This window comes from Lactuca serriola, chromosome 3 (assembly GCF_051521515.1).
Source record: "Lactuca serriola cultivar US96UC23 chromosome 3, Lser_US96UC23_V15, whole genome shotgun sequence".
NCBI classification, from domain to species: domain Eukaryota; kingdom Viridiplantae; phylum Streptophyta; class Magnoliopsida; order Asterales; family Asteraceae; genus Lactuca; species Lactuca serriola.
In genome coordinates, this window is record NC_136410.1 from 104,456,300 (window position 1) to 104,528,388 (window position 72,089).

At 40.2% G+C, this 72,089-nt stretch overlaps 1 pseudogene; it reads left to right on the forward strand.

The window, feature by feature from the left end:
* The first annotated feature begins 37,950 nt into the window (after window positions 1-37,950).
* On the forward strand, window positions 37,951-42,547 carry LOC145095583 (uncharacterized; annotated as a pseudogene).
* The last annotated feature ends 29,542 nt before the right edge of the window (window positions 42,548-72,089 follow it).

Below are 72,089 nucleotides of genomic sequence, written 5' to 3' on the forward strand. Positions count from 1 at the left end.
CGTGAACGAGAGATACTCCGATCAGTGCTATGTGTTAGATAAAGCTGTATATGGATTGAAGCAAGCACCGAGGGCCTGGTATGAAACATTAACTCGCTTTCTTAAAATTTCAAAATTCAAGCTAGGTTCGGTTGACCCAACCTTCTCCCGAAAGAAAGAAGGCAAACATCTAATGATAGTTCAGATTTATGTGGACGACATCATCTTCGGCTCCACGAATCCTAGCTTAACGGCTGAATTCAGGAAGTTGATGGAGACTAAATTTGAATGAGCGCAATGGGTCCAATTAATGTTTTACTTGGTTTGAATATAAGATAGGGTCCAGAAGGCATTTTTATCAACTAGGAGGCCTACACGAAGAACTTGCTGGCAAAGTTTGGTATGGCAGGAGATTCAAAAGTGAAGGTTCATATGGCGTTTGGCACAAAGCTAACACCGTCTCTGGAAAAACCTGTCGTTGACGTAACACTCTATCATCAAATGATATGTTCTCTTATGTATCTAACAGCTAGTAGACCAGACATTATATTTTCTATTTGTTATTGTGCCAGGTTTCAAGAAAATCCAAGAGAACCTTACATGGTGGCAGTGAAAAATATTTTCCGTTATCTAAAGCGAACCTCTTCTCTCGGTCTTTGGTACCTTGCTAGATTCGGATTCTTTGTTCAAGCCTTTTCTGACGCCGATCTTGGAGGATGTGGTCTGGGCCGAAAGAGCACAACTGGTGGATGCCAATTCCTTAACGGTAAACTTGTTAGCTGGCAGTCCGAGAAGCAAACATGTGTGTCTCTTTCAACAGTCGAAGCTGAGTACATAGCGGCAGCATCTTGTACCTCTCAAGTGATATGGATACAAAGCCAACTAAGAGACTACAAACTAAGTATGAAGAAAATACCTCTCTTTTGTGACTCAGAAAGCGCGATAAGAATATGTCACAATCCAATACAACACTCAAAGACAAAGCATATTGCACTAAGATACCATTTCATGAAGGACCATGTAGAAGATGGGAACGTGGAAGTACATTTCATTCGGTCCTCTGATCAACTGGCTGACATCTTCACTAAAGCCTTACCAGAAGCAAGCTTCAATAAAATTTTACAAGGTTTGGGAATGATGGAAGAAGAGTCGATACCGAACCCTCAAACTTCTCTCTAAAAATTAGAAAAGCGAAATAGAGCGAACGCTCGGTCTATTTCGGTTCAGGAAAATTCTGGAACCGAAATGAACCGAACGCTCGGTATATTTCGGCTCCATATTTTTCAGGAACCGAAATGAAACGAACGCTCGGTCTATTTCGGCTCCGGAATTTTCGGGAACCGAAATGAACCTAACGTTCGGCTTATTTCGCTTCATTCTTTTAAGGTTTGGTTTCGGCTGTATACTTTGTAAACTTTTTTTGAAGTATATTTCATACTCTATTTTCTCATTCTTTTTTATTTCAACAGTGTTTAGTGTTAATTTCTTTTTGTTTATTTTTCTGTTTTTATTATTTTTTAGAGAATTCAAAAATCCAAAAATATATTTTTTTTGCTTTTATTATTTTTCAGAAAATTCAAAAATCCAATAATATTTTTTGTTTCTGTTTTTATTATTTTACAGAAAATTAAAAAATCCAAAAATATTTTTTTTTCTTTTCTGTTTTTATTATTTTTCAGAAAATTCAAAAATCCAAAAATAATTTTTTTGTTTTTATTATTTTTCAGAAAATTTAAAAATCCAAAAATATTTTTCCAAAAGATTCTATCTTTTATTTTTCTCTTAATTTTTTTTTTTTTTTTTTGTTTTTGTGGTTTGCTTGTTTACTTATTCTCTTTGCTAGGTACCAAGTACATCATTGCTACATATTGGAGCTAGGGCAGGTATGATTATCTTAATATGAACTAGTTAAGTGTCCCTAGAAGCATGCTGCTGCATGTAGACCGAAGCCTCTAAGACTAGGAGCAAGGCCTTAATGATTCGATCTATACCTATCGTTTCTTCCCAATCAAGCTGATAAATCCACTCAAGTCATGAGCTACATTACTCTTCTCAAATGAGTTAAGAGTTTTCTGCTTTGTCACGTTTATACAACATAGGTACTTTCGGTTCCTTAACCACCTCCTTTATATTCTCCATCTACTTTCGTTTCAACACGGTAACCCTTGAGACTCTCAGATATTACCACTGAGGTTTATGGTTGCACAAAATCTTTGTTTATGATCTTAGATGCGTACACCACGTACTAAGTGAGACCCAAAAACCAATACTAACAACGAATTGATGGTGAATATTAATATTCAAGATCAAACTTGTTACCCAACGAAATCTCATTTTATTTTTGAGTGGTCTTTTATGAAATTTTCTAACACCGAGGCATTTCTTCCCAAAAAGATCCAGTTTGCTTTTGTTTTTTTGAGATTTTTATAACATCTTTAGTCACAACAAATTATATCCAACCTACTTGTTCAACAGACCACATCGGTCTCACAAGTACTTCATCCAACGTTCGGTCTTATGTTAAGAATCGATGTTCGGTTGAAGATAAGCCACCCTTTATACTATTATTTAAAAAGGAGCCTTTCGGTTTTTCTTTACAAGCACTCGATCGTATTTTCTCGGGGAACCATGCAAGCACTTCAAGTCTCTCTTGACTTTGAAGGAAGAGATTTTTGCCCGGAATCATGTGCTTTGTGTCTTATTAAAGACATCACTCACATCCTAAACACATTTTGCTTTATTTCTTTATTTTGGCACACTCTTACACAAAAATACTTTGTAATTTTCCAAAATTCTGGTTTGAAGTTTCGTTTAGGCGCGAATATGGTTCTTATAACATCTGGAGCGAACGTGAATTTGAAAAGACGATATGTGGATAAGATTTTGGCCGCGTGAATTTGAACGGTTCCTAAACCCACGCTTGATGATGTCTATCTGGGGTAACCAACCCGTCACATCGTGCTTTTTCAGGCGACGTTTCAGTGATCGTATCATGTGACAACCCGAAATTTCCATTCTGAACAAACCATACCAAGCCAATAGAAGTTACAACAGTTACAGTGAAATTCCAGATTTTGGGTATAAGTTTGAGTATTTCAGGATTAGCACTTAAGGAGATATCAGGAGAGTGGATGCACTAGGTTTTTGTGTAACAGTGTTATTCCAATACTCTAGGATATTAGAGTTCATTCCGAGAATAAAATATTTTCTGCCAAAAATCTCAGGACTACATATAGAAATCTGAACCATATTTATTCATTAGTTACATTTCCAACTAGAGAAAAGCCGAATTCTCTCTCACGGATCTTCGGGTTTTTATCCCAAATCGTGAGTACTTCTATCTAGTTGTATTATATAGCTTAGATTGTGTTTAGAAACATCAAAATCATGTCAAAACACCAAGATCTGTGAGTTTACCGCCCAAGAACACCTTGGGGAGTAAACTCCTTTTTAAGGGCCAAAAGAGTGCCCAATGTCCCTCAAATCCTTCGAACTCAAACTAGAAGCCACCATTACATGTTTAGACAACAAAATCAATTAGAAACAAAGGGTGAAAGTGAGTTCACGGCCAAGGAAGTTCTTGGGCCGTGAACTCCATTTTTAGGTGCCAAAACACCCTAAAAACCTTCCTTAAGCCAAGAGACTAATTTAGACAAGTGCCCCAGTGTGTTTTGGACTAGAAAACACCTTTAGAACACCAAGAAAAAGTTGTTCACGGCCCAAGAAGTTCCAGGGCTGTGAACTCCAAATAATAGTGCCAAATGGTGCTATAAACTCTTCTAAAGCCTTGTACACTAGCATAAGTTTAGTTCCTAGTAAAATTAGGGACTTGAAAACACCACAAACACCCTCCCAAGGGAGATTACGGCCGTAATCTCCAAGGGATATGGTCCCAGGGCCGTAAACTCCTAAAAGGAGTTTTATTATGCCCTAAACTCTTCCTTAGACCAAACCATTAAATTAGAAATGCTTCTTAGGACCTTATAGAGCATCGAACGTCAAATGGACACATAAGTATGAGCTCACGGCTGTAAACTCATTAGTTTATGACCGTAAACTCATTTAGTAGTATCTTTAGGGTCGTGAACTCCCTTATTGAGTTTTCCTTGGGCCCTACACACAATAGCTTCCCCTACAAACACTTAGATGCAATCCTAGAGGCTAATAACACTTGATAAAGGTGTTTAGCATGTCCTAGGGTGTCTTGACTTGTTTATTAGTTGTTTATAGACTAATTTGTTACATATATGTGATATTATATGTTAACTAGGATCATAGAGTGTGTTCATGACTTCACTTGACACCTAGCGATCCTACCTCTTCAGTTCATACGTATCACCCACAACAGGTGAGTTCATACCCCTTAATCAATGTTTTAACTATTTTTAAATGTTTTATGGGGGGATACAAGTAGAATCATGCTAGTTATTATATCAATCACTTGTGATTAATAAACAGCATTCAAATGATTGGCTACTCATTAGCCGTTTTACCAAACAATTTCCTTCAAATGTTTATCGTGAACACTTATTATGTTTAAAACTCCTTACTAAACTGTACATTTTACTCTGTATGTTCCATTCAAACTCATTTACAATTCTGTTTCAAACAAATTTTTCCTTATACTTAAACTGCTTTATCAAACCCATGCTTTCAAACCATTTTGTAGATTGACATCAAGTCGATCTTTTCTTAGATAATAATTATGATCAAGGGTTTTACAAAACTTATTTTATGCTTTTATATTATTAATTGCATGCCTATATATGTATAGTTATATAAGCAATGTTGAAAGGACTTAGGAAGGCTATCTACCCTATTTCCTTTTCCTCGATTTGGATGTGGTCAGGTGGGATATCGGGTACCCGTCCGAAGGTCGTTTAAATATTAGTTATATATCATGTGTACATATATAGTCATAAAGGTCCTTCCAGTTCATCCAATGCCCTTGGGTAGCAAGTGTATACATTCGTGTCCATACGTACCAGTTAGATTACTAGTAAACTACCATATGGGTAGTTTAGGAAGATACTAGAACTATTACTAGAACGCGATATCATACAATGAGTCAGTTCATTTAGGAGTCAATACTTTCTAGAACATTATAGTACATTACAATACTTGCTAGATAGAGAACACATACATTACAACTAGAACATTATAGTACATTAGTATACTTGCTAGATAGAGAGCACATACATTACAGCTAGAACATTACAGTACATTACTATACTTGCTAGATAGAGAGCACATACAGTACAGCTAGAACAGTTCAGTACATTACATATACATGAATACGTTGACAAATTGTGATCCACTGTATCGGAGCATGCCTTAAATGTCATGGCCCGAGTTGTAGCCAGTGTCACTTGGAGGGAGAGCGTGAGTTTGCGTATAGATCTATACTGGATTGACTATCCTACACCTTGCTGCTAGCTACAGCCAGACCTGCAGGTCTGCGGGTGCCAAACGTCATTTCTTTTTACGACCTATCCTTGTTGTTGTTAACCAGTCGATACTATGGTACAATTAAACACATGATGCCTTAATATAAATCCGGTTTAAGGTCATTAGTATAGCAGTAGTTCTTATAGCGTTACACTTCAGTACTACATTAATTTCCCCTTTACATATATTTAGTGATATTTTCACTTAAACTTTAAATGTAAAAACTATATTTTGTTAATGATAGTTACACTTGGGAAAATTACACACTTTTACAAGAAACGAACATTTAGAACAGTTAAGTCTTGGTAGAAGACTACATTGAGAACAGTTAGGTCTTGGTAGAAAACACCCTTATATAATAGAAGGAATCATAGGGATTTCTAGGGTTTTTCAAACGTTTACAGTTGTTTTACAAACATTTTTATACTTACAGTTCATATACATTTTCCATACCTATAGTTCATATACATTTTCCATACTTACAGTTCATATACATACAAATTCTTACATACAAATTAAGACACTGATATACTTATGATCTCACCAGCTTTAAAGTTGATACTCTCTTTCAAAATAACTTGTATCCTCAGGTTAAATATAGACAGGTACCGATGCAAGGTTTAGAGAAGATGGAGCTCGTTCCAGACTCATCTTTCATTTTGATTTATGCTTTAGTGTTTATCAAAATTTGACAGAACACACTTGTATAATAATTATATTATTAATGCAATAGATGATGTTGTTGCTTGTTTACTATTTTTCATTGTTGTGATACTGTACATGACGTCCTCCGCCCAGAACGTTTCTGCCGTTGTTGGTTTTGGGGTGTGACAGATTGGTATCAGAGCATTGTTTATAGTGAATTAAGTATATCAACCCATAAAAGATACACTAACTATAAATACATAAGGGATTAAAAATACTCTGACCAAGAGTTTATACTTTAAATAATAAAATATTTAATAAAGTATACGTGCCTGCATTCATACTAAAATCAGTGTCACTAGGACAATACAAAAGAATTACGATTGTTGGGCAACACAGGTGGGCTTAGAGACATATGGTCAAAACTAGGAAGATATAGTCTAATCACCTATATTATCCGAGGGTTGACTAGCATGTGCCTAAGTTTAATTGTGTGGTTGCAACAAGTCTAAAATCTTACCAACCCTACCACAATGAGAACAGTAGAACATAACATTAAACTTAAAATATTATAGGAGTATTTGGTGTTACTATAAGTACGTTATACTTGAGAACTAAAACGGGATCTTCATTACTAAGTTGATAGTTGCTAAGTGGATACACAAAGGCTATATGCAATTAGGATGTTATAGACTTAGAATCTGTGAAAATTCTACTTTACCCCTATTATGTGTGAATTTGGAGTTAAGGTCACATATTCGAAGGCCTATCCTATTTCGATTACATATCATTGGAAGGCATTTCACAAATAGCGATGTAACTAATCAAGATTTTCTAAATAATTATCTAGATAGTTCGTCTAATAATTATTTTCTTACCCCAATTCTCGCGTAGATAACATGGCTGGACTCCATCCCCACGGCAACCAGTACCTTCCGAATGAGGTCATTGCTGGATGGTTTGAAGAAGAACCAGAGAATGATCATCCTATCCCTGTGAATGATCACCATGATGAAAACCTTACGGGCGATGCTAACTCCGAACCAGAGGTTGAGAACCTACCCCAAGCAGCTCCCTTTCCAATTTCTAACCCTCATCCGACTTTTTATGGCCTGACGCCTGAATGGGTGAAATGCTTTGAAACATGGAGCCAAGGACAAGATCAGCCCATGCCATTTAATGGTGACCAAAGCTTTTATGACCTAAGCAATGGGGGCTCAGCAGACAGAACCTTGCCAATCTTGGTCCGCAGAGTGGCCCAAAATGAGATTCAAGGCATGACAGCCCTACAGCAGATTACCGAAGTTGTCGCCGATGCGAGAATGCATACCCTCCGCACCATTCGTCTAGAAGATGCTTGTGAGAGATCAGAGAGAAACCATGAAACCCTGCTACAAGCACTGGCTGAATCACGAGCCGAAGTCATAGATCTGCAAGTACGCCAGAGGGTGTATGAAAGACACCTACTTGACGTGGAACATCAATTGGCTGAACTGAGAGCTCACCAGAGGGATGACCATCGCCATTAGTAGACATTTTACTTTATTTTCCTTATTAAAAGGAATCGTTTTCTGTCTTTGCCCGATGTGGCATTTTCTATGAAATTATCTTGTACTGTAAGTACTTTCGGTTAGGTCTTTATGCTGTCAAGAAATATCTTCTCTGGATATGATGTAAGACCTTTTGCAAGGTCACTTTCCCGAACTTTTACGTCATGAATATCAAAGATTTTGACAGTTAGCTAACTTTCGTGTCCTTCTTTATTCAAGTACTCTCATCGTACTTTCATTAGAGTCTATCTGAAACCTGCTTTAGTCAAGTCATTGGACTATAGTAATTTAGCTCCGGAGACATTTCCAAGTCTCTTTTAGTGGTTAGATCCTGTTATTCACCAACCAACGATACCTCGGCTTGAACAACAAACGTCTTGAGACCATTCTACGAACTTACTTCCATTCCATGCTAGGACTGCATCATAGGGATGTAGGTCAACCCTTCATGAACACACCTCCACTCAGTACTAGGACTACATCATAGAGATGTAGGTCAAACCTTCAGAAACACACTTCCATTCCGTGCTAGGACTGCATCATAGGTATGTAGGTCAAACCTTTGAGAACATACTTCCATTCTTTACATAAATAGTCGAACTACATCTAAGGTCAACCACAATCACTCACAAAATCCTTATCTTTCGTGTTAACAGATTCATGTCGCCAAAGAAAAACGATCAACCCATCAACCAAGCACCGACCCTCTAGATTGATGCGGCTACCTTTCAAGCTGCTGTCTCGGTTGCCGTCTCAGCTATTCTAACCCACCTTAACGCTAACAACGCAAATGTTATCGTGATTGTTAACAACAATTCCAATTCGGGTAACAATCAAACACCTCAACGAGCAACAAACTACCACGACACCCCGAATTCTAAGACCAAGAGTAACAAATGGATGTTTTGGGCTAGAAAGAAGGACAAATCGCTTCGATGGACGAACAAGAAACAACCACCAGTAACGACCTTAACAGCTACGACATCTGTACCTCCTACTACCATCCCTTCGGGTATACCAGTTGTCCCTAACCCAGCCAGGCAATATGCTGGAAATCTCCCAAAATGCATCAAATGTAATTATCACCACCATGGACCTTGTCGGGAGATACAGTTCTCAAACTGCAACAAAAAGGGGCACACCAAACGTTACTACAAGAGCCTAACAAGACCGATCAACCAATTGCCCAACACCGGTGTGAACCAGACTTGCTACGGTTGTGGCAAGGTGGGTCATTACAAAAGGAATTGCCCAGAGGCAGCAAATGCTGGCACAGACGGAAGTATGCTACCTACCACCGCTGCAGGAGAGAATACCCCGGACCCACGTTAATGTAATTTAGGCGTTTCGTTGTAACAGACTTATAAACTATCCAGAACTAGTGCCACTAGAGTCTTACCTTTTGCGAGTTCCCTTCCGTATAGGGATGCTCGTGCTGTGTATACTTGTCTTTTGTAGTATACCCTGTTTGCAACAATGGTCTTGTAATTAGCCTATGATACCGTAACTCTGTTCATGGTTGCACGGTTGTGTTTTATCTGTAAACGCCTTATGTTCAAATCTAATGTCTTCAAGTTTTAGTATGATTCCGACATTATCATACAACTAGATTCAATTTGAGCCACACCATACCAGCTTCATACGTACATCTTTTTCTCAGTAAACACCTTTTTAGCGAAACCGTCATTTCGAAACACCGAAGTACTCATGCATGGAGTACATCATAGTTCTTCTCTTTTCTGAAGAAATACTCGAAGTACCACTCGTACAGTACGTCAAGTTCAATCCAAAGATCCATACGGTTAATCTATCGCTGAAGAATGTATACATAGGGGCGATATATAATCAAGGTTCTACAGGTTTAGAATTGATGATTCCGCTTTAACTTCTTTTTCCTCGATAAGATGTGAGCTTAAAGAAGAATCAGTTATTCGACTACCTTTTCAATCTTAATTATATACCACTCGTATACACGAGATTATGATTGGGAAACCATGTATGAATCCTAATATGAACTTCAGGGCGGAGAACTACCCAAGACTACGAGTAATCGCATCGTCATGTGAACAAACTTAGAACCCAGTACGACTTCTGTAAACAGATTGCCCTACAGTCTAAACACCTACAGAGATACAAGAATAGCCCGGACAACTTAGCGAAATACACAGAACTAGAATTAGAAGACTAGGCTTCTCACCCTGGAGAACCCCGGTCATATTCTACCAGAGATCGACGGATTGCATCGTATGTACCTCGGCTATCGAGGACTCCGTCAAGATTTTTTTCATTAGAAATCGTTATCTCTGCCTCGCATAGATGAAATGGTTGAGTAAACGCAAGGAAAGAATTACTTTCAGAAATGGATCTGAGATCCGAATATCACCAGGTCTAGTGTTAGGGAAGGATGTCCGAAAGACTACCTTCTGAACTCAATGCAGACACTTCAAGTCCGTAGTGATGCCCCTCGTATAGGACCAATACGCCCGAAGCTTTCATGAGTTTAATGAATAGAGTCCGTTTTTCTTACTTGGATCAGTTTGTCATTCTCCATGTAATGACTTACTTATCTACCCTCGTAATAAGAAGGAACCCGTGGGAACATTACCTTCAGAGATACTTTTCACGAAGTTCTCTAGGCACCAGTTTTGAAATTGAAGAGTCAAATTTCTATGACACACTGTTAGTGATGTGGGAAATTTTGAGTACCCTTACAATTTGTCAAAACCGTTGAGAATTTGTCGACACCAGAGACGCCTACAGTCCTTCGCCAAATTCTAGGTCTTATAGACCTACTTTCATAGTTCATCCATAACCCCTCGTAAATCACAGGAAACCGTACGACCTTGAACCAGCAAGGAGTGGCCCTTGACTGGGAAGTTAAACAAGAAAAGGAAACCTTGGAGATTCCAAGTGAGAGACCAAGTTCTTTAGGAAGTCTCACTCTGGGAACGGCTTAATACGCTTCGAAAAGCGTCGAAAGCTAAATCCAAGGTAGATAGGACCTCCGAGATTCTTACCAGAATCGGTCATGTACCTCGCACAAACTAGACCTATTCCGCAAACTCAGTAATGTACATTCTACTCTTCGCATCTCGATCGTCAAACAATACCTTTCCGTTAGGACTCTTGTAAGTCCACTCGTTAAGATCCTCGCCTTCGTATTAGAACCGTAGTGACCCTCGACCGAGAGGTCAAGCAGACGAAGCAACGTCGTCGCCCATTAGTGAAGATTCGTTGGAATACCAACCGAGAACCCGATTTCACTTAGGAGCGCTAGAACCAATCGATTAAGAAGTTTCCACCTCACAACTCGATCATTCATACCTACTTCCTTATCTAAATTCTAATTTCGGGATGAAATTCCCTTTAACAGGGGGATTGTCACACCCCCGAACCAGACGGCGGACACGTCAGAGGGCTGTTGTGACTCAATTGAATACCATAACATTGAATATACATGAAACATAACATCATTCATCACCGTGCATTGAGATAGTACAACTAATAGAGTTTACACTTAGTACATTGTTTTAAACATTACATCCCCAAAAATAAATTGTTCGATAATAGTTAAACAAACTGCAAGTCATCACTGAGTACATTTTTCCCTCGGTTTACCTGTTACCTGAGAATACAAGTATTTTGAAAAACGTCAACATATGAAATGTTGGTGAGTTCATAAGCAGTGTTTGAAAAGCAATGTTTTGTATTGTTTTGAAAACTACCAGAAAATCCGATATTTTCTGAAAAGAGTATATAAAAAAAAGTGTGAAGAACCGTGAGTATGCTTGTTTGTTTCTATAACTGTAAAATGAGTTTATTAAACTTGGTGTGCATCTCGTAGTTGTATGTATTGAATAACCCTAGGAAAACCCGATGTTTTCCTAACACTGTGAATTCCGTATAGTTGTTGTACCATCGCGGTATGTGAAGTCATTGATTCCAGGCGACAATGGATTAATTGTGCATTGTGAATTGTTATAAACACGCGTTAACACAAACGACCAGTTTACAACTATACTAACGATCCCTTAGGCGTCGTCCATACTATTCACTTAATCCAACCGCCCTGACTTCTTGTAGCCCCACGACCGAGGAGAAAAGAGGGCACGAAGACCTCAATAATCCCATTAGTCGGTCGAGGCTATAGTGAATGCGAAGAACCCTTGGCCCGACTCGCATTTGGTGAATTCTCGACTTTACTAGCAGTACCAAAGGACCCTTAGGTCCCAATAGTATAAAAGCCATTGAAAGTCCTTTTACGCTGTGTTGGATCATGTAAGACCCAACAACTCGTAAGGATGTTGTCTTCGGGCCTAAAGATCAGGTCATTGGGCTAGATAGGCCCAACAAGCAAGATTTGACACTTTTGGGCCCAAAGGTGGTGTATCGACGTCTGTGTATTCCCACGTGTGTATTGAATTCCCGAATTTTCCGTGTATGTATCTAGTTGTTGTCGTGTTAGTAGTTTCGGGTTCGTTATTGATTCGAGACCGAATCAATTCGTTTGGTAACGATTTTTGGTGTTGTTTGTGTATTGTGATTTGTCGGTAGTCGCGGTGTCAGTGTTTTATCACAACGGATTTATTGATTAAAACATGGAAGTTTTTCTGTTTATAGCCCCTTTCTTTTGTAAGTTTACATTTTCACCCCTTTGAATAAAGTAATTTCCGATTTAGTACTTAAACCATTTTTCTTGGCATTTTAATATCAAAACTTGTTGGAAATGATATTTTTCAGCACGTTTTCATTTGAAAACAGTTTTAGTCCCTCAAAATATAGTTTTCTCGGCTATAACCTCATTTTTTCGCAACTTTTACACTTTTGGCCCAAAATAGAAAATTTTTGCATCTTTGGTCCTTTTTAATTATGAAAAGCATTTTTAACCCTTGAAATGGACTTGGAACACTAGTAGTTCCCTGTTTTACAGAAAAACACAGTTTCAGCCCCTCAATTTTGAAAATCTCGCATATTGGGCCCTATTGGGCCGAAAATGTCATTTTTGGCCCATTATGCTTAAAATTTTACATTTTAATCCTTCAAAAGAATATATTTCCAGAAAATACATTATCAAAACCGTTTTGACTCATTTCACCCATCAGAATTTGTATTTTGTCATTTTGGGCCCTTTAACTTTATATTTTTAACATTTTGAGTCCAAAAAAGTGTTATTAGCCCAAAGAAGATATTATTAAACAACTTGGTTATTTTTCTTGAAATAATTTGTATGTAGTAATATAATTTATGCTAGTATCATATAACACAAAGTAAATATCGATTTTTAAGGGCTTTTGACTAGATCCATCATCATAATCACACAAAAACACAAATATAAACATAGAAATCACACAAGGCATACATATACACATAGATCTACACATTTTCTTGTATTCTCCCCCCACAAAACTTATAAAACCGAAAAATAGGGGGTATGAAGCTCACCTTTGGGTGTGGTTTCGGTTTTGGAGAAGAGATGGAAAGAAATGGGATGATTTTCGGCCTTAGCAACCTTTCCTTGAAGATCTCGGGTTTGAGGTGATTCTAAGATGCAAGATCATGAATTCTTATGAGTTAAAAAGAGATGTTTGATAAATCAAGGAACCTATATCATGGATTTAAGTATAAACTTACCTTGGATGGTGATTCTTGTGAAAAATCTCCTTGAAATGCCCTTAAATCTCGAAAATTTACTGAAGAGAGGTGAGGGTGTTCTTGAGAGTGTTTGATAAGTAAAAAAGTGATGGAAGTGTGTGTGTGTGTGGATGCTTTTGGCTGAAGGAAAAAGAGGGAAGGGGAAGAGAAGTGAGTGAGGTGATGTGTGCATGGAGACATGAGTTAGTGCATGGAGATCCAAGAGGTAATAAAGAGGTGGCAATTGAAAGTCAACCTTCCTCCATGTTGGGTTGTTGGGCCGAGATTTGGAAAGAAAAAGGAGATTATTGGGCTTTAATGCCCCTAAGCCCATATTAGAGTTAGGTTGAATGATTTTTAGCCCTATAAAATATAAGTGTGATTTTTATGCTTTATTAGGCTGGATTAGGTTAATTATGGCCCATAATATTTCATGTAATTGATTTATTTCATTCTAGGCCCAATATGGCCCAAAATGTTGAAATAAATGAAAGTGGGTACAATTAGAGCCCATTAAAAGGTTCTAAGCCCATGATAGTCAAGTTGGAAGCTTATTGGCCCATTGGGCCCAATAAGGAAGTCCTAGTCCAAAATGGACCTAAACAAGAACTTCTAGGGTTTCCAATTACATGATGACTATTTGAAATGCTTGTATGGTGTACTTGATTGAAATTTTTGTTGTCATGAAGTAAGCATCTTACATGCTCTTGAGTTTTGATTCAACATTTTACTTGAGTGTTGTGATTACAAGGCACAAAATTTCTAGTTGTGACAAGGATGATGTGACAACCCGAAATTTGCATTCTGAACAAACCATACCAAGCCAATAGAAGTTACAACAGTTACATTGAAATTCCAGATGTTGGGTATAAGTTTGAGTATTTCAGGATTAGCACTTAAGGAGATATCAGGATAGTGGATGCACTAGGGTTTTGTGCAATAGTGTTATTCCAATATTCTAGGATATTAGAGTCCATTTCGGGAATAAAATATTTTCTGCCAAAAATCTCAGGACTATATATAGAAATCTGAACCATATTTATTCATTAGTTACATTTCCAACTAGAGAAAAGCCGAATTCTCTCTCACGGATCTTTGGGTTTTTATCCCAAATCATGAGTACTTCTATCTAGTTGTATTATATAGCTTAGATTGTGTTTAGAAACATCAAAACCATGTCAAAACACCAAGATCTATGAGTTTACCGCCCAAGAACACCTTGGGGAGTAAACTCCTTTTTAAGGGCCAAAAGAGTGCCCAATGTCCCTCAAAGCCTTGGAACTCAAACTAGAAGCAACCATTACATGTTTAGACCACAAAATCAATTAGAAACAAAGGGTGAAAGTGAGTTCATGGCCAAGGAAGTTCTTGGGCCGTGAACTCCATTTTTAGGTGCCAAAACACCCTAAAAACCTTCCTTAAGCCAAGAGACTAATTTAGACAAGTACCCTAATGTGTTTAGGACTAGCAAACATTTTTAGAACACCAAGAAAAAGGTGTTCATGGCCCAAGAAGTTCTAGGGCCGTGAACTCCAAATAATAGTGCCAAATGGTGCTATAAACTCTTCTAAAGCCTTGTACACCAGCATAAGTTTAGTTCCTAGTAAAATTAGGGACTTGAAAACACCACAAACACCCTCCCAAGGGAGATTACGGCCGTAATCTCCAAGGGATATGGTCCCAGGGCCATAAACTCCTAAAAGGAGTTATATTATGCCCTAAACTCTTCCTTAGACCAAACCATTAAATTAGAAATGCTTCTTAGGACCTTATAGAGCATCAAACATCGAATGGACACATAAGTATGAGCTTACGGCCGTAAACTCATGAGTTTACGATCGTAAACTCATGAGTTTATGACCGTAAACTCATTTAGTAGTGTCTTTAGGGTCGTGAACTCCCTTATGGAGTTTTCCTTAGGCCCTACACACAAAAGCTTCCCCTACAAACACTTAGATGCAATCCTAGAGGCTAATAACACTTGATAAAGGTATTTAGCATGTCCTAGGGTGTCTTGACGTGTTTATTAGTTGTTTATAGACTAATTTGTTACATATATGTGATATTATATGTTAACTAGGATCATAGAGTGTGTTCAACACTTCACTTGACACCTAGCGATCCTACCTTTTCAGTTCATCCGTATCACCCACAAAAGGTGAGTTCATACCCCTTAATCAATGTTTTAACTGTTTTTAAATGTTTTATGGGGGGATACAAGTAGAATCATGCTAGTTATTATATCAATCACTTGTGATTAATAAACAACATTCAAATGATTGGCTACTCATTAGCCGTTTTACCAAACAATTTCCTTCAAATGTTTATCGTAAACACTTATTATGTTTAAAACTCCTTATTAAACTATATATTTTACTCTGTATGTTCCATTCAAACTCATTTACAATTGTGTTTCAAACAAATGTTTCCTTATACTTAAACTGCTTTATCAAACCCATGCTTTCAAACCGATTTGTAGATTGACATCAAGTCGATCTTTTCATAGATAATAATTATGATCAAGGGTTTTACAAAACTTATTTTATGCTTTTATATTATAAATTGCATGCCCATATATGTATAGTTATATAAGCAATGTTGACAGGACTTAGGAAGGCTATCCACCCTATTTCCTTTTCCTTGAATTAGATGTGGTCTGGTGGGATATCGGGTACCCATCCGAAGGTCGTTTAAATATTAGTTATATAACATGTGTACATATATAGTCATAAAGGTCCTTCCAGTTCATCCAATGCCCTTGGGTAGCAAGGGTATACATCCATGTCCATACGTACCAGTTAGATTACTATTAAACTACCATATGGGTAGTTTAGGAAGATACTAGAACTATTACTAGAACGCGATATCATACAATGAGTCAGTTCGTTCATGAGTCAATACTTTCTAGAACATTACAATACATTACTATACTTGCTAGATAGAGAGCACATACATTACAGCTAGAACATTAATATACTTGCTAGATAGAGAGCACATACATTACAGCTAGAACATTACAGTACATTACTATACTTGCTAGATAGAGAGCACATACATTACAACTAGAATAGTTCAGTACATTACATATACATGAATACGTTGACAAATTGTGATCCACTGTATCGGAGCATGCCTTAAATGTCATGGCCCAAGTTGTAGCCAGAGTCTCTTGGAGGGAGAGCGTGAGTTTGCGTATAGATCTATATTAGATTGACTATCCTACACCTTGCTGCTAGCTACAGCCAGACCTGCAGGTCTGCGGGTGCCAAACGTCATTTCTTTTTACGACCTATCCTTGTCGTTGTTATCTAGTTGATAGTATGGTACAATTAATCACATGACGCCTTAATTTAAATCCGGTTTAAGGTAGTTAGTACAGCAGCAGTTCTTATAGCGCTACACTTCAGTACTACATTTATTTCCCCTTTACATATATTTAGTGATATTTTCACTTAAACTTTAAATGTAAAAACTATATTTTGTTAATGATAGTTACACTTGGGAAAATTACACACTTTTACAAGAAACGAACATTTAGAACAGTTAAGTCTTGGTAGAAGACTACATTGAGAACAGTTAGGTCTTGGTAGAAGACACCCTTATATAATAGAAGGAATCATAGGGATTTCTAGGATTTTTCAAACGTTTACAGTTGTTTTACAAACAGGTTTATACTTACAGTTCATATACATTTTCCATACGTACAGTTCATATACATTTTCCATACTTACAGTTGATGTACTTACAAATTCTTACATACAAATTAAGACACTAAAATACTTATGATTTTCTCTAGCTTTAAAGCTGATACTCTCTTTCAAAATAACTTGTATCCTCAGGTCAAACATAGACAGGTACCGATGCAAGGTTTAGAGAAGATGGAGCTCGTTCTAGACTCATCTTTCATTTTGATTTATGCTTTAGTGTTTATCAAAATTTGACAGAACACACTTGTATAATAATTATATTATTAATGCAATGGATGAGGTTATTTCTTGTTTACTATTTTTCATTGTTTCGATACTGTACATGACGTCCTCCGCTGCAGAACGTTTTCGCCGTTCTTGGTTTTGGGGTGTGAAATATCATCATCATGAAGATACTTTATCTCTCCTGGAAACGGTATATAAAGGGTTTCTCTCTCAAATTGTACCTTCTTACATTCTTCTAACTCTCTTAAATACACAAGGCGATCAACAACTGTTCATCTTCTTCCTTGCATCAACAATGGCGGACTCATCATCTTTTCAAGATCAAACTGCTTCATCGTCCTTGCTTCTGATCAAAGCCATTCAGAACATGATCATTCAACTAAACCCCTTTCTGTATGATTCGTACATGCTACAAGTTGTCGAATGTCTCAAATACTCTCCTCTGGTTATCGCACTCACGCAGGTGGAATCTGTTCCAATGTCTCTACTATCCCAGGTCTATTCTACTGCAACCTATAAAGCTTGATGTTGATGCCTTTGTTATCTCTCCCGATTTCATCACCACAACTCAACTGTTTACAATGCTTTATGAGATGGGGTACACTGATGTTCTTACCACAGTGACGAAGGTTAAGAAATCGTGTTTTCCACCACAGTGGAATGGGTTACTTACTCTTCTCAATAAGGGTTTAGCGGAGAGGGTTGTTGGGTCAGATGGTACCAATAAGGGTTTTCTGACCATTCTCTATCGTCTCTACCATGGCATTAACCTCGATTATGGGTCGATTATTTGGTCGCAACTGGTGCAAACACTCAACAAATCGACGAGACATTCCGAGATTTCTTGTGGTCATTTGTGGACCATCGTCACTCGAAGGGCCATTGACACTTTGTAGATTCCAGTCATGTAGGATGCCTTGGTCTCCTCTATGGCTACTTTTCATACGAATAAGATCGTCTTTTCTAATGCCACCAAGTTCTCCCACAATGGTTCAATACCTGAAACGATGTACCGGTGTGTGTCAACCGAATGTAAGGTGATGGATGACTACCGAAAGCTTCCTCCCAAAGGACCAAGAGAACTACCTCCTGAACAGCAAGCTACTTTAGATGCTATGGAGAAGCCAGCCAACCGAGGAAAAAGAAAAAACACTAAGAAAGTGACAACCAAAAGTCCTTCGTCTAAGCTTGTCAAGTCTAAAAAGCGAAAGGTCATGCTGATTCAAATGCAGCTAAACTGAACGCTTTAGTTGACTCTTTATCAAAGTCACTTCAAGAAGTGCAAGCCAAATTTGAGAATGTTCGTTCTTCAATTCAAGATGAGAACACTTCTCTTCTTAGCTCTATGAATTCTCGGCTTGAAACACTCCATGCTGATTTGGCAAATGAGAGTGCATTAAGGGAGGATCTTGCATGTCAAACCTCTACCATTGAAGTTCAGAAAGTTCAATTGGCTCAAGCTAAAAGGGAGATGTCATTGTTGAAGACTGAACGACCTGTATTCCGGAGTTGTGCTGGTGATGTTCAGCATATGCTAAACAATATTCTTAGTGCTCATGATCCGATACTTACTCTGACCATCCGTAATCATCTAACTTCCAAGCTTCTTCCTGCCCTTGCACTTTTACATGAAATGAAGGGTGTTTCGGAGAGGTTGGTACCTCCAAAACAAGGGGGAAAAGGTGTTCAGACAACTCAACGGAAGGTCACTGTCAAAACAGAACCAAAGGGTAATGAAGTTTCGGGTTCTGGTAATCATGATAAGAAGAAGGGACGTGCTGATGATAGTGATGAAGAATAAACAATTGCCAAAGCCCTAAAACGAAAGAAAAGGTATAAGGAATTGGATGAAACCCTTAGGGTTTCAAAGGAAGCAGAAGAGATGGAGCGAAAGAACAAGGAAGAGCAAGATGCCTTAAATTGCAAAAAAGGCCTTGTTTCCTCTTTGGACTAAGGAAACACTCATCAAAGAAGCGATAGAGTTTCCAAGCGTGTACTGGCTGGAACCTGTAGCTTCGTTTGACTGTGAGAATTCAAGGGACTCTAAGTTTGATATGCCTATAACACGAAAGGCATTTACTTTTCACTTCTTTGATTCGACTGTTCAAGTTCCCTCACCTCACCCTCATGTTGATCGTGAACTTATCTATTTTTATCTCAAGTTCAGTCAGCCTTAGCACCTGACATAGAGTGCATAGAAGATTGTAACTGTCAAGGTGCTGAAACCTTTGCCTACAGGGAAGTTTTTCAATGTTAACTTCAAAATAACCCGAGGTTCAGACAACTCGGTTTCTGTTATATCCCTAGTGGATCTTCCAAACTTGAATCCTCATGATTGGATCTTGTTGTTTAACATGTTTCTCACTAATGCGAAAGAGTATGAGCCGATCCTAGATCATCTAAAGAGGATGTTGGCTTCCTATATCCATGAAGTAGCTACAATGGATCGGGAGATTGCTAAAGTTTTGAAGAAGAAACTCACTGTAAAGCCAACTGCAAAACCTGGAGATGTGAACAAAATAAAGATGGGTCAAATTGATTCTCCACATCTCACAGTGAGGTTCAAAAGAGGCGAAGCCAACATATTCCTTGTCTCTCTTGTTGATAAGCATCTGTTCTCAACGGACTACTTGGAGCACATAATTAATATCATCCATCGATGCAAGCAGAACACGGAGGCAGACAAGAAGAACTTCACGGACATGCTTTAGTGGTATATCACTTTTCATCATACTCTTTTGGCCATTATACCAAAGGTGTTCAAGACTGTTAAGAAGTCTTCTATAGCTCAACCGAACTGAGCTTTCGGCTCCATTGACGCAAAGGGAGAGATTATTGGGTATTTTATGTTCCGTCATGGGCTTATTTTTGTATATCCGGATATGGCTAGTCCATCCATGATGATTTAGAAGGGTTAAGCTATAAATAGTGCATGCATGTATTCCTTAGATACGGTCGTGATTATAATTATTATTGCTTTGTAACCCTAAACACCTCTACAGTCGAAGTTCTTAATTGAGCTCTTCTGAGGTGTTAAAGTTTAATCATTCGACATCAGTTAAACAAGTCCTGTGTTTTTCATTACATCATTTATTGTTTATCTGCTTAGAATCTATCGATCCAACTAGAACTTTGTTCTAACAGAAATCACTAGCTCAATAAGTCAGTTAAGTTTATTAATTTTTAGTGTGACACATAAGACGTTTTAGTTTCTCCGGTTGATCCTTCCTTGGAAAACTCCTCTTGAATCTCTTTTTGTTCCTCCTTGACTCCTCTACTGATTGCTATGATGGAGTGGTTACACCTATCTGGGTTTGTCGGTCAATAATGGAAATATATAAAGAATCTATGAGAGTATGTGAAACAATATGGGGTGATCCTTACCAGGTCCTCCTATAATTGTGCAATGTATACAAGTTGTATATAATTTAAGATTAAATAGACCATCGAATAAGTGATCCTACTCCAAAACCACAACCAAACAAGGAACAGGAAGTGAAGCATATATCACAAATTCTAAGTCTATAAAATCTCAATTATATAAAACCTTGGAAGTATTCACTTCAGAATCATAGACCTACCAGAAGGGTCTTTTAAATTCTCACATAAGTTGTTTATAGTGCCTAATATACTCGTATAGTAGTTTAATGTAATGAACTTGGTATGTTTTAAACTTGTTGTTGTCTTATAGTATCATAAAATACTCCCATAGTATTTAAACTTTATGTTCTGATCTAGAAATCCCTTGAATAGAGTTAGGTAACTTTTAAGACTGTTGCAACACCACATCACTCCCAAACACATGTCGGTCACATCTCAAATGAATATACTTGATCAGGCTATATTGATCCCAGATATGATTGTTGGGTTTTGAGCATTCTAACACTCCTAAGTGTACATGCAACCCTAAATACCTTGGATCTATGTTTTCTCTATTACACATGCAAATATGAATATTCCAAGGTATTATCCTAACTAGCATACAAAACATTGATTCATATGGAATAATATAAGTTAAAAGACATACCTTGTGATGTAGGTTGATTCCATGGAGCTTAAGAGCCTAGTGCCCCAAGTGTGACACCTCAAATGGTTCACACAAGACCAAATACACTTAGAATAACTTGAGAGAAATGAGACACTTCATGAAATCGGCTAGCCTCACCATTCCTTCATAGTCTTTGATTTTTGGGAAGAGTAGGATGCTTATGTAGTGTGTCACAATTTGGTTTACACCATGTAAACCCTAATTGTCATGGCCTTTCATTTCCATAATCCATGTGCACAAAAACACCATGGAGCATCCTATGGTTTTAGCCCAACTTGATAATCCATGGAGCATTAGCCCACTATACAAGTATGGATGATTTACACAATCAACCCATATATTTAATTCGTCTCCTTTTGATCACTTAATTAATTCCAAATTAATTCTTGATCAATACTAATTAAATAATCTTATTAATGTATTAGAACTTATAATATATTAATAAAACTTAAGTGTTATTTCTCTCATTTTAGCCTATCCAAATGCATGATGCCACGCAACCCAAATAGACCATGCCAATCGGTTCAAGTACATACCAAATATAGTTATGGACTTAGACACTAATCAAACAGTCTCCCACTTGGATAAGTCTGAAACTATTATTGCGTATGACTTGAAAACCCGACTAGAAATCGTAGCTCTTAAAAACTACTGCCATCGAACTCTGAACAAATCAATGATGCGTCCATCAGATAAGGGATCATATATTCCTCCCTTCTAGATATCGTATGGGCTGAGACATGGATTATAATCATTCTCTCTGTCCATTTGTTGTTTCCCGATTTCTGATTTAAGACGACTGTGACAACCCAAAATTTTCATTCGGACAAACTCTAAAGTCAATCACTTCAATTAAAAGTCGATTACATTTCTAATAATTGATACCAATTTAAAAGTCCGTTTGAGCATTTTTAGTGTTTATTCTTTAAACGAACGAAGGAAAGGAAGTACCGTCTTGGGTTGTTAAGTAGCAAACCCACCCATTTCACCCTAACCAAGAGTTCACGGCCAAAATTTTGGAGTTTGGGCCGTAAACTCTCCCTAGGCCCTGAACTCATGCCTTAAGCATGAGTTTACTCCCCAAACTCTTCATTTCCAACTTCCATTCTCAAGAACACCCTCCATTCTCTCTCAACTATCATCTCGTTCTTCACCCGATCTTCCGAAAACATAAGTGTTTCTCGACTTGATTTGTTGTTATAACATAACATCTAGTGATTATACATCATTTCATCCATTCATTATTGTTTTTTACTTAGATTTTCAAAACACCAAGAACACACACTAGTGTTCTTGGACCTTAAACACCAAATCAAGCTCCTATCTTGTAAGTACACTTGCCCTAGCTTCTTGTGTGCTTAATATGAACTTGATAACACTTTAAAATCATCAAATAACACAAGAACAAAGGATTTTACAGCCAAGGACGTTCTTGGGCTGTAAACCCCTTTTAAAGTGGTAAAATGGACATTAGTCCCTTCCTAATCCTTGGATGCCAACCTTGAACCTTCCTAGAAGTGTTTAAAACCTTAAACAACAATCAAAACATGTCCCTAAGAGAGTTTACAGCCGTGAACACATAAGAATATGGCCATTTGGCCGTAAACTCCATAAGGTGGTCTTATTATGCCCCCTAATGTTTTCCTAAGGCTTGGACTTGATCATATGATGCCCAATCATGACTTGTAAGACCTCAAAACACAATTTGGCATTTAGTACCATGAGTTTATGGCCATAAAATCATGGGGAAATGGTCATGGGCCATAAAATCCATAAAGGGGTGGTTCATGGGCCATAAACTCCAATGACATGCCATACAACCCTTAGATGCAACCCTATGTTACCTATAGCACTTGAATCAAAGTGTTTCCATGACCTAGGGTTTCTTAACTTGATTAATTAGTTATTAATTGACTAATTGGATACATATATGCTTATTATATGATAACTAGGACCATTGTGTGTGTTCACGTCCTCACTTGACACCTCGCACCTTGTCCGACACTTCCGAACAAACCACTCACTACAGGTGAGTTCATACCCTTTAATTAACCTTTGAAATAATTTTAAATTTTTTTAAATGCTTTATGGGGGGAATACAAGTTGAAACATGTTAGTTATTAGATCAATCACATGTTATTAATAACTAGCATACAAATGGATTTTCATATTTTAAACTGTTTTACCAAACAAACGACTTCAAACTGTTTATCAAACTATTTTACATGTCAAACTCTTTATCAAATTCACTTCGATATACTAAACACTACTTTTAGAGTTTTCAAACTTATATATTGTTAAAACCATGCCTATCACATATATAGTTATATAAATAAGGTTTGAAGGACTTAGGAGAGATAACCCGCTTTACTTCCTATCCTCGTTTGGTTGTGGTCTTAAAGTACCCGGTTGTTTGTCTTAATGTCGTTGAACCCTTACTTATATATTATGTATATATGTATAGATATAAAGACTTTTATCTCAGTTCAGTACCTTCAATCATTCGAACAAGTTTACTAATAAACTATAATAGGTATAGTTTAGAGTTATACTACTTGTTATTTCTAGTTCAATGAAGCATACAAGAGTCAGTTCATTCATGAGTCATTACTTATTACTATGATAACATATAAAACTATACTAGCATGAGAACATATACAACAATACTAGAATGAGAACATGTACAACGATATTATGATCAGTAACAATATATTACATATACAAGAATACGTTAACATAAATGTGATCCACTGTATCGGAGTATGCCTTCAATGTCATGGCCCGAGTTCTAGCCAGAATCTCCTGGAGGGAGAGCGTGAGTTTGCGTATAGATCTATACTGGTTGACTATCCTACACCTTGTTGCTAGCTACAGCCGGACCTGCAGGTCTGCGGGTGCCAAACATCATACCTTTTAACGACTTACATTGTCGTGTTTTTCCGGCAATAGTATGGTACAATTAATCACATTATACCTTAATATAAATCTGGTTTAAGGTAGTTAGTACAGTAGTAGTTCCTATAATACAACACTACATTACTACATAAATTTACTCTTTACATTTATTTGGTGATTATTTCACCTAAACATTAATGTACAAACTATATTTTGATAATGATAGTTACACTTGGGAAATTACACACTTTTACAAGAAACATACATACAAAGCAGTTGTGCCTTGGTAGAAGGCTACTTTTAGTAGGAAATATAGGATTTTCTAGGAGTTACAAACTTTTACAAATACTCACGAGCATTCACATACTTTTGTTGCAAACGTTTACAAACTTGTACTTTAAACCTTTTGATACAAACACCGACACTAAATACTTATGAACTCACCAGCTTCAATGCTATTAAACTCTTTCAAAATAACTTGTATTCTCAGGTCATCAGTAGACAGGTATCAATGCCAGCTTTTGAGAAGATGGAGCGCATTCAAGACTCATCTTTATTTTGATGCATATTTTTGGTGTCTATAACTGTACAGAACACACTTGTATTAAAATTATATATTTAATGCAATGGATGATGTTGTTTACTTGTTTGCTATTATACTGTGTTGTGATACTTTACATGACATCCTCCGCCCCATAACGTTTTCGCTGTTCTCGGTTTTGGGGTGTGACAGATTGGTATGAGAGCATGGTTTATTGTAAATTAAGTATATCAACCCATAAAAGGTATACTAACTATAAACCCATTGGGATTAAAACACTCTGACCAAGAGTCTATACTTTTAAATAATGAAATATTTAACTAAGTATACAAGTCTGCATTCATACTAAAATCAGTGTCACAATGACAAGAACAAAGTATTACGATTGTTGAATATTACAAGTGAGCTCGGGGATGTATGGTCAGTCCTGGGAGTGGCATAGCCTGATCAACTATGCTGGTCCGAGGAGTGATTAGCATATGCCCTAGAATGGTTGTGATATGGCAAAAAGTCTAAAAAGCTACCAGCACTACTACAATGAAAACATTAGAACAGAACATAAGTTTAAAATAGTATAGGATTATTTTGTGTTACTTTAATCACATATCTGAGAATTAAAAAGGTCTCTATCAAGTAGGTTAGTAGTCGTTAAGTGGATACGCTAAGGTTGTATGAAATTTAGGTGTCATAGACTGAGAATCTGTGACCTTTGCTTCACCTCCTGTCCTTGTTTGGTTGTGGATTTGGAGTTAGGGACACTTATTCGAAGGTCTATCCTACTCTGCTTTCATATAACTGGTATACATTATACAAGTTTTGACATAACAGATATAGATCATCTTATAATTATCTTAAGTAGTACGTCTATTTATATAAGATTCTTATATCCCCTTTCTTGCGTAGATATCATGGCTAGATTCCATCATGGCGACCCGTACTTTCCAAACAAAGGCAACGCAGGATGGCTAGAGGAAGAACCAGAAGATGATCACCCAATCCCTTTGGATGATCACCAAGCTGAAGGTTTCTCTGATAGTACCAACTCTGATCCTTGATTCAACAACCTACTACAAGTAGGTCAACCCCAAACAACAACCCCCGACCAGCTTTTCCAGGTCCCACACCCTTGTAGGCAACCAACTTTAATCGCTGGAGCGACGAACAGGGTCAAACCCTACCTTACTTTGGAGACCGAAGATTTTACAACCTAAATGAAGGTGGCTCTACGGATCGAGCTCTACCCATCATCATCCGCAGAATTGCTCGAAATGTTGAACAAGGTCGAGCAACCATCGACCGGGTCATGGAGATTGATGCCAACTCTGGTGTCAAGATAGTCCACATCCGCCGTCTTAAAGAAGAGGTGGAAAGGAACAGGAGAACCAATGAGACTCTGCAGCAACAGTTGGCTGCCTCCCGAGCTGAAGTCATAGAACTTCGAGTTCGCCAGAGGGCTCATGAGTGACACCTTCAAGAGGTGGTTCGTCAACTGGTAGACCTTAGGGTTCGCCCGAGGAATTCCCATCGCCGTTAGAAGATGTCTAGCACATCTTTTCTTTTGAAAAAGGAATAGCCTTTTGTATCTGTGCTCTATGTAGCAATTATCTGTAAAATATTCCTATCTTTCAGTACTCTAACTAAGGATCTAAGAACTGTCAAGCTTTTCCCTTATGGTATGATGTAAGACCTACTGTTAGGTCAATTTTCCTGAACTTGTTACATCAATAATACCAGTAATGTTGACAATTATCTAATCTGTGGAAAAATCTGTACTCTTGTGTTTCCATACTATCCTACTATACTGCTATTTCAAAACATACTCTCATTCAATCGTTGGACTATGGCGACATAGTCAATGGATCACTTTCACTCTGCTTACAATTGATTCTTACCCTTGTGTTCATCATTATAAACTTATTGCTGAAAGATGCCTCCTCGCAAATCAGCAAGGCATAATCATCCACCACCACCGCATCCTCCTCCGGTAATCGATTCAGCAGCTCTGAATGTTGCAGTAGCTGCGACAGTGGCAACTGCCATGGCTCAGTATTACTCCACTGATGCCAGTAGAGGTGGAACCCCTATTGACTCTACTCATGGTGAAATCCCTGTGCGCTCGAGAGAGTGCTCCTACAAGGACTTCACCAACTGCAATTCGAAGTCCATCAAGGGGACTGGCGGAGTCATTGCCCTATCGCAATGGTTCGAGAAGACAGAATCGGTCTTCAAAATTTGTTCATGCCCTGCTGCGAGCAAAGTCAAGTTTGACGCGTGCACCTTTAAGGAGAAAGCCCTGACGTGGTGGAACATCATATGTCAAGGCACTAACTCTCGTAGTGGCCAACGACATGGGCTGGGATACTATGAAAGACCTCATGATTGAGGAGTACTGCCCAAGGGTTGAGATCCAGAAGTTAGAACAGGAACTATGGGGCCTAAGTATGATGGGTTCCAACATAGTCGCATATACCTCCAGGTTCAGCGAACTGGTGACCCTTTGTCCTAATATGGTTCCCACCGAAGGGAAAAAGATTGAGAGGTACATCTGGGGGCTGGTGCCTCCGTATCAGGGAAATGTCCTATCATCAAACCCTGCTACCTTCGAGAGTGCCAAGCGACTGGCACAACGACTCATTGATCATGGAATCCAATACCATCAGCGACAATGACCCTGGCCATCTCGGAACCCTCCAAACCCGCTGACAATAAGCGGAAGTTCTGGGATGACAAGAAGAAACAGTGAGCTGCCAAAAAGCAACAGATTGTGGCAGTTCATGCCGCGATAACCTGCTACTGTTGCTACTCCGGTGAAGTGGTATGCTGGAAGTTTGCCAAAGTGCAACAAATGAAACTTCCACCACAATGGCCCTTGCCGAGAAATGAAGTGCTCCAACTACAATAACAAAGGACGCACTGTCCGTTTCTGCAAATCTCCGGCAAGGCCGATCACTCAGGTTCCCGGTGTTGGCATAGGCCAGGCTTGCTATGGATGTGGCGATGTGGGCCACTATAAAAGGGACTGCCCCAAAGCAAGTAATGTCGATGCAGCGGGAAGACTTCTGGCTATAAGCCACAGGTAAGCAGTTGCTGACCCTACGGTGGTAACTGGTATGTTTCTCCTCGATAACTCCTACACATGCATATTGTTCGATAGTGGAACGAAGCTAAGCTTTGTGAACCATAAAGTTGCTCGCATACTTAAACAAGAACCACACGCACTTAAAGAACAATTCACTATAGAAATGGCTAATGGGAAAAATGAGAGCACCAAACTTAAGATGTACCCTAACCCTCGATAATCATTCATTTCCAATCGACCTCATGTCGGTGTCGATTAAAAGCTTTAACGTTATCATCGGCATGGATTGATTGAGTCTTCATCGCGTCGAAATCATGTGCTACGAGAAAGCAGTCCGTCTAAACCTCCCGTCTAACGAAATTCTCGTCGTCTACAACGACAACCCCGGTACGAGTCTTCATATTATCTTAAGTATTCAAGCACAGAAGTATCTACGTAAGGAATATCGTGCATTCCTTTCTCACGTTGTCGATACGAGCCTAGAAACGAAAGAACTAAAGAATATTCCAGTAGTGAGCGACTTTCCCGACATCTTTCCAGAAGAACTACCAAGATTACCTCCGCAACGATAGGTCGGGTTCAGGATCGACTTAGTCCCAAGAGCTATCCCAGTAGCCAAGTCGCCCTACCGATTAGCACCAGCTGAGATGCTGGAACTATCTGGTCAACTTAACGAACTACTCAGCAAGGGCTTTATAAGACCAAGTTTCTCACCTTGGGGAGCACCGGTCTTGTGTCTTAAGAAGAAAGACGGATCATTTCGTATGTGTATCAACTACAGAGAACTCAACAAACTGACGGTCAAAAATCATTACCCTCTGCCTCGCATAGACGATTTATTTGACCAACTGCAAGGGGCGAATTATTTTTCCAAAATTGATCTAAGATCCGGATATCACCAGTTACAGGTGCTAGAGGAGGATGTTCCAAAAACAGCCTTCTGAACTCGTTACGGACACTACGAGTTCGTGGTGATGCCATTTGGGTTGACCAATGCGCCCGAAGTGTTAATGGATTTAATGAATAGAGTAGGTTGGCCTTACTTGGATCAGTTCGTCATCGTCTTCATTGATGACATACTAATCTACTCCCGAAGTAAGGAAGAACATGGCGATCACCTGCGACAAGTTCTAGGAACCTTACGAACGGAGAAGCTCTATGCGAAGTTCTCTAAATGTGAATTTTGGATCCGAAGAGTCGAAGTCTTAGGACATGTGGTAGCAAAGAGGGAATCCATGTGGACCCATCCAAAATTAAGGCTATTGAGAATTGGTTAGCACCGAAGACGCCTACAAAAATTCGTCAATTTCTAGGTCTCGCTGGCTACTACCGTAGGTTCATACAGAACTTCTACCGGATTGCAAAACCTCTTACTACACTGACCTAGAAAGGAGTGGCCTTTGACTGGGAAGAGAAACAAGAAAAAGCGTTTCAAACGCTGAAGCGAGCCTTATGCACCGCACCGATACTATCCCTCCCCGAAGGGATAGAAGACTTCGTCGTATACTGTAATGCATCCAACCAAGTGCTCGGTAGTGTTCTGATGCAATGGGGTAAGGTCATCACCTATGCCTTGAGACAGCTGAAGACACACGAAGTCAACTACACCACCCACGATCTTGAGTTGGGAGCTGTTGTGTTTTCCCTGAAGATATGGAGACATTACCTGTATGGCACGAAAAGCACCATTTTTACTGACCACAAGAGTTTACAACACATATTCAATCAGAAGGAGCTCAAAATGAGACAACGACGGTGGGTCGAGCTACTCAATAACTACGAATGCGAAATTCGTTATTATTCGGGTAAAGCCAACGTAGCAGCAGACGCCCTAAGTCGGAAAGAATATTTTGGGTGAAGAGTCAAATCATTGACGATGACTATCCATTCAAACTTGTCTACACAAATTCAGGAGGCTCAACTTGAAGCCTTGAAACCTGAACATGTGGCGGGTGAATCCCTCAGAGGAATGGATAAGAACTTAGAAGCCAAGGGTGGCGGAGCCTTATATTTCATGGACCAGATTTGGACCCCAAAACATGGTGGTTTCCGAGACTTGGTCATGACCGAGGCGCACAACACTCGGTATTCCATCCACCCAGGTTCAGATTAGATGTATCTGGATCTTAAAAAGTTATACTGGTGGCCTAACATGAAAGTAGAAATTGCTACCTTTGTGAATAAATGCCTTCCTTGCACAAAGGTTAAGGTCGAGTACCAGAAACCCTCCGGTTTGCTGCAACAACTAGAAATACCATAATGGAAGTGGGAGTGGATCACTATGGATTTTATAACCAAGTTGCCAAGACAACAGGTGGACTTGATACCATATGGGTCATCGTCGATAGATTGACCAAGTCTGCACACTTCCTGCCTATCAAAGAAACTAACAATATGGAATAGCTTACGAGAACATACATTAGGGAAATTGTACGATTGCACGGTGTTCCCATATCCATTATCTCGGATAGAGACAGTAGGTTCACTTCAAGGTTCTGGCAGTCGCTACAAAATTCCCTGGGGACGAGGCTGGACATGAGTACAGCCTACCACCCTCAGACCGACGAACAAAGTGAGAGAACCATCCAAACACTGGAAGATATGCTGAGAGCCTATGTGATTTACTTTCGGAAGGCATATGATACTCATTTACCCCTTGTCGAATTTTCCTTCAATAACATTTATCACACGAACATCAAGGCTGCTCCATTTGAAGCCCTCTATGGCCGGAAGTGCAAATCCCATCTATGCTAAGCTGAAGTGGGTGACACCCAGTTAGCTAGAGGACAAGTTCCTGACAACACTCTCATAGGTCCCGAAATCATTCGGGAAACGACATAGAAGATCGTTCACATCCGTGAACGATTGAAAGCCTCTAGAGACTGACAGAATAGCTACGCAGACAAACGAAGGAAACCTTTGGAATTCCAGGTGGGAGACCGTGTTCTTTTGAAAGTCTCACCCTGGAAGGGCTTGATATGCTTCGGAAAGCGTGGGAAGCTCAATCAAAGATACATAGGGCCTTTCGAGACTCTCGCTAGAATCGGCCCTATAGCTTACAAACTCAATCTACCCAACGAACTTCGTAACGTACATTCTACATTCCACATCTCAAACTTGAAAAAGTGTCTGTCCGACGAGACTCTTGTAATCCCACTCGACGAGATCGAGATCAACGAGAGCCTCAACTTTGTGGAAGAACCTGTAGAGATCATGGACCATGAGGTCAAGCAGACGAAAGAAAGCCGTATCCCGATTGTGAAGGTTCGCTAGAACGCCAAGCGAGGATCGGAATTCACATGGGAGCGCGAGGATCAAATGAAATTGAAATATCCTCATCTTCTTGCTTCGTTATTTGTAACTATTTTATTCGCTTAAACTTTAACTTCAGGACGAAATTCCCTTTAACGGGGGGATGATGTGACAACCCGAAATTTTCATTCGGACAAACTCTAAAGTCAATCACTTCAATTAAAATTCAATTACATTTCTAATAATTGATAGCCAATTTAAAAGTCCGTTTGAGCGTTTTTAGTGTTTATTCTTTAAACGAACGAAGGAAAAGAAGTACCGTCTCGGGTCGTGAAGTAGCAAACCCACCCATTGCACCCTAACCAAGAGTTTACGGCCAAAATTTTGGAGTTTGGGCCGTAAACTCTCCCGAGGCCGTGAACTCATGCCTTAAGCATGAGTTTACTCCCCAAACTCTTCATTTCCAACTTCCATTCTCAAGAACACCCTCCATTCTCTCTCAACTATCATCCAGTTCTTCACCCGATCTTCCAAAAACGTAAGTGTTTCTCGAATTGATTTGTTGTTATAACATAACATCTAGTGATTATACATCATTTCATACATTCATTATTGTGTTTTACTTGATCTGTTGGATGTGTGGTAGTTAGGGAAGGTCTGCTGAATATACGGTGTTTAAGGCTTCGGAGGGTAAGGTACTCCTCACATGAGTACTTCGGGGTTTAGAAGACAAGCGACAACGTTGAGGTCTAGGTTGGGTTGTCGTTACGAATGACGAGGGTTTTGTGAATTTGATGGTCAAGGCGATGGAATTTCAAACATATGAACTTAGTATGGTGAGGACCGTGCCAATCCTTGACGAATGATGACAACAGACTCTTTACAGAAAGAAATGTTAGGCTGATTTGAAAAAAACATTTGTTATACGATGATATATTCGAAGTGTGCTCGAAAATGTGCTCTGTGTAAACTTTCTAGTGCTTTCAGTGTTCTCCATGATATTACCACTGCCACAAATCGTACCGCGATGAGCGAGTACTAACAATGAAAGTGCTTTGATAACTAGTGTCGATACTATATATTACGATCCTCCACGGTATCTCTATGATCGCCTGGCATATACAAGTTACGTATAACTAAGATGAATAAGACGGTCGACTGAGTGACTCTGCCCCAAGTCGACAACCAAACAAGGAACATGAATTAAGAGGTAATCACTCACTCAAAGTCTACAAAATCCTAGCTATGCACAACCCTGATGTACATACTAAGCTATCATAGCTCACCTATACAGATCTTTAGTTCTCTTAGAATGTTGTGAGTTGTTCAGAGGAGTGAGTTATTATAATTACTTTTAAATGTTCCCTAAGTTTTAATCTTATATAAATATAAATTAAAATTTTAAAGTAATTGTTATTTCGAAGATGTACCTGAGTTCTTTGTTATCGGGCAGTCCTACTTGTAGTGCCCTGTCTCACCACAGCCATAGCAGGCATGATTTACTTCTTCTCCAGGGACTTGGGAGATCGGTTGTGCCGGTGCCCTACAGAACAGAGCAGTGTGCCCCTTCCTGTGGCAATTCAAGCATTGCATTTCTTGACATACTCCGGTGTGGTTGTAGTTACATCCATCACACTTCGGGAGAGTTCCAGAATATCGACTGGCAGGTGCTGGAGTAACAGGTGTTGTGGCGGCGTATATAGTACCCATTTATTGCTCCTACGGGGGTTTCTTGTGTTGTTCGCTCCTTCCTCTTGTTCCAAGAATTTTGTTTATAGTCCCCTCCCTTTGATGTCTCTGGAACAGGGACCTCCATGCCATGGCGGACTCCATGGTCAATGATTTGCTGGGCTAGGCGTTTGGCTTTATCGAATGTAGTTAGGTTAGAAGACAGTACATCCCCTTGAATCGGGGTAGATAAACCCCAGATGTACCTTTCAATCTTCTTACTTTCCAGGGTAACCATCTCAGGGCATAATGTTGCCAGGTTGCTAAACCTGTCAGTGTAGGTCACTATCTCTGAGCCACCATGGTATGCTCCCATATCTCTTGTTCCAACTTTTGAACTTCGCCCCTATGGCAGTATTCTTCCAACATCATCTCTTTTAGGTTCTCCGAACCTATGAAGTTAGCCACTGATACGGTCAGTGACTTAACATGGCTATTCCAGCATGTTAGGGCTCTGTCTGAGAAGGTGCAGACAAGAAACTTAACTTTTCTCCCTTCTGGCACAGACATATTGCGAAGACCGAATCTGTTTTGTCGAACAATCGCATCAGAGCAATGACTCCCCCATTTACATTAAAGGATTTGGGTTTGCAGTTCATGAAGTCCTTGTACGAACACTCCCGTGGGTATCCGTGGGTAACTCCGGGGTTAGTTAAGTGGGTACCACTACCAGATCCATTGGTACCATTTTTGCTGATGTGAGTTAGAGCAGCTGCTATCGCTGCTTGGAGAGCAGCAGGATTGAACTGTGGTGGAGGATTCTATGTTGTGCTATTGACTACACACCTTACAGGTCTACCACGAGGCATCTTTTGCTAAACATAATACAAAGATGAGACGGGAATAAGTTTATAGCAGTGGTTATAAGCCAAAAGTTGAATGACAAACTTTTCCTAGTTCTGAGTGTATCTGGTTCTGACTTTCATAGGGTTCTGGAAAACAATTCATAATGGGAGTCTATATAAAATAAACTTTATGAATCTGAAGTAGTTGTTCTCAAATGAATTTATGTGAATTGAATATCCAATACTGGCTGCACGAAAAGAAGTAATCCTAACACATAGTGTGAGTAGTGAAATTGTTGGGTATTTTATGTTGCTTCATGGGCTTAGTTTTGTAAATCCAGATTAGGCATGTCCATCTGTGATTATTTAGTAGGGTTAAGCTATAAATAGTGCATGCATGTATGCCTTAGATACGGTCGTGATTATAATTATTATTGCTTTGTAACCCTAAACACCTATACAGTCGAAGTTCTTAATCGAGCTCTTCTGAGGTGTTAAAGTTTAATCATTCAACATCAGTTAAAACCATTCCTATGTTCTTCATTGCGTCATTTATTGTTTATTTGCTTAGAATCTATAGATCTAACTAGAACTTTGTTCTAACAATTGGTATCAGAGCAGGAGACTGTGTGATCAATACACATTCCTTATGTGTTAAGAATTCTTTAGGGTTTCCGCTTTTATCGAATAAAAGGAAGTCGTCTTGTTCCTGTCGACGGTAACTCTTGTGTTTGATAAAACCCTAATCTCAAGTTTACAGGTCTGGTTCTAACAGTTCTAAGGAAAGGCTCACCATGTCTCACGAAGATGCTCAAACTAATCCCATCAACATCTCCAATAGCGTTGGATCCACTACAACGGTTCCCATTCTTTACACTCAGGACTATGTAGTGTGGGCGCATCACTTTGAAGATTACGTAGTTGGATCTGAAGATAATGGTTATCTCATTTGGGAAGCTATGATGCTTGGGCCGTTTGTTCACTCTGGAACGAACAGGACAGTGAAGACTCAAAAAGAATATAATCAGCTTGTGGCGGACGTAGATAAGATGCCACAGGATGAAAAGGCCGTAGATAAGATGCCATGAGAATGATCAAATTTGCACTGCAATCTAACACTTTTCGGTTAGTTGGTTCATGCACGACGACTAAAGAAATCTGGGATAGGTTGAAAGAACTCTACTCAACCGATGAGGGTCTAGAAAACTTGATTCCAACTTTGTTGCTCTTAGAATTTGGATTTTTTGAATAGAAACCTGAAGAGAATTGATCGAGAAAAAGGTAACCTTCATGAATGGTTTAAGACCAAAATGGATGGCAGTAGTTTCAACAGTGAAAGCTCACGAACAATTTAAATCATACTCGCTAGCGAAACTGGTGGGTATACTTAAATCCCATGAGAGTGTGGTAACCAAGGAGGCAAAGATAGTTTCGGGTATGGGATTGCTGGCCCTTGTCTCAAAAAAGTGTTGCAGAAGAAGAGGAGGAGTCATATATGTCTGAGTGTGACCATACAGGCGAAGAATATGCAATGATGATCACCAACCCAAAGAAGTTTGCACAAAAGAAGTTCCATGTCAATAAGAACAGAAACTGGCAAGGAAGTTACAGTTCTGAGAAGGTGAAAGAAGAAACGAAGAATACCTCTCAAAAGGATGACGAGAAGAAGGAAAGCAAGCTTACATGAGACTTTGGGTTCGACTGCAATTACTGTCATGGCAAGAACCACTTTGCCAAGGATTGCAAGTTGAGAAAAATGGCTAAGAAAACGGATGGTAAAGATGATGAGGCGTATTACATGCGAAAGTTGGAAGAACTCAAGAAAAAGAAGGCAAGTAACAGTTCAATGAATGCCTTGATTGTGCAGGAGTCTGGTCAATGGATGAACATGTGTTCGGTGGCATTGAAGTCTGGTCAACGGATTCTCAGGATGAAGAAGTGAGAAAACCCACACATGGAAGAGCTTATCTAGCGAGAGATACTGGTTCGGCTGGAAAATGTTTGATTGTTACAGCTGGAAGACCAACCGAACGAGAGCTTAAGGAGCCAAACCTGACTGAGGACAAGTGCTTTGCAGCCAAGCCTGTAAGTGAGAAGATTAACGAATTTGATCGACTAATGAAAAAGGTACAATCCATCCTTGAATCACTTAAAGTTCCAGTAACGAATTATGAAGAAGAATTAAATGAATTAACATTTAAATTTTCTAACTTAAGTGGTAGTCTCATGTAAACTCACTTAGCGAACTCTAACCTAACTAACCAACTCAGCAGGGTGTCTTCGAAGAGTGAGGAGCAAAGGATGTGCATTGAGCTATAGGATACATAGTTAAATAGAGCTAGGGATGAAATTATTTATTTGCAATGAGACAATTTAAAGTTTTTAAAACAACGAAATGTTTTTTGCTTAATTGCTAAACGCTTATATACAAATATTGCTCAGTTACACTTAAACTGTGAAATAGGGAAAAAGATTCATAAGATGATCTTGCCCTTCCTTGAATTTAAGGAGGATGAGGTCATCGTTGAGTGTGAATCCATAATGTCCTCAGAAGAGACATCCATCACTTATAAAATCGTAGTAGACAAGATAGAGACATTCATTGACTCTAAGGAACATAAGTGTATGCTCAAAAATCTTTTAGATGAAATGATAGGTTGAAAATTAAGTCTGGGACCATTGAATCATTTGACTCGTCTAACGCCAAATTACTTTCAGAACATAAAATGAATATAGAAAACACGTTTGAGTTTGATGAGGAAATTGAGATGAGCAAAATCTCGGTAGAAGATGTGGTTGATTGCTCTAAATTTATGAAGAGCAAAACCGAGAATAAGAAACCCCTCGTATCTGAAAACTCAGTTGAATATGCTTTCCTGTCAAAGGACAAGCCACAGAAACTCAAAGAGAAAGCAATGGTTTATCAAAACGTTCAAACTGTGCTAAATCAGGTATATGGTGTTACAGGGGTCACTGAAAAACAAACAGCAGAATTGAAAATCTTCGTCGACACAAACAATGCTGAAGGGTGCGACAAATATTTCTGTTCAGCCCCTATTGATAATGCAGACGAAACCATCGGCTTATCGGAGCGAACCTCATGGAGGGTAAGAGGTAGATATGTTTCTGAACCCATAAAAAAACCCTCGAGTTTCGACAAACCAAGCACAAGTGGAACAAAAGAGATACCTGAAAAACCAAAGAAAACACCAAATGTTCCTTCCAAGACAACTGAAACTCAAAAGGAAAAGCCAAAATCAAGCTTCAATATTCATAAATCTCAAAAGCAGTTAGCTGAACGGAAATGCCAAAGAAATCAGAGATACATGAAGAATCTGAATGAGCGAAAACGGTATTGGCAGTCTCAAAACCCTAATTACGTTCCTTCCAAGAAAGAGTCAAACATGAAGAAAAATGACGAGCCAAACCGAAAGGAAAGTTTTTGTCCAAACTCCTATTATTCCGAATCTCAGAACCGAACATCCAGTTTCGGTTCCAACACCAAAGCTCAGAACCGAACATCTAGTTTTGGTTCCAACACCAAAGCTCAGTACCAAAGGTGAAGTTTTAGTCACAACGTCAAGACTAATAACTGAAAGTCAAGTTTCAGTCCTTCCTACTACCCAAGAAAACCGAATTTAGTGAAGGACATCAAAGGAAAGGGAAAGCTTGATTCAGATTCTAATATCAATAATAAGAAAAAGTCAGCTAACCCTAGGATTCAAAAGAACATTCCAAAACCATCTAACAACACACCATCTAATGAACCACAATTTAAACAAGATAAAAACAAAATCAAGGTGTATACCATCAAAAGAAAAGATAAAACCACTCTAATAAAAGGAACTTATTTGGTTGATATTTCTACTGCTATTCCTTTTTCTGTAAAAGACTCACCAGAGCCCAAGAGACTTTGGGTTCCTAAATCTGCTTGAACTTGCAGGTTATAAGTGACGAGTAGTTCGATGACGAATGGTACATAGACAGTGGCTGCTCGTGTCACATGACAGGAAGGAGGGAAGAGCTGAGGGAATTTTGGTACCTTAAGGATGGTGGATGTGTGAAGTATGCAAATAACTCTTATGGCACAATCAAAGGATATGGAATGATAACCAACAAAGACTTCTCGATTCGAAAAGTAGCTTATGTGGAAGGGTTGCAGCACAACCTCATTAGTGTATCTCAATTGGTTGTGGGAACTGGTTTGAAGGATTCATTCGATGATGAGGGATCAGAAATAATTGAGAAGAAATCCAAAAGAGTTCTGTTAAAGTCTGAATGCAATGGAGAGATGTATCCTTTAAATCACAACCCTATTCGAGGAAAACCAGCAATATGCCTGCTGTCAAAGGCGAACACTGATGATATCTGGTTATGGCATCGATGCCTATCGCACCTGAACTTCAAAGACATTAATAAAGCTGGTGCTTGGTGATCATGTTCGAGGCCTGCCTCTTCTCAAGTTTGATAAGGAACACCTATGTGCAGCGTACGTGATGGGCAAACAAAGCAGAAAGAGCCATCCTACATGTATCAACACAAAGATTGTTGAAGCTCTTGAACTTCTGCATATTGACTTATGTGGACCTTCGGCTATCGAAAGCTTCGGTGGTAGTAAGTTCATTATTATGATAGTAGATGATTTTTCATGCTTCACCTGGGTTTTCTTTCTTAAACAGAAATCAGACGCGACTCCCAAGTTGAAGACGTTTATCAAGCAAGTGGAAGTGCAGCTGCGAAAGCTGGTGAGGAATATTAGAAGCGACAATGGGCTTGAATTCAAGAATAAAGATTTTGAGGATTTTATGGCTGAAAAGAGGATAACTCACAACTTCTCGACCCCCTATACACCACAACAGAATGGAATTGTTTAAAGACGAAGTCGTTCTTTATGTGAGGGAGCCCGAACCATGCAAAGCTTCGCTTCTCTTCCGCTATACTTATGGGCTGATGCAGTTGCAACTGCGTGCTATACTCTAAGTCGATCCTTACTTAACAAATGATTATCCATCACTCCATATGAGATTCTGAACAACCGAAAGCCCAACATTATGTTTTTCCACGTGTTCGATTCAAGGTGCTTCATTTTCAATTCCAAAGAGAACCGAAACAAGTTTGACGTCAAAGCCGATGAGGGAATTTTTCTTGGCTATTCACTCACTTCAAAGGCATACAGAGTTTTGAACAAGCGCTACAAACGTATTGAAGAAACATACTATGTAACCTTTGATGACAACTACATGAAGAAAGTTCAAAGAAGCGAAAGTGCTTTGGGGGGAAATATTTCCTGAATCAGGACAAGTCTCGGTTCCCATTTCCAACTTGTTTGAAGAGTACATAAGGCTATTTGATGAACCAGAGAAGGTTGCACACTCAAAGGTGAAAGCAACTGACAATAAAATCGACAATCTGTAGAAGATCATTGATGAAGCTGCAAAAGAAATGGAAAATGAAACTCCTAAACCGACTGGTGGTCAACCCTCAACTAACCCTCCAAACAACGGCTCAATGTTCAAGGGGGAGGGTTTATCTGCACCAAAGACAACTGATCTGTCTTTCGAAGGGGAGAATCCAACTCCATCCCCAACCAATGATAGTCCAATCGAGCGGGAGAATCCAACTCCAACAGAGGAGGAAAACTTTGAACCTGACAAGGGATATGCTTCACCATTTGAGGGGGAGAATGAGAATATAAATGACGAAGGTGATTAATCAGAACATGAAGAAGAGCTAAATGCAGAGTTTGATCCAGGCTATGACCCTAATTACCCTCCTCTAACAAAATAGACTAAGGATCATCCAAAAGCACAAATTATTGGTGAATCATATGAGCGAGTTCTCACACGTTCACAATTGAAAGCAAAACAAATTGCATTATTCTCTAATGTTGAATTTTGTATGTTTAATTTGTTTGTCTCCAAAGTCAAACCGAAGATGGTTAATGCTACACTTGATCACGCTGATTGGGTACAAGCTATGCAAGATGAACTCCATGAGTTTGAACGTAATCAAGTTTGGAGGCTGATTCCCACTCCAAAGGATGCTTCAGTAGTCGGCTTAAAATGGGGCTTCACGAATAAGTTGGACAAAGAGGGCAACGTCATACACAATCAGGCTCGGTTGGTGGTGAAGGGATATTGCCAAGAAGAAGGAATAGACTATGAGGAGACCTTTGCTCCTGTAGCAAGGTTGGAATCAGTTAGGGTCTTTTTGGCATATGCTGCTCATAAAAACTTCAAAGTTTTCCTATTGGATGTGAAATGTGCCTTCTTAAATGGAGAACTAGAAGAAACGATGTATGTTGAGCAAACACCTGGGTTCGTGAACGAGAGATACCCCGATCACTGCTATGTGTTAGATAAAGGTGTATATGGATTGAAGCAAGCACCGAGGGCCTTGTATGAAACTTTAACTCGCTTTCTTAAAATTTCGAAATTCAAGAAAGATTCGGTTGACCCAACCTTCTCCCGAAAGAAAGAAGGGAAACATCTAATGATAGTTCAGATTTATGTCGATGACATCATCTTCGGCTCCACGAATCCTAGCTTAACGGCTGAATTCAGGAAGTTGATGGAGACTAAATTTGAATGAGTGCAATGGGTCCAATTAATGTTTTACTTGGTTTGAATATAAGACAGGGTCCAAAAGGCATTTTTATCAACCAGGAGGCCTACACGAAGAACATGCTGGCAAAGTTTGGTATGACGGGAGATTCAAAAGTGAAGGTTCCTATGGCATTTGGCACAAAGCTAACACCGTCTCTGGAAAAACCTGTCATTGACGTAACACTCTATCGTCAAATGATAGGGTCTCTTATGTATCTAACAGCTAGTAGACCAGAAATTATGTGTTTTGTTTTTTATTGTTCCATGTTTCAAGAAAATCCAAGAGAACCTCACATGGTGGCAGTGAAAAATATTTTATGTTATCTAAAGCGAACCTCTTCTCTCGGTCTTTGGTACCTTGCTAGATCTGGATTCTTTGTTCAAGCCTTTTCTGACGCCGATCTTGGAGGATGTGGTCTGGACCTAAAGAGCACAACTGGTGGATGCCAATTCCTTAACGGTAAACTTGTTAGCTGGCAGTCCAAGAAGCAAACATATGTGTCTCTTTCAACAGCCGAAGTTGAGTACATAGCTGCAGCATCTTGTCCCTCTCAAGTGATATGGATACAAAGCCAACTAAGAGACTACAGACTAAATATGAAGAAAATACCTCTCTATTGTGACTCAGAAAGCACAATAAGAATATGTCACAATCCAATGCCACACTCAAAGACAAAGCATATTGCACTGAGATACCATTTAATAGAGGACCATGTAGAAGATGGGAACGTGGAAGTACATTTCATTCGGTCCTCTGATCAACTGGCTGAAATCTTCACTAAAGCTTTACCAGAAGCAAGCTTCAATAAAATTTTACAAGGTTTGGGAATGATGGTTTCGGCTGACATTTATTTCGGCTCCGGAATTTTAGGGAACCGAAATGAACCGAACGCTCAGCTTATTTCACTTCATTCTTTTAAGGTTTGGTTTCGGCTGTATATTTTGTAAACTTTTTTTGAAGTATATTTCATACTCTATTTTCTCTTTCTTTTTTATTTCTAGAGTGTTTAGTGTTAATTTCTTTTTGTTTATTTTTCTGTTTTTATTATTTTTTAGAAAATTCAAAAATCCAAAATTATATATATATTTTTTGTTTTTTATTATTTTTCAGAAAATTCAAAAATCCAATAATATTTTTTGTTTCTGTTTTTATTATTTTTCAAAAAATTCAAAAATCCAATAATATTTTTTGTTTCTGTTTTTATTATTTTTCAAAAAATTCAAAAATCCAAAAATAATTTTTTTTTGTTTTTATTATTTTTCAGAAAATTTAAAAATCCAAAAATATTTTTCCAAAAGATTCTATCTTTTATTTTTCTCTTAATTTTTTTTTGTTTTGTTTGTGTGGTTTGCTTGTTTGCTTATTCTCTTTGCTAGGTACCAAGTACATCATTGCTACATATTGGAGCTAGGGCAGGTGTGATTATCTTAATATGAACTAGTTAAGTGTCCCTAGAAGCATGTTGCTGCATGTAGACCGAAGCCTTTAAGACTAGGAGCAAGGCCTTAATGATTCGATCTATACCTATCATTTCTTCCCAATCAGGCTGATAAATCCACTCAAATCATGAGCTGCCTTACTCTTCTCAAATGAGTTAAGAGTTTTCTTCTTTGTCATGTTTATACAACATAGGTACTTTCGGTTCCTTAACCACCTCCTTTATATTCTCCATCTACTTTCGTTTCAACACGGTAACCCTTGAGACTCTCAGATATTACCACTGAGGTTTATGGTCGCACAAAATCTTTGTTTATGATCTTAGATGCGTACACCATGTACTAAATGAGACCCAAAAACCAATACCAACAATGAATTGACGGTGAATATTAATATTCAAGATCTCACTTGTTACCTAATGAAATCTCATTTTATTTTGGAGTGGTCTTTTATGAAATTTTCTAACACCAAGGCATTTCTTCCCAAAAAGATCCAGTTTGTTTTTGCTTTTTGAGATTTTTATAACATCTTTAGTCACAACAAATGTTATCCAACCTACTTGTTCAACAGACCACTTCGGTCTCACAAGTACTTCATCCAACGTTCGGTCTTATGTTAAGAATCGATGTTCGATTGAAGATAAGCCACCCTTTAGACTATTATTTAAAAAGAAGCCTTTCGGTGTTTCTTTACAAGCACTCGATCGTATTTTCTCGGGGAACCACGCAAGCACTTCAAGTCTCTCTTGACTTTGAAGGAAGAGATTTTTGCCTGGAATCATCTGCTTTGTGTCTTATTAAAGACATCACTCACATCCTATACATATTTGGCTTTATTTCTTTATTTTTAGCACACTGTTACACGAATATACTTTGTAATTTTCCAAAATTCTGGTTTGATGTTTCGTTTAGGCGCGATTATGGTTCTTATAATATCTGGAGCGAACGTGAATTTGAAAAGACGATATGTGGATAAGATTTTGGGCGCGTGAATTTGAACAGTTCCTAAACCCACGCTTGATGATATCTATCTGGGGTAACCAACCTGTCACATCGCGCATTTTCAGGCGTCGTTTCAATGATCGTATCATCATCATGAAGATACTTTATCTCTCTTGGCAACGGTATATAAAGGGTTTCCCGCGCAAATTGTACCTTCTTACCTTATTCAAACTCTCTTAAATACGTAAGGCGATCAACAACTGTTCATCTTCTTCCTTGCATCAACAATGGCGGACTCATCATCTGTTCAAGATCAAACTGCTTCATCGACATTGCTTATGATCAAAGCGAATCAGAACATGATCATTCAACTAAACCCCTTTCTGTATGATGCGTACATGCTCCAAGTTGTCGAATGTCTCAATTACACTCCTCTGGTTATCGCACTCACGCAGGTGGAATCTGTTCCGATATCTCTACTATCCCAAGTCTATTCTACTGCAACCTATGAAGAGAACAAGGAGAGGATCTATTTTCAAATCTTCTCTCACAAGGCATCAATCTCCAAAGGGCGATTATGTTCCCTGTTAAAGCTTGTTGATGCCTTTGTTATCTCTCCCGATTTCGTCACCACAACTCAACTGTTTACAATGCTTTATGAGATGGGGTACACTGATGTTCTTACCACAGTGACGAAGGTTAAGAAATCGTGTTTGCCACCACAATGGAATGGGTTACTTACTCTTCTCAATAAGGGTTTAGTGGAGAGGGTTGTTGGGTCAGATGGTACCAATAAGGGTTTTCTGACCATTATCTATCGTCTCTACCATGGCGTTAACCTCGATTATGGGTCGATTATTTGGTCGCAACTGGTTCAAATTCTCAACACATCGATGAGACATTCCGAGATTTCTTGTGGTCGTTTCTGGACCATCGTCACTCGAAGGGCCATTGACACTTTGTAGATTCCAGTCATGCAGGATTCCTTGGTCTCCTCTGTGGCTACTTTTCGTACAAATAAGATCATCTTCTCTGATGCCACCAAGTTCTCCCACAATGGTTCAATACCTGAAACGATGTACCGGTGTGTTTCAACCAAATGTAAGGTGATGGCTGACTACTGAAAGCTTCCTCCCAAAGGACCAAGATAACTAACTCCTGAACAGCAAGCTACTTTAGATGCTATGGAGAAGCCATCCAACCGAGGAAAAAGAAAAAACACCAAGAAAGTGACAACCAAAGGTCCTTCGTCTAAGCCTGTCAAGTCTAAAAAGCGAAAGGCTGACAAGGCTGATTCTTCGGCTCCAAAGAAAGTTAAGAAGATGGCCAGGAAATCTAAGAGTCCTTCTCCTCCAAGCTCAGACCATGATGAGGAGCGATCAGCAGATGAGGAAGAATAAGTTCAGCATCATGGTTCACCAATAGGTAATACACCTCCTCGTTCTCCAACTCCCATTGAACAACTTCATGGCAAGATTCCAACACCTCCTCCATCTCCACCGAAAACTATTGTTCCAGTTTCGGTTGCTCCCATTCCACCACCTCCTACATCTCAAACCACCACTTCTATACTACCACCACCAGTTAGTACCGTACCAATTTCTACCACTCCTTTACCACCTCCTATCTTTTCCCAAGCAACTACCACCACTACAACCGAACCTCCAGTAAACATCAACGTATCTGATATGGGGGCTAATACTGAAACCGAACCTCCTATTACATCCAAACCTCTTTCACCCTCCCCCTCAACCGACTCTGGTGATAATCTTGGTGGTGCCAATCTTGATTTTGACTCAAACTATTACAGTCCTTATCGTCTTCCCACAAATGAAAAAGAAGATGTTCTTGTCACCAGACAACAAGTGCAAAGTCTTGATGAAAAACTTGATCAATTGCTTGCCTCTTCAAAGACGTATAACAATGTGGTGCTCAAGGCTTTTTTGGACACTGCTTTTGAGCAATATACAGGCGCCATTGACAAATCAACAAAAGCGGTTGAAGCCTCCACTTCTTCTTGCTAGAAGGCTACAACCAAAGTTGTAGAACTTATTCACAGTTCTCAGATTTTTCTTGAATCCCTCAAAGGTCACGCTGATTCAAATGTAGCTAAAGTGAACGTTTCAGTTTACTCTTTATCAAAGTCACTTCAAGAAGAGCAACCCAAATTTGAGAATGTTCGTTCTTCAATTCAAGCTGAGAACACTTCTCTACTTAGCTCTATGAATTCTCGGCTTGAAACACTCCATGCTGATTTGGCAAAGGAGAGTGCATTAAGGGAGGATCTTGCATGTCAAACCTCTACCATTGAAGTTTAGAAAGTTCAATTGGCTCAAGCTAAAAGGGAGATGTCATTGTTGAAGACTGAACGAGCTGTATTTCGGAGTTGTGTTGGTGATGTTCAGCCTATGCTAAACAATATTCTTAGTGCTCATGATTCGATACTTACTCTGACCATCCGTAATCATCTGACTTCCAAGCTTCTTCCTGCCCTTGCACTTTTACATGAAATGAAGGGTGTTTCAAACTCTCTTAAATACGTAAGGCGATCAACAACTGTTCATCTTCTTCCTTGCATCAACAATGGCGGACTCATCATCTGTTCAAGATCAAACTGCTTCATCGACATTGCTTATGATCAAAGCGAATCAGAACATGATCATTCAACTAAACCCCTTTCTGTATGATGCGTACATGCTCCAAGTTGTCGAATGTCTCAATTACACTCCTCTGGTTATCGCACTCACGCAGGTGGAATCTGTTCCGATATCTCTACTATCCCAAGTCTATTCTACTGCAACCTATGAAGAGAACAAGGAGAGGATCTATTTTCAAATCTTCTCTCACAAGGCATCAATCTCCAAAGGGCGATTATGTTCCCTGTTAAAGCTTGTTGATGCCTTTGTTATCTCTCCCGATTTCGTCACCACAACTCAACTGTTTACAATGCTTTATGAGATGGGGTACACTGATGTTCTTACCACAGTGACGAAGGTTAAGAAATCGTGTTTGCCACCACAATGGAATGGGTTACTTACTCTTCTCAATAAGGGTTTAGTGGAGAGGGTTGTTGGGTCAGATGGTACCAATAAGGGTTTTCTGACCATTATCTATCGTCTCTACCATGGCGTTAACCTCGATTATGGGTCGATTATTTGGTCGCAACTGGTTCAAATTCTCAACACATCGATGAGACATTCCGAGATTTCTTGTGGTCGTTTCTGGACCATCGTCACTCGAAGGGCCATTGACACTTTGTAGATTCCAGTCATGCAGGATTCCTTGGTCTCCTCTGTGGCTACTTTTCGTACAAATAAGATCATCTTCTCTGATGCCACCAAGTTCTCCCACAATGGTTCAATACCTGAAACGATGTACCGGTGTGTTTCAACCAAATGTAAGGTGATGGCTGACTACTGAAAGCTTCCTCCCAAAGGACCAAGATAACTAACTCCTGAACAGCAAGCTACTTTAGATGCTATGGAGAAGCCATCCAACCGAGGAAAAAGAAAAAACACCAAGAAAGTGACAACCAAAGGTCCTTCGTCTAAGCCTGTCAAGTCTAAAAAGCGAAAGGCTGACAAGGCTGATTCTTCGGCTCCAAAGAAAGTTAAGAAGATGGCCAGGAAATCTAAGAGTCCTTCTCCTCCAAGCTCAGACCATGATGAGGAGCGATCAGCAGATGAGGAAGAATAAGTTCAGCATCATGGTTCACCAATAGGTAATACACCTCCTCGTTCTCCAACTCCCATTGAACAACTTCATGGCAAGATTCCAACACCTCCTCCATCTCCACCGAAAACTATTGTTCCAGTTTCGGTTGCTCCCATTCCACCACCTCCTACATCTCAAACCACCACTTCTATACTACCACCACCAGTTAGTACCGTACCAATTTCTACCACTCCTTTACCACCTCCTATCTTTTCCCAAGCAACTACCACCACTACAACCGAACCTCCAGTAAACATCAACGTATCTGATATGGGGGCTAATACTGAAACCGAACCTCCTATTACATCCAAACCTCTTTCACCCTCCCCCTCAACCGACTCTGGTGATAATCTTGGTGGTGCCAATCTTGATTTTGACTCAAACTATTACAGTCCTTATCGTCTTCCCACAAATGAAAAAGAAGATGTTCTTGTCACCAGACAACAAGTGCAAAGTCTTGATGAAAAACTTGATCAATTGCTTGCCTCTTCAAAGACGTATAACAATGTGGTGCTCAAGGCTTTTTTGGACACTGCTTTTGAGCAATATACAGGCGCCATTGACAAATCAACAAAAGCGGTTGAAGCCTCCACTTCTTCTTGCTAGAAGGCTACAACCAAAGTTGTAGAACTTATTCACAGTTCTCAGATTTTTCTTGAATCCCTCAAAGGTCACGCTGATTCAAATGCAGCTAAAGTGAACGTTTCAGTTTACTCTTTATCAAAGTCACTTCAAGAAGAGCAACCCAAATTTGAGAATGTTCGTTCTTCAATTCAAGCTGAGAACACTTCTCTACTTAGCTCTATGAATTCTCGGCTTGAAACACTCCATGCTGATTTGGCAAAGGAGAGTGCATTAAGGGAGGATCTTGCATGTCAAACCTCTACCATTGAAGTTTAGAAAGTTCAATTGGCTCAAGCTAAAAGGGAGATGTCATTGTTGAAGACTGAACGAGCTGTATTTCGGAGTTGTGTTGGTGATGTTCAGCCTATGCTAAACAATATTCTTAGTGCTCATGATTCGATACTTACTCTGACCATCCGTAATCATCTGACTTCCAAGCTTCTTCCTGCCCTTGCACTTTTACATGAAATGAAGGGTGTTTCGGAGAGGTTCGTACCTCCAAAACAAGGGGGAAAAAGGTGTTCAGACAACTCAACGGAAGGTCACTGTCAAAACAGAACCAAAGGGTAATGAAGTTTCGGGTTCTGGTAATCAAGATAAGAAGAAGGGACTTGCTGATGATAGTGATGAAGAATAAACAATTGTCGAAGCCCTGAAACGAAAGAAAAGGGATAAGGAATTGGATGAAGCCCTTAGGGTTTCAAAGGAAGCAGAAGAGATGGAGCGAAAGAACAAGGAAGAGCAAGATGCCTTAAATTGCAAAAAGGCCTTGTTTCCTCATTGGACTAGGGAAACACTCATCAAATAAGAGATAGAGTTTCCAAGCGTGTACTGGCTGGAACCTGTAGCTTCGTTTGATTGTGAGAATTCAAGGGACTCTCAGTTTGATATGCCTATAACACGAAAGGCATTTACTTTTCACTGCTTTGATTCAACTGTTCAAGTTCCCTCACCTCACCTTCATGTTGATCGTGAACTTATCGATTTTTATCTCAAGTTCGGTCAGCCTCAGTACCTGACATGGAGTGCAAAGAAGATTGTAACTGTCAAGGTGTTGAAACCTTTGCCTACAAGGAAGTTTGTCAATGTTAAATTCAAAATAACCCGAGGTCCAGACAACTCGGTTTCTGTTATATCCTTGGTAGATCTTCCAAACTTGAATCCTCAGGATTAAATCTTGTTGTTTAACATATTGCTCACTAATGCGAAAGAATATGAGCCGATCCTAGATCATCTGAAGAGGATGTTGGCTTCCTATATCCATGAAGTAGCTGCAATGGATCAGGAGATTGCTAAAGTTTTGAAGAAGAAACCCACTATAAAGCCAACTGCAAAACCTAGAGATGTGAACAAAATGAAGATGGGTCAAATTGATTCTACAAATCTCACAGTGATGTTCAAAAGAGGCGAAGCCAACAAATTTCTTTTCGCTCTTGTTGATAAGCATTTGTTCTCAACGAACTGCTTGGAGCACATAATTAATATCATCCATCCATGCAAGCAGAACACTGAGGCAGACAAGAAGAACTTCACGGACATGCTTCAGTGGTATATCACTTTTTTTCATACTCTTTTGGCCATTATACCGAAGGTGTTCAAGACTGTTAAGAAGTCTTCTATAGCTCAACCGAACTGAGCTTTCGGCTCCATTGACGCAAAGGGAGAGATGGTTGGGTATTTTATGTTCCGTCATGGGCTTATTTTTGTATATCCGGATATGGCTAGTCCATCCATGATGATTTAGAAGGGTTAAGCTATAAATAGTGCATGCATGTATTCCTTAGATACGGTCGTGATTATAATTATTATTGCTTTGTAACCCTAAACACCTCTACAGTCGAAGTTCTTAATTGAGCTCTTCTGAGGTGTTAAAGTTTAATCATTCGACATCAGTTAAACAAGTCCTGTGTTTTTCATTACATCATTTATTGTTTATCTGCTTAGAATCTATCGATCCAACTAGAACTTTGTTCTAACAGAAATCACTAGCTCAATAAGTCAGTTAAGTTTATTAATTTTTAGTGTGACTCATAAGACGTTTTAGTTTCTCCGGTTGATCCTTCCTTGGCAAACTCCTCTTAAATCTCTTTTTGTTCCTCCTTGACTCCTCTACTGACTGCTATGATGGAGTGGTTACACCTATTTGGGTTTGTCGGTCAATAATGGAAATATATAAAGAATCTATGAGAGTAAGTGAAACAATATGGGGTGATCCTTACCGGGTCCTCCTATAATTGTGCAATGTATACAAGTTGTATATAATTTAAGATTAAATAGACCATCGAATAAGTGATCCTACTCCAAAACCACAACCAAACAAGGAACAGGAAGTGAAGCATACATCACAAATTCTAAGTCTATAAAATCTCAATTATATAAAACCTTGGAAGTATTCACTTCAGAATCATAGACCTACCAGAAGGGTCTTTTAAATTCTCACATAAGTTGTTTATAGTTCCTAATATACTCGTATAGTATTTTAATGTAATGAACTTGGTATGTTTTAAACTTGTTGTTGTCTTATAGTATCATAAAATACTCCCATAGTATTTAAACTTTATGTTCTGATCTAGAAATCCCTTGAATAGAGTTAGGTAACTTTTAAGAATGTTGCAACACCACATCACTCCCAAACACATGTCGGTCACATCTCAAATGAATATACTTGATCAGGCTATATTGATCCCAGATATGATTGTTGGGTTTTGAGCATTCTAACACTCCTAAGTGTACATGCAACCCTAAATACCTTCGATCTATGTTTTCTCTATTATACATGCAAATATGAATATTCCAAGGTATTATCCTAACTAGCATACAAAACATTGATTCATATGGAATAATATAAGTTAGAAGACATACCTTGTGATGTAGGTTGATTCCATGGAGCTTAAGAGCCTAGTGCCCCAAGTGTGACACCTCAAATGGTTCACACAAGACCAAATACACTTAGAATAACTTGAGAGAAATGAGACACTTCATGAAATCGGCTAGCCTCACCATTCCTTCATAGTCTTTGATTTTTGGGAAGAATAAGATGCTTATATAGTGTGTCACAATTTGGTTTACACCATGTAAACCCTAATTGTTATGGCCTTTCATTTCCATAATCCATGGGCACAAAAACACCATGGAGCATCCTATGGTTTTAGCCCAACTTGATAATCCATGGAGCATTAGCCCACTATACAAGTATGGATGATTTACACAATCAACCCATATATTTTGTTCGTCTCCTTTTGATCACTTTATTAATTCCAAATTAATTCCTGATCAATACTAATTAAATAATGTTATTAATATATTAGAACTTATAATATATTAATAAAACATAAGTGTTATTTCTCTCATTTTAGCCTATCCAAATGCATGATGCCATGCAACCCAAATAGACCATGCCAATCGGTTCAAGTACATACCAAATATAGTTACGGACTTAGACACTAATCGAACAGTCTCCCAATTGGATAAGTCTAAAACTATTATTGTGTATGACTTCAAAACCCGACTAGCAATCGTAGCTCTTAAAAGCTGCTGACGTCGAACTCTAAACAAATCAATGACACATCCATCAGATAAGGGATCATATATTCCTCCATTCTAGATATCATATGGGCTGAGACATGGATTATAATCATTCTCTCTGTCCATTTGTTGTTTCCCGATTTATGATTTATGACAAATGTGACAACCCGAAATTTTCATTCGGACAAACTTTAAAGTCAATCATTTCAATTAAAAGTCAATTACATTTCTAATAATTGATACAAATTTAAAACTCCGTTTTTGCATTTTTAGTGTTTATTCTTTAAACAAACGAAGGAAAGGAAGTACTGTCTCGGGTCGTGAAGTAGCAAACCCACCCATTTCACCCTAACCAAGAGTTTACGGCCAAAATTTTGGAGTTTGGGTCGTAAACTCTCCCTAGGCCGTGAACTCATGCCTTAAGCATGAGTTTACCCCCCAAACTCTTCATTTCCAACTTCCATTCTCAAGAACACCCTCCATTCTCTCTCAACTATCATCCCGTTCTTTACCCGATCTTCCAAAAACGTAAGTGTTTCTCGACTTGATTTGTTGTTATAACATAACATCTAGTGATTATACATCATTTCATCCATTCATTATTGTGTTTTACTTAGATTTTCAAAACACCAAGAAAAATTTGTTTTGAAATTTACTTTGTTACAAATATGAACTTGATAACACTTGAAAATCATCAAATAACACAAGAACAAAGGAGTTTACTGCCAAGGATGTTCTTGGGCCGTAAACCCCTTTTAAAGTGGTAAAATGGACATTAGTCCCTTCCTAAGCCTTGGATGCCAACCTTGAACCTTCCTAGAAGTGTTTAAAACATTAAATAACAATCAAAACATGTCCCTAAGAGAGTTTACAGCCGTGAACACATAAGAATATGGTCATTTGGCCGTAAACTCCACAAGGCGGTCTTATTATGCCCCTAATGCTTTCCTAAGGCTTGGACTTGATCATTTGATGCCCAATCATGACTTGTAAGACCTCAAAACACAATTTGGAACTTAGTACCATGAGTTTACGGCCATAAAATCATGGGGAAATGGTCATCGGCCGTAAACTCCATAAAGGGGTGGTTCATAGGCCATAAACTCCAATGACATGCCATACAACCCTTAGATGCAACCCTATGGTACCTATAGCACTTGAATCAAAGTGTTTCCATGACCTAGGGTTTCTTAACTTGATTAATTAGTTATTAATTAACGAATTAGATACATATATGCTTATTATATGATAACTAGGACTATTGTGTGTGTTCAAGTCCTCACTTCACACCTAGCACCTTGTCCGACACTTCCGAACAAACCACTCACTGTAGGTGAGTTCATACCCTTTAATTAACATTTGAAATGCTTTGAAATGTTTTTAAATGCTTTACGGGGGGGGGGGGGGATACAAGTTGAAACATGTTAGTTATTAGATCAATCACATGTGATTAATAACTAGCATACAAATGGATTTTCATATTTTAAACTGCTTTACCAAACAAACGACTTCAAACTGTTTATCAAACTATTTTACATGTCAAACTCTTTATCAAATTCACTTCGATATACTAAAAACTTCTTTTACAGTTTTCAAACTAATATATTGTTAAAACCATGCCTATCACATATATAGTTATATAAATAAGGTTGGAAGGACTTAGGAGAGATAACCCGCTTTACTTCCTGTCCTCGTTTGGTTGTGGTCATAAAGTACCCGGTTGTTTATCTGAATGTTCTTGAACCCTTACTTATATATTATGTATATATGTATAGATATAAAGACTTTTATCTCAGTTCAGTACCTTCAATCATTCAAACAAGTTTACTAATAAACAATAATAGGTATAGTTTAGAGTTATACTACTTACTACTTCTAGTTCAATGAAGCATACAAGAGTCAGTTCATTCATGAGTGATTACTCATTAGTATGAGAACATATACAACTATACTAGAATGAGAACATATACAACTATACTAGAATGAGAACATATAGAACGATATTATGATGAGTAACAATATATTACATATACAAGAATACCTTAACATATATGTGATCCACTGTATCGGAGCATGCCTTCAATGTCATGGCCTGAGTTGTAGCCAGAATCTCCTGTAGGGAGAGCGTGAGTTTGCGTATAGATCTATACTAGATTGACTATCCTACACCTTGTTGCTAGCTACAGCCGGACCTGCAGGTCTGCGGGTGCCAAACATCATACCTTTTAACGACTTACATTGCCGTGTTTTTCCGACGATAGTATGGTACAATTAATCACATTATACATTAATATAAATCCGGTTTAAGGTAGTTAGTACCACAGTAGTTCCTATAACACAACACTACAGTACTACATTAATTTACTCTTTACATTTATTTGGTGATTATTTCACCTAAACATTAATGTACAAACTATATTTTGATAATGATAGTTACACTTGGGAAATTACACACTTTTACAAGAAACAAACATACAAAGCAGTTGTGCCTTGGTAGAAGGCTAATTTTAGTAGGAAATATAGAATTTTGTAGGAGTTACAAACTTTTACAAACACTCACGAGCATTCACATACTTTTATTGCAAACGTTTACAAACTTGTACTTCAAACCTTTTGATACAAACACCGACACTAAATACTTATGAACTCACCAGCTTTAATGTTGATAAACTCTTTCAAAATAACTTGTATTCTCAGGTCATCAGTAGACATGTACCAATGCCAGCTTTTGAGAAGATGGAGCGCATTCAAGACTCATTTTTTTGGTGTCTATAACTGTACATAACACACTTGTATTAAAATTATATATTTAATGAAATGGATGATGTTGTTTACTTGTTTGCTATTATACTGTGTTGTGATACTTTACATGACGTCCTCCGCCCCAGAACGTTTTCTTCGTTCTCAGTTTTGGGGTGTGACAGATTGGTATGAGAGCATTGTTTATTGTAAATTGAGTATATCAACCCATAAAAGGTATACTAACTATAAACCCATTGGGATTAAAACAATCTGAACAAGAGTCTATACTTTTACATAATCAAATATTCAACTAAGTATACAAGTCTGCATTCATACTAAAATCTGCGCTCGGGGATGTATGGACAGTAATGGGAGTGGCATAGTCTGATCAACTATGCTGGTCCGAGGAGTGATTAGCATATGCCCTAGAAAGATTGTGATATGGCAACAAGTCTAAAAACCTACCAGCACTATTACAATGAAAACATTAGAACAGAACATAAGTTTAAAATACTATAGGATTATTTTATGTTACTTTAATCACTTATCTGAGAATTAAAAAGGTCTCTATCAAGTAGGTCAATAGTCGTTAAGTGGATACGCTAAGGTTGTATGAAATTTAGGTGTCATATACTGAAAATCTGTGACCTTTGCTTCACCTCCTGTCCTTGTTTGGTTGTGGATTTGGAGTTAGGGCCACTTATTCGAAGGTCTATCCTACTCTGCTTTCATATAACTGGTATACACTATACAAGTATTGATATAACAAGTATAGATCATCTTATAATTATCTTAAGTAGTACGTCTATTTATATAAGATTCTTATATCCCCTTTCTCGCGTAGATATCATGGCTGGATTCCATCATGGCGACCCGTACTTTCCATACAAAGCCAACGCAGGATGGCTGGAGGAAGAACCAGAAGATGATCACCCAATCCCTTTGGATGATCACCAAGTTGAAGGCTTCTCTGATAGTACCGACTCTAATCCTTGAGTCAACAACCTACTACAAGTAGGTCAACCCCAAACAACAACCCCCGACCAGCTTTTCCAGGTCCCACACCCTTGTAGGCAACCAACTTTAATCGCTGGAGCGACGAACAGCGTCTAACCCTACCTTACTTTGGAGACCGAAGATTTTACAACCTAAACGAAGGTGGCTCTGCGGATCGAGCTCTGCCCATCATCATCCGCAGAATTGCTCGAAATGTTGAGCAAGGTCGAGCAACCATCGACCGGGTCATGGAGATTGATGCCAACTCTGGTGTCAAGACAGTCCACATCCGCCGTCTTAAAGAAGAGGTGGAAAGGAACAGGAGAACCAATGAGACTCTGCAGCAACAGCTAGCTGCCTCCCGAGCTGAAGTCATAGAACTTCGAGTTCGCCAGAGGGCTCATGAGTGACACCTTCAAGAGGTGGTTCGTCAACTGGTAGACCTCAGGGTTCGCCCGAGGAATTCCCATCGCCGTTAGAAGATGTCTAGCACATCTTTTCTTTTGAAAAAGGAATAGCCTTTTGTATCTGTGCTCTATGTAGCACTTATCTGTAAAATATTCCTATTTTTGAGTACTCTAACTAAGGATCTAAGAACTGTCAAGCTTTTCCCTTATGGTATGATCTAAGACCTACTGTTAGGTCAATTTTCCTGAACTTGTTACATCAATAATACCAGTAATATTGACAGTTATCTAATCTGTGGAAAAATTTGTACTCTTATGTTTCCATACTATCCTACTATACTGCTATTTCAAAACAAACTCTCATTCAATCGTTGGACTATGGCGATTTAGTCCATGGATCACTTTCACTCTACTTACAATTGATTCTTACCCTTGTGTTCATCATTATAAACTTACAGTTGAAAGATGCCTCCTCGCAAATCAGCAAGGCATAATCCTCCACCACCACCGCCTCCTCCTCCGGTAATTGATACAGCAGCTCTGAATGTTGCAGTAGCTGCGACAGTGGCAACTGCCATGGCTCAATATTACTCCACTGATGCCAGCTGAGGTGGAACCCCTGTTGACTCTACTCACGGTGAAATCCCTGTACGCTCGCGAGAGTGCTCCTACAAGGACTTCACCAACTGCAATTCGAAGTCCTTCAAGGGGACTGGCGGAGTGATTGCCCTCTCGCAATGGTTCGAGAAGACAGAATCAGTCTTCAAAATTTTTTCCTGCCCTGCTGCGAGCAAAGTCAAGTTTGAAGTGTGCACCTTTAAGGAGAAAGCCCTGATGTAGTGGAACATCCATGTCAAGGCACTAACTCTCGTAGTGGCCAACGACATGGGCTGGGATACTATGAAAGACCTCATGATTGAGAAGTAATGCCAAAGGGGCGAGATCCAGAAGTTAGAACAGGAACTATGGGGCCTAAGTATGATGGGTTCCAACATAGTCGCATATACTGCCAGGTTCAGCGAACTAGTGGCCCTTTGTCCCAATATGGTTCCCACCGATGGGAAAAAGATTAAGAGGTACATCTGGGGGCTGGTGCCTCTGTATTGGGGAAATGTCCTATCATCAAACCCTGCTACCTTCGACAGTGCCAAGCGACTGGCACAACGACTCATTGATCATGGAATCCAATCCCATCAGCGACAACGACCCTGGCCATCTCGGAACCCTCCAAACCCGCTGACAATAAGCGGAAGTTCTGGGATGACAAGAAGAAACAGCGAGCTGCCAAAAAGCAACAGATTGTGTCAGTTCATGCCGCGATAACCCCTGCTACTGTTGCTACTCCGGTGAAGCGGTATGCTAGAAGTTTGCCAAAGTGCAACAAATGAAACTTCCACCACAATGGCCCCTGCCGAGAAATGCAGTGCTCCAACTATAATAACAAAGGACACACTGTCCGTTTCTGCAAATCTTCGGCTAGGCCGATCACTCAAGTTCCCGGTGTTGGCATGGGCCAGGCTTGCTATGGATGTGGCGATGTGGGCCACTATAAAAGGGACTGCCCCAAAGCAAGAAATGTCGGTGCAGCGGGAAGACTTCTGGCTATAGGCCACAGGGAAGCAGTTGCTGACCCTACGGTGGTAACTGGTACGTTTCTCCTCGATAACTCCTATGCATGCATATTGTTCGATAGTGGAGTGAAGCTAAGCTTTGTGAACCATAAATTTGCTCGCATACTTAAACAACAACCACACGCACTTAAAGAACAATTCACTGTAGAAATGGCTAATGGGAAAACTGAGAGCACCAACAGCATATACTTAGGATGTACCCTAACTCTAGATATTCATTCATTTCCAATCGACCTCATGCCGGTCTCGATTAAAAGATTCAACGTTATCATCGGCATGGATTGATTGAGTCTTCATCGCGTCGACGTCATGTGCTACGAGAAAGCAGTCCGTCTAAACCTCCCGTCTAACGAAACTCTCGTCGTCTACAGCGACAAACCTGGTATGAGTCTTCGTATTATCTTAAGTATTCAAGCACATAAGTATCTACGTAAGGAATATCGTGCATTCCTTGCTCACGTTGTCGATACGAGCCTAGAAACGAAAGAACTAAAGAACATTCCAGTAGTGAGCGACTTTCCCGACATCTTTCCAGAAGAACTACCAGGATTACCTCCGCAACGACAGGTCGAGTTCAGGATCGACTTAGTCCCAAGAGCTACCCCAGTAGCCAAGTCGCCCTACCGATTAGAACCAGCTGAGATGCTGGAACTATCTAGTCAACTTAACGAACTACTCAGCAAGGGCTTTATAAGACCAAGTTTCTCACCTTGGGGAGCAACGTTCTTGTTCGTTAAGAAGAAAGACGGATCACTCCGTATGTGTATCAACTACAGAGAACTCAACAAAATGACGGTCAAAAATCGTTACCCTCTGCCTCGCATAGACGGTTTATTTGACCAATTGCAAGGGGCGAATTACTTTTCCAAAATGGATCTAAGATCCGGATATCACCAGTTACGAGTGCAAGAGGAGGATGTTCAAAAAACAACCTTCCAAACTCGTTACGGACACTACGAGTTTGTGGTGATGCCATTTGGGTTGACCAATGAGCCCGCAGTGTTCATGGGTTTAATGAATAGAGTATGTCGGCCTTACTTGGATCAGTTTGTCATCGTCTTCATTGATGACATCTTGATCTACTCCCGAAGTAAGGAAGAACATGGCGATCACCTGCGACAAGTTCTAGGAACCTTCCGAACGGAGAAGCTCTATGCGAAGTTCTCTAAATGTGAATTTTGGATCCGAAGAGTCGAAGTTTTAGGACACGTGGTTAGCGAAGAGGGAATCCACGTGGACCCATCCAAAATTAAGGCTATTGAGAACTGGTCAGCACCGAAGACGCCTACAAAAATTTGTCAATTTCTAGGTCTCGCTGGCTACTACCCTAGGTTCATGTAGAACTTCTACCGGATTGCGAAACCTCTTAATACAGTGACCTAGAAAGGAGTGGCCTTTGACTGGGAAGAGAAACAACAAAAAGCGTTTCAAACACTAAAGCGAGCCTTATGCACCGCACCGATACTATCTCTCCCCGAAGGGATAGAAGACTTCGTCGTATACTGCGATGCATCCAACCAAGTGCTCGGTTGTCTTCTGATGCAACGGGGTAAGGTCATCGCCTATGCCTTGAGACAGCTGAAGACACACGAAGTCAACTACACCACCCACGATCTTGAGCTAGGAGCTGTTGTGTTTGCCCTGAAGATCTGGAGACATTACCTGTATGGCACGAAAAGCACCATTTTTACTGACCACAAGAGTTTACAACGCATATTTAATCAGAAGGAGCTCAAAATGAGACAACGATGGTGGGTCGAGCTACTCAATAACTATGAATGCGAAATTCGTTATCATCCGGGTAAAGCCAACGTAATTGCAGACGCCCTAAGTCGGAAAGAATATTTTGGGCGAAGAGTCAAATCATTGACGATGACTATCCATTCACACTTGTCTACACAAATTCAGGAGGCTCAACTTGAAGCCTTGAAACCTGAACATGTGGCGGGTGAATCCCTCGGAGGAATGGATAAGAACTTAGAAGCCAAGAGTGGTGGAGCCTTATATTTCATGGACCAGATCTAGACCCCGAAACATGGTGGTTTCCGAGACTTGGTCATGACCGAGGCGCACAACACTAGGTATTCCATCCACCCAGGTTCAGATTAGATGTATCTGGCTTTTAAAAAGTTATACTGGTGGCCTAACATGAAAGCAGAAATTGCTACCTTTATGAATAAATGCCTTCCTTGCACAAAGGTTAACGTCGAGTACCAGAAACCCTCCAGTTTGCTGCAACAACCAGAAATACCATAATGGAAGTGGGAGTGGATCACTATCGATTTCATAACCAAGTTGCCAAGACAACGGGTGGACTTGATACCGTATGGGTCATCGTCGATAGATTAACCAAGTCTGCACACTTCCTGCCTATCAAAGAAACTGACAAGATGGAAAAGCTTACGAGAACATACATTAGGGAAATTGTACGTCTGCACGGTGTTCCCATATCTATTATCTCGGATAAAGATAGTAGGTTCACTTCAACGTTCTGGCAGTCGCTACAGAATTCCCTGGGGACGAGGCTGGACATGAGTACAGCCTACCACCCTTAGACCGACGGAAAAAGTGAGAGAACCATCCAAACACAGGAAGATATGCTGAGAGCCTGTGTGATTGACTTTGGGAAGGCATAGGATACTCATTAACCCTTGTCGAATTTTCCTACAATAACAGTTATCACACGAGCATCAAGGCTGCTCCATTTGAAGCCCTCTATGGCTGGAAGTGCAGATCCCCTCTGTGTTAGGCTGAAGTGGGTGACACCCAGTTAGCTAGAGAACAAGTTCCTAACAGCACTCTCATAGGTCCCGAAATCATTCGGTAAATGATAGAGAAGATAGTTCAGATCCGTGAACGATTGAAAGCCATTTGAGACCGACAGAAAAGCTACGCAGTCAAACGAAGGAAACCTTTGGAATTCTAGGTGGGAGACCGCGTTCTTTTGAAAGTCTCACTCTGGAAGAGCTTGATACGCTTCGGAAAGCGTGGGAAGCTCAATCCAAGATACATAGGGCCTTTCGAGACTCTCGCTAGAATCGGCCTTGTAGCTTACAAACTCAATCTACCCAATGAACTTCGTAAAGTACATTCTACATTCCATGTCTCACACTTGAAAAAGTGTCTGTCCAACGAGACTCTTGTAATCCCACTCGACGAGATCGAGATCAACGCGAGCCTCAACTTCGTGGAAGAACCTGTAGAGATCATGGACCGTGAGGTCAAGCAGACGAAACAAAGCCGTATCCTGATTGTGAAGGTTCGCTGGAACGCCAAGCGAGGACCGGAATTCACATGGGAGCGCGAGGATCAAACAAATTTGAAATATCCTGATTTGTTTGCTTAGTTATTTGTAACTATTTTATTCGCTTAAACTTTAATTTTGGGACGAAATTCCCTTTAACGGGGGGATGATGTGACAACCCGAAATTTTCATTCGGACAAACTCTAAAGTCAATCACTTCAATTAAAGTTCAATTACATTTCTAATAATTGATAGCTAATTTAAAAGTCCGTTTGAGCGTTTTTAGTGTTTATTCTTTAAACGAATGTAGGAAAGGAAGTACTGTCTCGGGTCGTGATGTAGCAAACCCACCCATTTCACCCTAACCAAGAGTTCACGGCCAAAATTTTGGAGTTTGGACTATAAACTCTCCCTAGGCCATGAAATCATGCCTTAGGCATGAGTTTACTCCCCAAACTCTTCATTTCCATCTTCCATTCTCAAGAACACCCTCCATTCTCTCTCAACTATCATCCCATTCCTCACCCGATCTTCCGAAAATGTAAGTGTTTCTCGACTTGATTTTTTGTTATAACATAACATCTAGTGATTATACATCATTTCATCCATTCATTATTGTGTTTTAGTTAGATTTTCAAAATACCAAGAACACACACTAGTGTTCTTGGACCTTAAACACCAAATCAAGCTCCTATCTTGTAAGTACACTTGCCATAGCTTCTTGTGTGCTTAATATTTTAACATTCGGATTCCCATTATAATATTTTATTCTTTTATTTTTGGATGTTGTGAGGAGACTCGGTGAGTTGGTGTTTAAACTTGCCGAGTATGGTCGCAGATTCGTATCCGGGTTCACAGCCGAACTCGGCAAGTTCATGAGTGGACTCGGCGAGTCCACACTGTTTAATGAAACCCTAATTTCCAGGGTTTGGTACCTATTTAAGGGCCCTTAAGGCCGTCATTTTCGGCTACCAAACCCCAGAGAGAAACCCTAAGAGTTCTAGAGCGCTTGTGAGGAAGGAGAGGCCATTCTTGATCTTTTTGTGGGTGTTTTGCAAGAAGGAGGTGAACAAGGCAAGAGGAGGCTGAAGGAGGTGCGCTTTTGGTGACTTCAGAGTTCATAGAATCCATATTGAGGTATTTATTCGGAGTTTCTTCAGTTTTTGTATTGATTCTTAGAGATAGGGTTTTCTAACCTTCTTTAGAGGATGGATAAGTGGAGCAATTGGTCCCTTCTCGACTCTATGCTTTGGATCTTGACCCAAAGAGGTCCAGAGACCTTAACCCTTGGAGCTTTATGAGTTATTTTGGGAGCCATGAGCTTAGGATATCATTTTTGCGGCTAAATCACCAAGTTAGACCATTTAGATGATATGTGAGTGTCAAGGTCTGAATTTTACATGATTATCATGCTTGGAAAGGCCAGATCTATGAATTAAAGGAACAGATCTGACCTTAGGAGGTCTATGGAGTTTGTGCATATCATGAACTTGCCGAGTCTGAAGATCCGACTCGGCGAGTAGGATGAGGGTTTCCCGTAAATCACTCAGTGAGTAGACTTTCCGAGTTGGCAAAATAACTCGGTGAGTCAGGGAGAGTTAGGGGACTGGAGTTCAAGGCGGAACTCGCCGAGTTGTTCTTGAGACTCGGCGAGTTGAGTCGGGGTGGCCCCGTGATTCATGCCCGGTGTGACTCGTTGAGTAAGGGGAAGGACTCGACGTGCCAAGAGGGACTAAGAGAGTCAGTGGACACGCGTAGACTCGCCGAGTCGCCCAAGTGCACTCGACGAGTCGGGTCAAAGTTTGACCGTTGACTTTTGTTAACTTTTGGGGTTTTGGTCAACAGTGAGGCTTTTAAGCCAAGAGAGGGGTGAGGGTGTTAATAAAGGTTTGAGTATAACTATATTTATGAGAGTATTTAGTTTATGTGATTTGGCGGAGGCTAGATCACATTTCTACCGAGTTAGAGACTTACCGAGACACCTGAGGTGAGTCTTCTCACTATATGTTACCTAGAGTGGTATTATGTGTTGACCAGAGGGTCTTATGTGTTACGTATGAGATTATGTGCTATGTGATATATGTATGTTGTATGATGTTATAGACCGGACTGGAGGGTCCAACGACCTATGACCGGACCAGAGGGTCCAACGAGCTACGGGACTGGAGGGTCCCGCTGAGACACAACGACCAGAGGGTCGTATTATATCCTCGAGTGGCGTATGTGTTGTATGCGGTATTTTGGGGAACTCACTAAGCATTTATGCTACAATTGTTGTGTTATGTGTTTTTGGTACTAGCGAGGACCGTGGGAAGGCGCCGACATGACTCGTACACACTAAAGAGAGAGTTTGATTTTATGATCTTGCGATATGTTATGTTTCAAAAACTAAAATTTGAAATATTTGAGAATGTTTTTATATGAACTTGGTAGATTGAAAAAAAAAATGAAATATTTGTTTTGAAATTTACGTTGTTACAAGTTGGTATCAGAGCCTTGGTTTGAGGGATTCGGATGCATCTTCGGGCGTATCTGAACTCAAACTAAGGATTTGAGGAAAAATTTTGATAATGAATTTTTTTTTTTGAAAAGAGTAAAAAGAGTTTTGAGATAAACAGAGATGAGTCGTATGTACGATCAGCCAGCACCCGAACGGTGAATCCCCAAAAAGTACCCTTACATTATGTGTTATGAAATATGCTATGTTACATTATGCATAATAGAGTAGGCTAGGTATGAATATTAGGACTAGAGTGACCTGATTTGTGATGCCTTAGCCTAGCAGATTTCTGCTGCTGAGATTCTTTGAGAACGAGTAGATAGCAGTTAGGAGCTCATGAGAGGGCTATCGGAGAGTAGCAAATGCATAATGAGAGTAGAGTACTTGTAATCTAGGATCCAAGGAGGAGGACTTGGAGTGAATGCTGATGCGGTGTGGTCAGTAGTATTGGGCCCATACTACTAAAGACACCGAATCAGTGGGCATTCCAAGTAAGAATCTTTGGGACAGCGGAGGATGAGTAAGGTTGCGTCATCGAGTATATGTATGCTCGATCAAGTATATGTTATTTATTGTTGTATTTCAGAGGCATCATGTTTGGGACTCGATACACACCTGAGAGCAGTGGTGTCAGCGACGAGGAGATCCGTCGATTGATTCATGAGGAGGTGGCTGCTGCCATCTGGGCTGAGATTCCTAAGATGTTTGGGGACATCAAGACCACATTGATTGAGACCTTTGATGAGCGATATGCAGCACTGACAGAGGCTGCGGCAGCTGTAGCTATTGCTGTTGTTGCTGCTGCCATTCCTCAAGGAGGTGACTCGTTGTTGTTTTGGGAGTTCAGCAACACGAAGCCACCAGAGTTCGATGGGACGCAGGACCCGATTGTTGCAATGACATGGATCTATAACATCGAGGGATGTTTCTATACGTGATTTTGTCCAGAACACTTGAGGGTATGGTTCGCTCTGAACCAGCTCCGCTTGGGAGCGAAGGATTGGTGGAAGTTCATGACGGCGAACTTCACTTTGGCGGAGATTTTTGAGGTGACCTGGGAGAGGTTCACCGCTATGTTCAGAGACGAGTATATTCCCCTGGTGGAGAGGGAACAGTTGATTCAGGAGTTCTTGACCCTCAAGCAGGGTACTCATTCTGTGGCAGTGATCACCAGGAAGTTTCATGAAAGGGTGATGTTTTGCCCTGAGCAGGTGTCCTCTGAGTAGGCTCGTATGAGCCATTATCTGAGTGTTCTGAGGAGAGATATTCGGGAGTTCGTGGTGAACTCGACTTACCGGACATTTGTTGAGATCCAGTAAAATGCCCAGAAGAGGGAGATTAAGTTGGAGACTCAGGCCAAGGAGGAGGCCGGGTCACAGAGGACAGATCGGTGACCGGCTCAGTCTCAGCCGGCAGCCAAGCGGGCTAGACTCGTTGATTCGAGATCTGGAGGCACAAAGGGCCGCACTTGTGGGAAGTGCGGCAAGAGTCACGAGGGGTCGTGCAGGGCTGGAGTATGTTACAAGTGCGGGAAGGAAGGGCATATCGCGAGGGATTGCCCCAAGGGATTTTTGGTTTGCTTTCATTACAACTAGACCGGCCATCGGAAGGCCAAGTGCCCTCAGCTACTTCAGGGATCAACTCAGAGATCTGCGCCTGTTGCTAGGACTATCGAGGCACCAAAGGCTCATGGGAAAGCTTTCCAGTTGACTACGGAGGAGGTCCATGTGGCGCCCGATGTTGTGGCTGGTATGTATTCTATATTCATCTTTTATTTGAGTTGAGTTATTATGCTTATATGATGATGTGCGTAGGTACTTTTCTTGTGAATTCTGTCACACCCCAAAACCAAGAACGGCGGAAACGTTCTGGTGCGGAGGACGTCATGTACAATATCACAACACAGTAAATGTAAATAAGCAAACAACATCATCCATTGCATTAAATATAATTTTAATACAAGCGTGTTCTCTACAGTTATAGACACCAAAATAATGTAAATCAAAATAATAAGATGAGTCTTGAATACGCTCCATCTTCTTAAAAGCTGGCCTCGGTACGTGTCTACTGATGACCTGAGAATACAAGTTATTTTGAAAGAGTTTATCAGCATTAAGCTGGTGAGTTCATAAGTATTTTAGTGTCAATATTTGTTGTCAAAAATGTTTGAACCTGTCTCAATGTATAAGTTTGTAAAAATGTAAGTAAGTGTTTGAAAGTGTTTGTAAAAGTTTGAATCTCTCAGAAAAACCTATATTTTCTATTAATGTAACCTTCTACCAAGGCTAAACTGTTTTGTATGCTCGTTTGTTGTAAAAGTGTGTAATTTCCCAAGTGTAACTATCATTTAACAAAATATAGTTTATACCATAATGTTTAAGTGAGGTTATCACTAAAATATGTAATGGGTAAATCATTGTAGTACTGTAGTTTTGTATAATAGGAACTACTGCTGTACTAACTACCTTAAACCGGATTTATATTAAGGCGTTATGTGATAAATTGCACCATACTATCGACTAGTAACAACGACATAATGAATGGTCGTAATAACGAAATGACGTTTGGCACCCGCAGACCTGCAGGTCCGGCTGTAGCTAGCAGCAAGGTGTAGGATAGTCAATCCAGTATAGATCTATACGCAAACTCACGCTCTCCCTCCAAGAGAATTCTGGCTACAACTCGGGCCATGACATTTAAGGCATGCTCCGACACAGTGGATCACAATTGTTAACGTTTTCATGTATATGTGTTGTTTCTCGTTCTAGTATAGTTGTATATGTTCTTGTTTCTAGTATAATTGTATATGTTCTTGTTTCTAGTATAATTGTATATGTTCTTGTTTCTAGTATAGCTGTATATGTTCTCGTAGTATAGTTGTATATGTTCTCGTAGTATAGTTGTATATGTTCTCGTAGTATAGTTGTATATGTTCTCCTGTGTTACCCCAATGGTAACTACCTATTGATGTACAGATAAGTATGAATATGGAAGTACTTTTATGTCTATACATGTATATATGATATATAACTAATATTGAAACGACCCTCGGATGGTCATCCGAAACCCCACCAGACCACATCCAAATCAGGAAAAGGAAATAGAGCGGATGGCCTTCCTAAGCCCTTTAAACATTACTTATATATCTATACATATATGGGCATGCAATTTTATAAGGAATAAACTAAAGTTTAATGAAAGCATTTGATAAGTAAAAGAGTTTGTAAAACAATTTGAAGTGAAATAATTTGAAGTGAAACAATTTGATAAACAGTTTGAACAGTTTGAATAAATCATTGGTTTTCTAGTTATAAATCACATGTGATTAATGGAATCACATGTGATTGATGCAATAACTATAAGTATTGAACTTGTATCCCCCCCATAGAGTAATTAAAGCATTTAAAAGCATTTTAAAGGTTGATTAAAGGGGTATGAACTCACCTGTGGTGAGCTGTTTGAATTGCAGTGTCGGATATCGTGCTAGGTGGCAAACGGAGACTTGTTTACACGCACGAGCCTAGTTATCATATAATAAGCATATATATAACTAATTAGCCAAATAATAACTTAATAAAATAAGTTAGGACACTTAGGAACATGAAAACATTTTGTATAAATGTTATAGGTTCTAAGGGTTGCATCTAAGTCGATACGGGACAAGGAAAAAGGGTTTAATGCACCAAATGACCTTGTATATGAGTTCACCACCCAACAAACCCCACCTTTGGAGTTTACGGTCGTAAACCCATGAGTTTATGGTCGTGAACTCCTAACTTGGTGGTTTTGGGTGTTTTAAGGTGCTATATTGATCCTATAATAAGCCTAGCCTTATTGGAATAATCCTTGAAGTAGTTTAAGGCCCTAGAATGCTCCATAGGGGAGTTTACGGCCTAATGACCATATCCCCTAGAGTTTACGGCCGTAAACTCATATAGGGTGTTGGTTTTAATTCATTTAAGGCACTTGCACATGTAGGATAGTTTCTATGTTTTTGTCTAAGGCTAAAGGGGACATTAGGCACTCAATTGTGCCTTTACTTGGAGTTTACGGCCCAAGTGATGTTCCTTGGCCGTAAACTCCCTTTAAGGGATGATTTTGATGTAATTTACTCCCCATTCAAGTCCTAAGTATCAAAGGTTAATTGTCTTAAAGCCTTAAGGGTGTTTAGGGTACATTTTTCCCTTGAAAAAGGGGTTTACGGCCCAAGAGTTATCCTTGGCCGTAAACTTCTAAAACTGCATGATTTTGAAGTGTTTTGGTGTCCAAATTAGTTACAAGCATTAGAGGGTAAATGTATTTAAGCTTTAGGGAAGATTTAAGGCACTTATAGCCCTTAAAAAGGGGTCTACGGCCCAAGAGATATCCTTGGCCGTAAACTCCTATATCTAGTGGTTCTTGGTTGATTTCTAGCCTCTAATGTTTATTCATTAAGTCCTTAACTAGTTGTCTAACAAGGAAATGGGACTAGGAAGCTTTTAGGCCTTGTTTTGGAGTTTACACCCCAAGAACGTTCTTGGGCCGTAAGCTCCCGGATCTTGCATTTTAGGCATGTAAATGATGTTATAAAGCATATAAAAAGTAATATAACACATCTAGGGAAGTAGACTCACAATCTGGGATGAAAACCCGAAGATCCGTCAAAGAGAAAATGGCTTTTCTCTATTTGGAATTGTGAATAATGAATTAATTTAATTCAGAAATCTATTTATAGTCCTGAAATATTTTGACAGAAAATATTTTTATTCTGGAATTTGGACTATAACATTATGAGACTTGGAATGCTCAAATTTCACAAACCCAGGAGCATCCACTCTCCTGATATCTCCTTAAACGTAAACCATAATGTACACAAACTTATACGGAAAAGTCTGAAACTCACTGAAACTGGACTAGCTTCTATTGAATAGATAATGTTCGTACAAATGGAAATTTCGGGTTGTCACAAATTCTATGCCTGCTTTGGTATTATTTGACTCGGGTGCGAGTCGGTCGTTTTTTTCAGTAGCATTTAGTTAGCACATTAGTATCCGGCGAGAGGCGTTGGGTCAATCTCTGCGAGTTTCCATAGCTAATGAGCGAGCAGTGTATGCTTCATATATGATTCGAGGATGTGTCCTTGAGATCTTCGGTGTGGAGTTTCCGATAGATCTAGTTCCGATTTCAATGGAGGATGTGTGTGTGTGTGTGTGATAGTGGGTATGGATTGGTTGAGCCGATATGGAGCTGTGATAGACTGCGAGCGTCAATTGGTGACGATTCAAGACCCTAGTGGGGGATTTCTTATGGTGTACGGCGAGGGTACACGTGCTGGGTCAGCATTTTGTTCGGCCGCCAGAGTGAGACAGAGTCTATAGCAGGGCTGTAGGGGATTTGTGGCATATGTGATGGATGCGAGGGTTGATTCAGAGAGACCGAAGTCAGTTGATGAGGTCGCGATAGTGCACGAGTTTCCGGATGTGTTTCCAAAGGAGTTGTCGGGTGTGCCTCCGGAGAGGTAGGTAGAGTTCAATATCGATTTGGTTCCGGGAGCGGCGCCTATCGCCAAGGCGCCTTATCGCCTTGCGCCTCCAGAGATACAGGAGTTATCCTCGCAGCTCCAGGAGCTGCTGGGGAAGGGATTTATTCGGCCGAGCAGTTCGCCATGGGGGGCGCCTATCCTTTTTGTCAAGAAGAAGGATGGTTCACACCGGATGTGCATTGATTACAGGGAGTTGATCAAGCTAACGGTCAAGAACGGTTACCTGTTGCCGAGGATCGACGATTTGTTTGAACAGTTGCAGGGAGCATCTTGGTTCTCCAAGATCGATTTGAGGTATGGGTATCATCAGGTGAGGGTGCGAGATGAGGACGTCCAGAAGACAGCATTCCGGACTCGTTATGGGCATTACGAGTTCGTGGTGATGCCTTTCGGACTCACCAACGCACCGGCGGTGTTCATGGATCTCATGAACAGAGTGTGCAGACCGATGTTAGATCGCCCGGTGATCGTGTTCATCGACGACATATTGGTGTATTCGAGATCCAGAGAGCAGCATGAGGAGCATTTGAGGGAGATCCTCGGAGTTCTGATATCGGAGAGGCTTTATGCCAAGTTCTCCAAATGTGAGTTCTGGTTACGAGAGGTTCAGTTTTTGGGGCTTCTCATTAACAGAATGGGATATTGGTCGATCCAGCCAAGATTGAGGCGGACATGAGGTGGGAGGTGCCGAGATCACCCACCTAGATCAGGAGCTTTCTGGGTTTGGCCGGCTATTATTAGAGATTTATTAAGGATTTCTCCAAGATCGTCGTGCCACTCACCAAGTTGACCCGGAAGGGTGCTGCATTTTCTTGGGGTCTGGAGCAGCAGACCTCGTTCGAGACACTTCGCCAGAAATTATGCGAAGCCCCAATGTTGGCCCTTCCGGAAGGGATGGAGGATTTTGTGGTATGTTGTGATGCATCGATATTTGGATTGGGAGCGGTGCTTATGCAGAGGGGGCATGTGATAGCATATGCATCAAGGCAGCTTAAGCATGATGAGTCGAGGTATCCCACTCATGATCTGGAATTGGGAGCAGTAGTGTTCTCACTCAAGATCTAGCGATATTATCTGTACGGGGTTCGGTGTACGATATACACGGACCACAAGAGTTTGAAGTATTTGATGGATCAGCCCAACCTGAATATGCGCTAGAGGAGGTGGTTGGATATGGTCAAGGATTATGATTGTGAGATCCTGATGGGATTAAAACAACTTTTAATCTATGAAGATCGATTAGATCTTGAACAAGTATATGAATATGAAACAGTAAAAACGCAATAATAAGAACAAACAGCTTGAATCAAACGTGTCGAATGATTAAATAAAATCCTTAGAAGAGCTCGATTAAGAACATCAACTGTAAAGGATTAGAAGATTACAAGAACGATTAAAGAAAATTAATTTACTCTTGATGAATCACTATGTCGATAATCTCAGCAATCTTAACCTAATATGCATGCAAGCATTTAACTTATATACAATACATAAAAGGCTCTCGGTTGGACAGGCCCAAACCGGAGAATACAAGGCTAAACAACGAGCCCAAAAGACGCAACATCAAAACTATCTTCAGCCCAACAATCTCCCCCTTTGCGTCAATTTGGAGCGAGACCTTCACTTCTTACTTGGGCCGGCAGCTGAAGCTGGTACCTTCTTCTTCACGGTGTTAAACAGACACTTGGTTATGGAGAGGATGGTCTGTCTAAACCGGATGTACCAATTGATCATATCATTGAAGTACTTGATGTCATCAGCCGAATTGTCTTTACACCGCTTGATGATTGATAAGACGTGCTCCAAGCAAGGTGTGGTGTAAAGATGTTTGTCAGCTAAAGCAAAGAGACACTTCTGTCCTTCGGCTCTAGTGAACATCACAGAGTTTCGCCTCGGATCAATCTTGCCCATTTGCATTTGATTTAGATCACTGGCCGATCCCACAGGTGCGACTTTCGGTTTCTTCTTAAAAACTGTGGCGACCTCCTGATCCATTAGGGCAACCTCCATGATATAGCATGCCAGCATCCTTTTGACATGGTCTATGATGGGACCATATTCAGATTCATCTGTCAGCAGGATGTTGTACAAGACTATCCAATCATGAGGATTCAGATTGCGCAGATCCGCTAGGGAGATGATGTGGGCAGTTCTTGCAGATCCTCGGATGAGCTTGAACTTAACGTTTGTGAATCTCCCCACGGCATAAGGCTTCAGCACCCGAACACTAACAATCTTCTGGGCGCTCCATGTAAGGTATTGAGGGCGAGCGGCCTCCAGGTAGAAGTCAATGAGCTCCCTGTCAAGCTCATCGTTTGGATGTGGGACTTCGAAAATGTTAGAGAAGGCGTGGAAGATGAACGCCTTCCGAGTCAGCGGCATATCAAACTGCGAATCGATAGAGTTGTTGCAGTCAAATGATATCACCGGCTCGAGCCATAGTATGCTTGGAGTCTCTATGGCCTCTTTTATCATACGATCCCTGGTCCAAGCAGGGAAGAGCAACTTTCGGCTCTCAAGGAGATCGTGGGCTTCTTTTTGCTTTCGTTCGGCTTCTTCAGCCTCACGCGCCACACGACTGACATCGTCTTCAACATTGCGACTGTTCTTTCTTTTTAACATGTCCGCAATGGTCTCCTTGTCTTCATCTTCATCTTCATCTCCTCCCTCTGCTATGTTTTTGCCCTTGTTCTTCACACCCGAACCCGAGGCATGACCAGTTGGGGTTGGTTCGGTTGTGTGAGTCGCTTTGGAGGAAGGAGGTGGTTTCGATCCTTGCTTCTCATCTCCCCCTTGTTTCGGAATGGACACGAAACTCGGTAGGCCTTCAATTTTACTTAACAGGTCCATGGCCGGAGAGAGTTTTTCAGCGAGGGTACGCCTCACTGAGTGGTTAAGGATGGGGTCATGTGCTTCCAGGATGTTTGAGAGAGCTGCATGGACATCCGAAACACACGTCTTTATGACCTCCCTCTCGGATCGAAGAGCTTCCAATTGTTCCTGGGAGTTGGATAGCTGCGTGCTCTTGACCTTAAGGGCGGTAGTCTTACTTGCCAAGACGTCCATCAGAGAATTTTCTGCCGCAAGATCCTCTTGTAGCTTTGCCAAGCGGGCATCGATGGAGGCACGAAGTGCCGAGTTGTCGTCGCTAAGATGTTGTCTGAGAGTAGCGAACGAAGATAGCTCCGTCGAGACAAACTGGTCCAATTGTTGAACAACTGGTTCCAGAGTTGTCTTAGTGGCTTCGACGTTCTCCTGCAAAGACTACAGCAGGACAGAAGCGTCATTGAATAGTTTATCGACTTTTGCGGTCGCTGCCTCACAGGCTCGGGTGGAGGCGTCTATAGCAGCAGTTGCTGAGGCCACAGAATCATGTTGAGCCCTGGAGAAGGCGTCAACGATCTTCTGAAGGGCAGCTTCAGACAAAGATGACTGCTGGCTGGAAGAGGAGGCGAGAAGTTGATCAACCTTCTCGTTAAGCTCGCGAAGATGCTTCCGTGTCACTGGAGCATCATCCTCCTCATCACTCTGAACTTGAAACGGACTATAGTAGACCGAATCGAAGTTCATGTGATCACCACCGAGGTATTGATCACCGCCATCGGAGGCGTCTTCTGGAGATTGAGGTGGTGGAGAAGCTGGGGGTGTTGTGGGTTTGGTTTGTTCAGGTTGAGTGGGTGGGGGGGTTAGTTTCGGATGGTGGTTGTGTATGGGTAGTTTGGGTGGTATGTGTTTCGGTTTGAGGAGGTTCGGTTACTGTAGGGGTTTCGGTAACTGGTGGTGTTTCGGTTGATGTGGTGAATATGGGTGGAGGTATAGGGATAGAGGTTGGGGGAATTGTGGGGTTTATGGTGGGAATGGAAATAGGAATTGTGGGTGGAGGTGAAGGAACTGGGGATTGATGAAGTTCCATCTCTGGGGTTGGGGACCGAGGGGGTGTGTTGCCTCGTTGAGGAGATTCGTCTCCTTGTGATTCCTCAGAGTCCGAACTCCCACCTTCGGATTCGCTTGAGGAGGAGGGAATGACGAGCTTTCGCTTCTGTTGGGTCTTCCTCCTTTTCGGCTGTGGGGATGAAGCAGCCTTCGGTTGTTTTCGCTTCTTGGGAGAAGGTCCCTTTGGAGCCTTGGACACTTGCATCCCCTTCTCTGCCTTTTTACCCCTGGCCACCGGTTTGTCGGCGTCATAAATCGATCGCAGCATGTCCGGTGTCAGTTCCCTCGGACCAGTTGGCTGAAACTCCTTTATCGTCCGGATCATTCTGCTGTCTGAGGGCACACATCCATACATTGTCTCCGGGATGGAGCCAATGAATGAAAATTTTGATGCATCTGAGACGATGATCTTCTTGGTATGGAACGTACCAATAGAAGACATCGATGCACCATCAGCAGTTGGGACATCAAACTTGTCCATGGCCCATCTTGTTATCAAGATCCAGAACCGGGCCAGCGACACCTCGGAGTGTCGGGAAGAGGAAGAGAGGCTCTGAATCAGCTGTTGCCAGAGGACAAACCCATAGTCCAGGTTTATCCCATTGTACACTCCGTACATTATCGAAAGGAAAAGACGACTTGCACCGTCAGATCCTGAGCTCCTCTCTGACAGTCCCTTGAAGAGAACGGTAAATAACCCATTCCACTGGGGTGGTAGGCAGGACTTCTTAAACTTGGCGACGGAGGTGAGAACC